At 49.5% G+C, this 71230-nt stretch overlaps 1 protein-coding gene across 4 annotated transcripts; it reads right to left on the bottom strand.

Moving 5' to 3' along the window:
• Positions 1-29534: 29534 nt before the first annotated feature.
• On the bottom strand, positions 29535-69002 carry PMEPA1 (prostate transmembrane protein, androgen induced 1). 4 transcript variants are annotated; one of them, XM_048321782.1, is made up of 5 exons: positions 68557-69002; positions 53393-53431; positions 36413-36567; positions 30481-30534; positions 29535-30324 (listed from the first exon to the last, which is right to left on the bottom strand). In XM_048321782.1, the coding sequence occupies exons 1-5, from the start codon at positions 68657-68659 to the stop codon at positions 29770-29772; spliced, it is 906 nt and encodes a 301-aa protein (XP_048177739.1). In that variant the 5' UTR covers positions 68660-69002; the 3' UTR covers positions 29535-29769. The 4 variants fall into 4 exon arrangements, with proteins under 4 accessions (XP_048177739.1, XP_048177740.1, XP_048177742.1 ...); XM_048321783.1 differs by having other exon boundaries at positions 29535-30321; positions 68557-68996; XM_048321785.1 differs by lacking the exons at positions 53393-53431; positions 68557-69002 and adding exons at positions 41611-41613; positions 44568-44574.
• Positions 69003-71230: the final 2228 nt, after the last annotated feature.

Genomic DNA, 71230 nt, shown 5'->3' with positions numbered 1-71230 from the left:
TGACCTAACGGCAGCATGTAAACTGATTAACTTTACAAAGCCAGCAAAATTATCTGCGCAGTGAGATCGGCTCTTGTAATCCATTCGTTAGGCCAGGTTATCCTGTGTCAGGGCCAAGGATGTGCTGCCAGACACAAGAGGAGATCGTGGGGGGGTGGTGGGGGTCCCCTTGGGGTGAGGGTCAGACTCCCTCAGCCCCTTGGCACCGGTGGGAAGGGGGGAGGAACAGGAATATGGGGGAGAGGAGAAACTGTCCTGAGCTCTGGTAGCTCATGCTGCCTCCTGAGCCTGCACCCCAGTGGGCTTGGGGAAAGGAGAAGAGGAAGACAACCACTTTCCAGGTGGGAGGAGGGCTGGGAGCACACGGGGAGCTCGAGGGAGGTGGCAGAGCAGTGACAGGGAGCAGGGCAGGTTTGAGCAGCCCAGCAGGACCCAGCTGCAGTTTGGCTCACAGACCCAGCACTGCTGCCTGCACAGCCCAGCCCCAGAGGCAAATGCAAACTGGCCCTTTGCCTGGCTTGATTTTGGCAGCCCTGTCTGTAACATCACCATGGGTTACGGGGCAAAAAAATGTTTATTTTGTGCAGATAATGCCTATCTTACCTGAAAATCAATCCGAGATAAAAGCTTTCCGAGAGATCCTGCTTAGATTTGCGTGTGAGCATTGCAAGGGGAGCAGCAGTGCCCTACCAGGCTGATAAGCAATCTGGTAACATTGATTCCTTATGTATCTTAGTAAATTATGCATATTGGAAGGAAGTGATTTGTTTAGAGATCCACAGTATCCCCCATCCCTTCTGGCCAATCACTAAGGCAGGTACACAGATAAATGAGAAGAAAACACTCATCACCACTTTGGCTTCAGGGCAGAAGCAGATAAGGCTGATAAGGCAGCAAGTGAAATTCCCCCTCCAGGCTCCCATACAAATAAATACCTACTTGGGTAGGTACATATATTGTCAAAGCCACCAAAGGCTTTGACACCATCTCCCTCCTTTTTAAACAGAGATTCATGAAGTTACATGAGCCATATTATAAAAAAATGATAGAGGCTTTCTGACAAATTGCTGATACTTCAGGTTTTTGGGGTCATTTTCCCCCACCCCGGTTTCTTTTACATCTCATCAGTTCCTTCCCCGTATTTATTTCTATTTGGTTTTCTACCTCTGGGAGCAGAGCAAGCCATCAAACCTGGATTAAACATGACACAAAAGAATTCAAGCCTTGACATGGCCAAAATATTGGTTTCCAATGAAACCAAACAAAAGACCAGGGTGAAGTAACTGTTTCAGCAGCTTGTGCAGCCATGCAAATAGATGTTGCCAAGGGAGACTGAAGAGAGATAAAGATCCACCACCCCTCCCGAGCTCACAGAGGAAATGTTCAGATCCAAACTCCATTTCCCAGCAGCATTCACCAGTCCAGCTTCAGCTGAAATGGTGGATAAGCCACATTTTTTAAAAATTAATGTTTCAAAAAAGGACAGCAAAGTTCAGGCTTCCCAGCTGGGCACCAGGAAGGCATTTCCTCTTGGGGCAGGCTTCATTTCCAAGCCGTGGGACATCTGCAGTCTCCAACCTGTGAGGAAGGGGTTGAGCTGACCCCAGGGCTGACCCAAGCCAGCAGTGTTTGTTTTTTATGGAAGTATGTATTTCTTTGGAAAAATATGTATCTCACTGGCAACCCCTGGACTGACCAGGCTGCCTCAGTCCAGCTGCTTCCAAGGCTGGAAGAGCAGAGCCCCACGTCCTGTGGTGCCAGGGATGTGCCAATGCTGCTCCTGGGGAGGCTCAGGGTGAACATCAGGGAAGTTCTCCTGCAGGGTTGGTGCAATGCAATGAGGCTGCCCGAGAGGCCAAGGAGGCTCTTTTCTTGGAGATGTCCAGGCCAAGACACAGCTGACCCAAAACAGCACTGGCAACAGCTCAGAGACCAGATCAGAGCCCTCCTGAGGTCCCTCTCACCCAACACTTCCATCAACAGGACAGGAAATCAGTGCAAAAAGAGGCAAATACAAGACTGACCACAAAAATACAACCAGCAGGTCCAGAAAAGAGGCAGCTCTAAAATTATTGCCTTTATCCCTGTGGGTTAATTAACGTTGAACCTGATAAAGCCTAACTAGACTTTTGTTTTAATTAAGAGAAGGGGCCCCTTGGCAGCTCCCCCTCCATCCCAGGGACACCCACGCCAAGCAAAAACACCCAGGAATGCAGCTCCAGCTCAGCTGCTGGCGTAACGTGTTTGTTGTCCCACTGTTGGATTCCTGCTGTCCAGGCTGCACTTTGGAACATTTCACCTGTGTGCACGGAGCCAGCACTGCAACCTCCAAGGTAAACACTCCTCTCAGAGGGCAACACACGCATTTGTTAAGCAAACCCATGGACACATCGGCTTTGTTTGTGTTCAGCCTTTCTTGCAAATTACCTGGGCAGACTGTGCCAGTTTTGCAGGAATCAGAGGGGTTGTGCTGGCCTGGGGGGCTCTGCTGTGTGAGGAGGGGGCTGCAGAGCAATTCTGGTGAGGGTGGGGATGCAAAGCATCGCAGCAACACACCAGGTTCATGGGCTCCCACTGCCCCAAGAGCAAAACCAGTTGGTTTTAGTGGTTGCCTGGGTCTGGAGGGGGCCAGGAAGAGGGGAAGAGGCAGGGCTGGCTGAGGCTGGGGTGAGCAGGGACAAGCAGCCCAGAGGAAAGCTTCTTGGGAGAAAGAAATGCAAGCAGAGCTGCAAGCATTTTTTAGTCCACGCACTGAAGACACATTGGGAAATGCTTCCAAATACATCAGATCCTTCCCAGGATTGCTGCCTGTGGGCTGAGGAGTGGCACAGAACTTAGGGAATGCAGCGTCAAAGGAGACCTGACCCAAACACTGCACACACTGCCCCAGGTGTGTTTGGTGGTGCACAGGACCCTGCAGGATTTCAAAAGGCTGCAAGGAGACCTGTGCCTCCAGCAGAGACCCAAACACCCTCCGGTCCAGGCCAGCAACTGAGGCACAAAGCAGCACAAAGTCCCTTCACAGGAGCTGGTGCCCACCCAGCCAGGACAGACACTGCATTAGCACAGGGCAGGCTGCCTTGGGTCACTTGGTCTCAACTCTGCATGAAAGCAAGCAGGATTTGGGGGTCTGTAACTGGCTGCTTTGTTTGTTTTACAGGCACATCTTGTTTCAGAGATTACCACCGAAGGCAAGTTCAACGTGGTGCCAGAAGTTCCCCTGTGAACACACAAGTGTGCACCCCTTTTGGAGGGACCACAGTGCTGGGGCTTCAGTGTCCCAGGCCACAAACCTGCTTTGGCAAACTGCATTAGCCTAAAGCCCCTTCGCAGGAGGATGAACTCCCCTGCACACCAGCAGACCTGTTTCTGTGGCTCAGCTGCCATGGGCACTAAGCTGCAGTGCCTTGCCTGTGCATTGGAGCCCTTCTTGAATTGATGTTTGACCCCAGCAACCTCAAGGGACACAGCAGAGAGGTGCCTCACCTCTGGATTCCTGCCCAAGAGTTTAATGCAAGCCTGTACAAACGTCATCTGAAGTGAAGTTGGCATCATCTGTGCTCATTCCAGACAGGGATCTCCTCCCACCCAGGCACCCTCCCAAGATAAAGCTGTCCCAGCTAGTACCAAGAGATCCAGTTCAGCACATATTGCCTGATTGTTTACACAATATGGGACTTATCTCTTACTGTACAAACAGAGAGAGCAGGGCAAAATAACATCTCTCTACTCCCCTCCTATCTTACAAGAACAAAGCAACCAGAAGTTTCTGTGCACTAAAGGAAAAAAAAAAAGAAATCAAGATACTCTGGGCTGACACAAGTTGTGAAAACAGGTCTGCAGGTCAGGGTGCCCTGGGAGGAGCGCTGGCTGTGTGTGTTGGAGCACTAAGCCCCTCTACAAAGTGGTTCTCATAACCACCCTCATTCATCTCAACAGAGCAGCAAAGTAATTGCTGTGATGCTGCAGGACAAGGGGACTCTGCTGCCCACTCAGCTGCTCCAGGCTTGGCTCTGGAGGTCCCAGAGCAGCCAGAGCCTGCTGAAAGGCAGCCGTGGCACTGCCACCCATCAGCAGCACTGGGGAGGTGTTCCCACAGCTCACATGCAATTTCTGTGTGCTCATATTTAACAATAAGCCCTTTTAGTTCCTGCAGATATCTTTCCCTGTGGAACTGTGAGCAGGAAACTTTTCCAGCAGAAATATCAATGGGGGAGTAGCTTTGCTGCCCCTTTTGCAAACTGGGGCAGGTGGGAACCACTCTGGCTCAGGGATGGCCCAAGCCCTCCTGCCAGGTCAAATCAGGCAGGAAGAGAAGACCCACAGCCCAAAGGCTGCAACCTGTGTGCATGGACAGGGACAGAACACTCAGAGGGCAGGACAGGAGGCAGGAAGGAGTCACAGAAAAGAATCAGATGAGCAAGACTTCAGCCCTGCTGCTCACCATCCCCATCACCCCATTCATCATCCCCACCTCCCTACAATGGGGCTCACTCCGAGCCTCTCCATCCCCAGGCAGAGACAGCCCCAACACCCACCTCCATGCAGCAACACTCTCCATCACGGCCAGGAAAATCCCTTACTCCTGCTCCCCGTGCAACTCCCAGCCAGGGCTCCTGCCCCTGCTCCTTATCACAGGGCCTGCCCACCCCCCAGGTGCCCCTCATGTGCCATTCACCCCTCCTGCCTGGTTCTGCCCCACTCCCCCCAGCTGCTGGGGACGTGGGGGAGCAGTGGGTTATCCTGACAGTACAGGGGATGGAGAGGGGACTAAGAAGCCACCCTCCCCTTGGAATTCAGCATGTCAGAAATTGGGGGTAGTCGGGGGTACAAACAGCCACGGGATGTGTTGCCATGCTCTCCCAAATCCTGCTTGGATAACTTCAAGCATCCTTATTCCAGCCCAGCCTGGCCGTGGATGTCCCCATACATGCTCGCCACCCTCCTCTCATCCCTGGCTGCGGGAAACCGGGCTGAGCCATCCCGTGCCTCCAAGAGCCGAGCCCCTTTCCCCGGGACAGCCCTGCCAAGAGGCTCCTTCGCTCGCCATCTCGTGGTGGCACAGGCAGCCTGCCACGGCCCGCGTCCCACGGCCCGCGTCCCGCATCCCTCCTGTCCGCATCCCGCATCCCTCCTGTCCGCATCCCGCTTCCCTCCTGTCCGCATCCCGCTTCCCTCCTTGTCCGCATCCCTCATCCCTCCTGTCCGCATCCCTCATCCCTCCTGTCCTCATCCCTCATCCCTCCTGTCCTCATCCTGCATCCCTCCTGTCCGCATCCCGCATCCCTCCTGTCCTCATCCCGCATCCCTCCTGTCCGCATCCCGCATCCCTCCTGTCCTCATCCCGCATCCCTCCTGTCCGCATCCCGCTTCCCTCATGTCCTCATCCCGCATCCCTCCTGTCCTCATCCCGCATCCCTCCTGTCCGCATCCCGCTTCCCTCATGTCCTCATCCCGCATCCCTCCTGTCCTCATCCCGCATCCCTCCTGTCCGCATCCCGCATCCCTCCTGTCCTCATCCTGCATCCCTCCTGTCCGCATCCCGCTTCCCTCATGTCCTCATCCCGCATCCCTCCTGTCCTCATCCTGCATCCCTCCTGCCCGCATCCCGCTTCCCTCATGTCCACATCCCGCAGCCGCTGCGGGGGCCCAGCGTGTGCTGGGGGTGGGAGGGGCTGGGCCACCACCGAGCCACTGGAGTGGGCTCGCCGTCGACACCGGGCACTGCCCTGTCCCCCAGACTCGTCCCAAAGCAAGTTCTACCCAGCCCTGGAGAGGTCAGTGAGTTCACACCTGGGTAACCCGGGCATGGATTTGGTCCTGCACCTGCAGGTCCTCTCTGCAGAGTCACTCCCACTCAGGGCTCTGTCCTACCCCAGGAATTTCCCCCGACTCCCATGGGAGATGCACGGGGAGATTATCACATATGGGGCGACGATGTTTTGGACATGCAGATATTTCATGCTCCCAGTCTTGTGAAAGATTTTAAAACTTTGGCTCCTCAAGCCCCCAGCACACCAAGTCTGGGCTGCCCACCCCCAGGCACCCCAAAATTGCAGTAGGTGTCACACTCAGTCACTCCCGTGAGCACCAAGGGTGGGAAGGAAGTGTCAGGAGAGCGTGACAGGGACACCAGGGCAGCTTGGCACTGGCACAGCTTTGCAGGATGCAGCAGCATGGCTGAAGAGCTCCAAAGACAAAGTTCCTGTCTCAAACCCTTTTAAGCACTTTTTTCCATGGAGCCACTGCAGGACCCAGCATTGATCCTTCCCCCTGTGCGGCCCCAGGCCACAGGCTGAGCTCTGCCACGGTGCCACCCTGCACCAGCGCTGTGCACACACTCAAACTGCACCCTCAGCCAAATGGTTTGCTTTAAACCTACACAGGGAGATTTGCCCCAGAAAGAGCAGATGCCTGGAAGCCCTTCCAGACCTGGATACCCAAGCAATGGCTTCTGCAAGGTGCCCCTTATGCAGATTCCTCCAGGACCTGCTGTGCCACTCCAGCCCCCCCTCCAGCACTCCCTACCAGACTTCCATTTTTCTGGTTTTCCCCTCTAATTTGGGTTGAACAGCACAAAAGGAGCAATTTTGCTCCCCACCCCCTTTCCATCCTCCCTCCTCCTCTGTCTGGCAGGTCTGTGTTATTATTAAGACACTTGAGATTATGGTTGTCTGGAAGTCGAAGAATGACAGGAAAGAACCAGATGCCATCCACTGATAAATTACAAGGGCATTATGTAGAGGCAGCTGTACCATATGAAAGCCGGGGTTTTATACCACACCATGATTTTCCATGTGGCATCGTATGGTTCCAGCATCTGGGCGTCACCGTCATATATTTTGCTGAGCACTGTCATTATGATAATGAAGAAATTGCAGCAGACGTTAATTGTGGTTCCTGCTGGCTATTGAGAGAACTTGAAGGTATCAGAGTGGGCTGGCAGGGCCTCTCTCACCTCACAGGGGGTTTCTTCACTGTGTTGGCAGTGAACGAGAGGAATTTGGATGGCTCTGACTGCTGTGAGCAGCGTCCAAGTCCTGCTGTCCCAGTGGCTGGACCGGATTAGGACTGGCTGGTGCTGGTCACTACGCTGAGATGAAGGTGGAGGTCTTTGTACAGTTCCCACTGCAGAGGTTTGTAAATTCACTTTCCCTGCTTGGTTTTCTCATTATTCTTAGCATGGAGTGGACATGGGCTGTGCTGAAGGATGGGTGGCACAGGGACAGGAAGATCTGAGCCTCAGGTTTGTCACCCCATTGCTCAATTCTCAGCTGGCAGAGCTGCTCTACAGGTGGTCCAGCCCTGGGCGTGGGGACAGGGACACTGAGCCAACCCCTCACACCCTGGGGTGATTCACAGTGGTATCTCACAATGCTCTCTCTGGGGGATGGTTTCAGTGCCTCAGGAATACACCACAGGTATGTCCTTGCAGTGGGATGAGGATGGGCAGAATTGCTGCCCTGTGAGTCACTCTGGGAAACCTCTGTCAGACACGAAACTTTCCTGCTCCGGCTTTCCTGCGTTCTTGCTCTGCTGCCCATGGCAATGAAAGCCTCGGACCCACCAAAGAGTTGCAGCAAGGCAGGGGAAGGAAGCAGCTCCTGCACCTCAGAGCCAGGGCGTTGGATCAGAACAGCCTAAAAGCCTTCTCCTAGAACTCCACCAAAGAGTTCCCAAAGCCCGTAAAAGCAGGTATCTCCACTTTCCCCTTCTCGACCCCTGCCAGACACGTGTCCCTTTCCACACAGCTCTGTAAGGACACAGGTGGGACTGATGCTCTGCTAGGGCATCGATGGTCTGACCAGCAGGAGCAAAGCTCAGGAAATCCTCCTGTTTCCCTTCCAGCTCTCTGCTGGGGAGCAGGAGCTGGCAGCGGTGTGTGCCTGTCCCTGTGCCTCTTGCTTGGGCCCCAGAGTGTCCCAGGGCTCCTCTGGCACTCTTGGGGTGTCACTGTCAGCTGGGAGAGCTGGCCTGTCCTAGGCAGCTGCAGAGCTGACTTGGGAAATGAGCTCATTCCTTCCTCACCATTTGCTCTGGCCCCAGGCTTCATAAAGCATCCCTCAGGTAGCCCTGAGGCAGAGGGAGTTCCCCACTGAGCCCTCCACGGGCTTGTGCCAGGGAAGAGCTTTGCCTGAAGGCAACAGCCAAACACAGGAACACAGCAGTGAACCTCTCCCTCTCCGAGCGCAGCACTGGCAGCAGTAACACGGGGTTTTTTTTCCAATGGGCAGTGGAAAACATCAGGAGTAAATGGCTGCAGCTTCAGCGGAAAAACTCCTTTGGGAGCCTGTGCCTGGTCGTCGAGCTGTCCCACGAGATGCAGTGTGCCAGACTTCAACATAAACACGAAATTAAATGTGATCCAAGAGGTGCTGTGAGATTCTCAAGAGAAGGACAGAGGATTGTCCTGTGCTGATGCTGCTGGCACTGCCAGACAACGAGGGGGGGAAGAGTCACAGAGCTCCAGCGAGAGGGCACTTTGTTCACTAGGCTCAAAAGCATTTGATACCACACTGAAACAAAAAAAGCATTTGTTAGTGTTTGTGCCAGTTATTGTCCAGCTTCCAGCTCCTAGGAAAGAAGAAAAGAACTAAGATGACCACCGGGCATTAAACCCATGGAGAGCTGGAGCAGGACCCGGGAGGACCCTCCCGCAGGGGTGGCACTGTCCCGGCGCTGCTGGGGCATTATCTCACTGCTCAGGTATGGCTCAGCCCGGGCCCTTCCCGGCTGCCCTGCCGCAGCCGCAATTAGCAGCGATGCTCCGGCAGCTGCACCGGGAGCGGCCCGGCTCGGGTCGGACGGTGACAAAGGGTCTGACCCTCTAGTCCTGCCCTGCCCCACACGTGGGGCCTTTGGAGGTGCCACAGGGTGGTCTCCAGTGACAGCTTCTGCCTCTGGGCTGGATACAGCCGCGTGTGACCCAGAGAGGGTCCCCACGGAACTTTCTCTGAAGTTTCCTCTTCGCTTCAGGGGGCTCCTGCCAGAAACTCAGCAGTCAGTGGCACTGCAGGGTTAGAAATGGGCAGTTCTATGGACAGGCAGCTTTAAAATCTCCCCAACGGACGTCAAAATAAAAAAGGCAACTCCTCACTTGGGTGTCCCTGCCCCCAGAGAGGAACCCTGGCAAGGAGAGGGTCAATGTGCCACCCTTGGAGTAGCCAAAGCAGCAGCTGTGGGGTTTGAGGTGCACAGGAGCCCCTCGGCACAGGCTCCCACACAAGCCATGGGCACAGAGCATTGCCATGGGCACCCCCTCATGGGCTGGCACTGCTGGGTGTGGGAGCTTGAGCCGTGCCAGGCCAGCATCCCCGCACTGAGGCTCGATTCTGGCAGTGCCAGGAGCTGCCCTCATTGCCCATTGTGTGGGGCAGGCACGTCCAGCAGCCCCCGATGGAGACCCCACCTCGGAAGCGCCTTGGCACGGGCTCCTTCTCCTTCCTGGCAGACATCCACAGCGGAAAGAAAAACCCTGGGCAACCAGGGGAGATTTTCCTATGGAGGGGGGAAAAAATAAAAGATAAAGAAAAAAAGAAAAAGGAGAAAGAGGGAGGCTGCCCATCGCAGCTCGCTGCTGCCTGGCACCTGTGTCCCAGGGCAGGCGTCCAAGCGCCGGAGCAGGCGCGGTGCCACAGCAGCAGATGGGCACGGAGGCAGCAGCCCCGGGCCTCAATCCTGCCGCACCAGGGAGGGGACGGCTGTTTAGGGCAAATTTCCCAGCTGAGAATGTCAAAACAGCTGCCAGTCTGGAGTTTATACACCTATAATTAAGGGGGTATGTGATTTCTAATCCAGCTCAAACGGAGCTGGATTAATTGGCGGACCTAAAAATAGCATCCGTGACCATGTAAGGCAAGCTTTTGTGTGCGGTTTAAATTAGGAAAGCGGGCTCTGGCTGTTTGCAGTGAGCTGGGAGAGACAGAGGCATCCTTCTGCCTCCAGACAGCCTGCGAGGGCCTGATCCTGCTGAGGGACAGGGGGAGGCTGCAGCAGACTCAGCTACCCAAAGTAACAGCCTGGAGCCAGGGGAAGGAGCCAGGGCAGCACCCAAATCCCAGGGATGTGTGTCCTGGGGGAGAGGGAGACTGCTCCGCTCAGAGTGACCCCTTGCCAGCCTCAGCTGGGGCTCCTCTGCTTCTCCTCCCCACATGCCCAAGACCCAACTGCTCCCCACTTTGCCCTGCCCCATCATTCGTGAGAGTCCACAGCAAGTTTGCTCACTCTGTTTGTGATGCCCAGAGGCTTTACCTGGTGGAAAGGGACTTTCTGAATTACTGGAGCCTCCAGGAGACGCCTCCACTTTCCCACACTGCTCCTGGCCAGCTTTGCACCAACACAGCTGGCAGAAGAACCCCTTTGACTTGTGCTCTGAACACTCCTCTACCCACAGCCAGACTGCAGGGTTAAATTGCTGTTAATTTTTGTTTAATTATCTGCAGTGGCACAAATAACTAACAGCATCGATTTGAACTTGGCACACAAAGGAAGGTTCCAAATGGCAAAGCATATTATGAGATCGAATTATTAAACTTAGCTAATGAGAAAAATAATGATGTGATGCCAAGCTATAAAAGGTTAGACTTTAAAGTTGTCACAGTTCATGAGCAAGAAAGATTTAATGACATTCTTAATCAAATATTTATATGATAATGTGTTTTAATCAAAATAATAGCAATTAATTTGGAAAGGAATATATTGTACACTTCCTGTTCATGCTTTACAGAGGTTTTTTTGCGGTGAGGTTACAGAGCATATATTTCCTTACTCAACAATAATTCCATCCCAGTTGGAAAGTATTCCAGCTGTCTGTGATGGGGACAGGCTTGTGGAATGAAGATCAGGAGCAACTCAAGAGCTGTGGGTGCCCTGCTTGGTGCTGGGTCCTGCTCCACCCTGCCCTGGGACTGGGCAAAGTGGGACCATGCCAGTGAGCTAGGGCCCCTCGCTCTGCCTTTGAAGCGTTTACTCTTCACAAATGATTTAACTACTACCTCTTTCCCTCTGAATCCTGCCAAATCTCCTAACTCCCCTTGGCAGCTGATGCTATCGCAATGATTTCCAGCTGTGCAAGAAACAGCTTAAAATGGCTGCTGTGCTGGAGCAAGGATCCTCTCCTTCCTCTCCTTCCCCTCCTTCCCTTCCTTCCCTTCGGGGCAGGACAGCAAAGGGACTTCGTCAAAACCCTCCTACTCCTGTCGCTCCTCCAGAGCCCTGCCGCCCCTCCTGCCCTGCCTGGCAGAGCTCAGGGCTGCAGCTGGATGCTGAGCAGTGAGTTTTGCTCTGGGCTTTTAGTCTGGTGTGTTACAATTATAAAAATGGGCAGTTTAAAGCAGCAACAGCCAGCACCAATGCCAGGGTTTGATTCTGAGTGCTGCAAAGAGGGGAGGTGGCTGTCCTGCCCACCCCTGCTGAGATACCACATGTGAACACCATAGGAAGGGCCACGGGGGCTGAAGAGGTTTGGACAGGATGTGTAAATCTGCCAGCCTGAAGAAAAAGAAATATCTAAAACCTTTCCCAAAAACTCAGAATGAAGCTTGTTTGAAATTGAAAGCAGCCTAGGGGACTATGTCCAGCAGGTACACAGCAGCCAGAACACCATAAGAACACATCACCTCAGAGGGGGCTCACTAAAGTCCTTCCAGTTCAGTGAGGAAGCACACACAAAACGCTGGGATTGCTTTTAATGGACCCTCCAAACCAGCAGCGTTCACTAAAATGTGGGAAAAGCTCTTCAAAACACGGTGCAATGTGGAGACTGAGAGGGAGCATCCCTCACCCCAAATCCCCAGTAAGGATATTCCACTGCTCTGTGCATGGCTCCCACAGAGCTTTGGAGAAGGAGGGATGAGACAAGGGGACAGCAGTGACCCCTCAGCCTCACCTGTCCTGGGGTGCCCGCAGGTAGGGGCACACGGAGCAGCTGGTGCTGCAGGAACCCCACGGCACCGTGCAGGAACCAGGATCCACAGGGACACATCAGCCCTGGAGCCACGCTGGGAACTCCATCCAAAGCCCTGTGCCACTGTCCCAGCGCCGGCCCTGCCTCCGGGCCCTTGGCACTCACCTCCTCCTGTGCACAGCCAGGGCTCTCCCTCCTCCTCCTCCTCGCAGCCCTGGGCCGGGGGGATGTCTCTGCACTTCTCAGTCTTGGACTTTTTAACACTTCATCAGAAACTGGAATTTTATATATTTTTTTTAAGTGCTAAGTTTGCTGTTTCTGTTGGAGTCGAGATGAAAAGCTTTCACTGAACCACCTTTGATTGGAATCACTTCTGTTGCCTTCAGTTTGGCCAGATGTTTCCTAATTACTTATCTGTCAAAACTTTTTTTTGCTTTTTTAAAATGCACAGATATTTCCTCTTAAGTGAGAAAGAGTGTAAGGTTCTTGTTTAGTGTCTTTGCCCAAGTGAAATAAGCCAGGCTAAGCTTCATCATCAAGGCTGGATTTTATGCTTGAACATGCAATTTAACATCAAAAGCTTGATCTTTTTTATTATTCAGTGCTGCCTTTTTAGACCAACTTCAGCAGGAGCCAAATGGCACATCCTAACTTGGGATTTAAAACTTTTATTTTTTAAAGCTGGGTCTGAGTCATGCAGCTTTCTCCTGAGCTTGAGACAGTTCTGTGTAATAACTCAGGGCCAGAATCTGCCATGATTACTCACATCAGAGAAGGCTTCCTCACATGAGCAATCCTATTGAACTGGTACTCCTTGGGGTGAGGAATGATTACAGAATCAGGTCTGATCCTTCTCCCATCAAACAGATATTTTTGCTGCTTTGAGTCAGTTGCTGGGTCCTGCAAGGATGTCCTGTCATTGTGCAGAAATTTGGTGGTAGAAAGACAAAGAAGGAAACCTTGAAGACTTGAATTCCTCATGCTGACCACAGCTGGCCCAGCAGGGATCTGCTCTGATCTGACCTAAGCAGGGATCCTGATCCAACCTAAGGAGGCAGAGTCTTTACATGTCAGTCATTCAAGATATTCAGCATTAATTTGCTATTGGGCTGCTGTCAGAAATCTTTTATTTTGGGTAAAGGTCCCAAGGACCTCAAGTTACTGCAGGAAGGAAGGGGAAAACCAGCAGAGCTGAGCCTGAATGACTCCAGGGGTGCTTTAAAGGCTTTGTTGTGTCCCTCTCCATGAAGAGAAAACAAGTAGCCAATGCCTCTCAAAGTGTCTGTGAATAATACACCAATATACCAGAAGGGGACTGAATTAACCAAAAATAAATCCATATAAAAATATTTCAAAAGCTTTAAATGTCTTCAAAGCCAAGTAGCATTCTTTAATGAAAGCAGGATCAATCCAGAAAAGCTTTAGGAGTTTAAAGTTATTTGATAGCTAGTTATTTTCCTTCAAAAGAGACCAAGTAAACCTCTGCCTGTAGCCTTCATCACTCCACCAGAAATGCTTTGTCAGGGTGTTTGTGACAAATTAATTATAGTGATAGAAAATCTCAGTAGAAATGAATATTCAAAAAGAATTTTTTTTACCCTGTTGACTTCAGGGAACGCTCTCCTGTTTCTAAAGCTGTGTGTTTTCCTCATTAGCTCTACCCCTCCCCCAGTTCTTTTCTGAAACTTTCAGAAGAGATTAGAAATGGTTTTATTTTCAGCTCGCCTGGGGAATGGCATTTGCAGTGGAACAAACCAGTGATGCTGGAGTCTTGCTGGCAACAAGAAATGGCCCATCCGGAAACTTTCCAGAGAAAACATCCTGAAATGACCGTACCAGTCCTGACCACCTGGCACTAATGCACAGCACGATGCTCGTGTGGGGCCATCCCACAAAGCCTCCCTGCTGGGGGAGGTTGTCCTCACAGCTCAGGGAGACACAGCAGCTCCATCCTCAGTGGATGCTGGCCTGACCCTGCAAACAGAAGGAGCAGAGCTGGGGCAGACCACAGGCAGCTCCAGTGTACCAGAGAGAGGTGGCTCTCACTCCCTGCAGAGGCTCTGGCAAAGCAGAGAGTTCCTGCTCACCTCTTGCTCCTATTGCTGCCTGTAAATTGCAGACCTTTCTTGTCTTAGGCTAAAGGCATTTCAAGGAGCAAAATTCCCATTTGTGCATCTCATTAAGACTGAGAAAAGCAGGAGGCCACTGCCATCCATCATCCCCCACAGCTCCAGGTCATCGCCATGCCTCTGTCCCCTGGGCACACTGGTCCTGTCCCCATGCTTACCCTACTTAGTCCAGCACATAGCACTGAAATATTGGGCTGCAAGTCCAGGAGTCTCTTCTTGAAAGGTTGTTTTGGGCTGACAGTAAAAAGGAATAAACATAAACAAAGCTTCTCCCAAGCTGTGACTGCACAGCCCTTCTCAGGAAGCTCCCACGGCCAACGTCCCCACATGGAGCCACATTCCTGGCTCTGCTACGGGAACTGGGCAGAAAAATCCTCCTCTCCATCCTCACTTCCCCCTGACAACTCAATTAACAAGCTGCCTCGTTAGCATCCTATACTTAATTAACAAGTTGAATTAATAAGTAGCCTGGGTTGCTTAATTAATAATTAATTAATCCTTGGTTAATAAGGACAACAGAAACTAGTTCATAAGGGAATCATTTCAATAGCTTACAGTGAAATGAGGATCCAAGGAGCAAGTGGCTGCACGGAGCTGGTGCTGGCCCCCACCCTGACACCAGGTGCCCTTCCCTGAGTCCAGCTGTGGGGTGCCACCTCACCTTCAAAGCTTTTGCCTGCCTCTTCCTGCCCAAATCCAGGCTGGAAGGGTCCAAAACTCTCATTTGGTTCTTGCTTGCTCTGGTGATGCTTCCAGAGATGCTGCTCCGTGGTTCCCCTGTCCAGCTGGGAGGTCCCTGTCCCTGCTGGGAGCTGGGATAGGTGTCTCACCTGCTGGCACTGGCAAAGCAAAAGGGGGGGTATTACTTGAAATCAGCAATAAAAAGGGGAATTTGTACAAAACACAATCTGAAACATCCCTGCCCTGCAATGCTACATTATTTTCCAGGGAGGGGCTCTGAATGTGTTTTAGTATTCAAGTTTAAGCCTGCTCCAGAAAAAACGATCTGACCAAAATTTGCTGGGGCTGGGGGAGACCTCACTGAGCCCCTGGCCAGGAGCACAGGGCAGGTGGGAGCAGTGCTCAGGGCTCTGATCCCAGGAGGAAACGCTGTTCCTTGGGCTCAGGCAGTGCTCAGCTCATACCCAACTCAGTATGTTGCCCACAGTTTGACAACATGTATTTGTCAATTTTCACTAGGAAAGCAAGAACAATTATGTTGATGTTTCCTTCTCATCTTGATGCAGCAGGTGTCTTGTTTCCATATTAGTGATCTCAAGGTGTACATACATATATCCATATATTAAAAACACTCATATTATCATATAACATTTCAAATTCAGCTAAAGAGGAGCAGTTGATTTTTCCTGATGGTATTGATTTGAAATTCTCCATCCACAGACCATTTTGGAATCCCAAACAAAAGAAAAATCAGAGTTATTTCCCACACAACAGATGCAGCGCACCAATCTCTAGGAAAATGAATTTTTAGTTTACTGTTGCTTATGGTGACTTCTGTTCATGACTGGTTTCAAAGAAGATATTGAGCGTAGCAACAAAACACGTTTGCAGACAGATAATTACCATTATTTTCAATTATATTGTCATCTCCAGTTCAAGTATTTTAAGACTGGGAAATACAAACGTTACTGTTACTGCCACGTTGATAAATTATGTTGTTGGTTTATTCCGAGAACGACAATTAATGGTGCTCAGTTTTGTTCCAAAATTTGTTGGACAACCTGAAATGAAGCACAGCATAAATTTGTTACTAATAATCACAGCAAGGAGGGGGCTGGGTGGGAAGGTATTTGTTGGTGAAACACTCCAGACACAGAATCTATAACCAAAATTGAACTGGAAATTCAGTTCCCTAGTAGAAAGATGTGAGATGGTATTGCACTGCTTTGTACACAGAAGTCAGTGCTTCTCACGCCTCTTATTTCGATTTTTTGTGCCTGGTGTTTCTCTGGTGTCTCAGTTATTTCCCCAGTGGGCTTCAGGCAACCAGGACGTGGTGCCTGAATGTCCCTCATCACTTTTAAGATACGTGAGAAAGAGACATGTGAAGCTTCTTGCTCGAGGTTTCCAGCAAGTCAATGGCAAAGCAGATGTGCAGCACATCCAGCAGGACATTTCTCATGGTGGATTCCCTTCTGTTGTCTGTGTCTGCAGAGCTCACACGGTTCCTCCACCTCTCCAGGGCAAAACCCAGCAAGGGTTGAATGGGATTTGTGCCTTGGCCAAGTTCCAGCTCTTTCATACACCAAGCAAGAAAGGATGGGAAGAAAGAAGAGAAGGAAAGACAGAGTTGACTTCATTCCCACTGGGCTCCAAATAACGAATGTAACTAATTGAGGTCAAGGACTCATCAAGTCAGCAGCATGGTTACGGTCTGAGAACAAAAGCCTGCTCCCAAATGCTTCCCACAGTCAGTGCTGCAGGAGCAACTTGGAAAGGTTTTCAAAGTGTTCACCAGTTGCGGTGTCTGCTTCCTGGCATGGGAGTTCCCGCTCTGTCGTCTGCACAGTCCACTTGCATTCCTCCACTTGCTTTACCTGCTTTTTGTTACGTTCCATCTGTGGGCTGCTGGGTTTGCCATGCAAACAGCAATAGCCACGTGGATGGCATTTGGGGAGGTTTTGGCTTATCTCAGATGGTCCAAAATCCAGCAGTGATGCTGTTCAAGGCAATTTAATATTTTCTGTATTTCAGCAGAGATGCCTATTTCCTACCACCCTCACCCTGAATTTTGCCTTTATGTCGTTACGCAGCAATGATTACAGATTTGGGAGAGAGCTGCAGCCAGAGAAGGCATGAACTAGGGAGAACACACCCCTCCCATCCCCCTGAGCAGCTGGGAGCTGCAGACATAACTATAAATTCCTGTCCAGTGAAAACTGTATTTACTCATCCCAAACAAATCCACGTGCGTCACCATTGCCGAGGGCTCTGGGTCCTGGCTTGGAGCACAATGGACCACACTGATTCACACACCTCTGAGATGCCTCTCCAGGAGCCTGGGCTTGCTGGGGGTGCCTGATTCTGGCCCTGCAGACTCAAGCTTAGTTCCAAAGAACAAGCAGGAAACTTTGCACAGGAAGCCCTGAGCCTCCTGACTGGGACTGTCCCATGAGAAAGACCAGAACATCATCCCCTCTGAGGCTGCAGTTTCTGATTCCAACTGCTGCCTTTGGATCAGACATGGTGTGTTTTCCCCAAAATTAACCTCCCACAGGTGCATCAGGGCATGCGACAAATCCTGTGATTGGTTTTTTACCTTCCTGTTCTGTCTTGACACACTTTCCCCTTCCCCCTACCCCTATTTTTCACGAAATCCAGGCCAGCAAGGAGGAAGGGAGAGTTCGGTGCATCTGTTCATCACTAACATTGACAAACAACACGTAAAAGCTTTGCTAACCTGAAAAGTATTGGCATATCTAACCAAAACCCACTTGATTTCCCCTGGAAAGCAAAAACTGTGAGAGGCCATTACTAGCAGGTTGCCCTTGTATGGGAAGTAATTTAATCTGGAAATGGGAAATATGCGGCAGGAGAGCTTGGCTGTCATTTTACAAAAACAATTAAATGCATGAAATGTGTCTTAATGATATAATTAAGGCAAAATTCCAATCCTCCATTAGCAGTGGCATTAATTCTTGCAAGAACATTACATTCAGTATGGCTGGAATGATGAAATCCTTTGTTACACAGCTTTATTAACAAACAAATAAATTAATGAAACCTGATTTTCTGCTCCTCAACAGCAGCTGCGATGCAAAACTACTTTTGAACAAACCTTGATTGGTTTTGCCTGTTCAGGCTGATGGTAGGAAAGGTCAAAGCACCTCAGGGAAACTCCTGTAAAGCACTGCATGATGCTGGGACCCATCGTGGGTGTTACTGGAGGAGTTTGGTGAGGAAGTTGGATGAAGCAAAATTTATCAATACCATCACCCTGGCCCCACAGCTCTCCTAAAACACATCCATTTACACACCAGCTGCGTGCAGGACTTGCTCCTAACCCTCCTAAACGGACTGAAATCTGTTGCCACCTTCAAGACCTGGTTTGCAGCAGGGGAAGGTCTCACCTGCCTTTTACAAGAAGCAGTGAATCACAGCCTTTCAGTTTTACAACTGATTTTACACTTACTTCTCTCCTCTGCTCCCACTCCCTCGGGCTGTAAGTTCTCTGGGAGGGTCCTGGGGGTCTGAGGCAGTTGGTTTGGCACAGTGGAGCCAAGGGCTTCCGAGCCAAGTCCCTTCTGCCTTCACTGCGGAGGAGCCATCGATCAGCTGCTAAAAGGCTCCTGGAAGTTGTTCAAAACTGTTTTATGTACTGGGATTACTGATCTCAGAGGTGTAAAGGTATCAAATACACCTTTCCAATGGAGGAAGCCATCAATAACATTCCTTCATGGGTACACATTTGGAACTATAAGCAAATTTATTAGACATGGAAGCTGGTTTATAGTGACTTTCAATGTTTAATCCAGCACAAAGAACAAAAATTGGAGAAATTAGCCCCCTCCAGCCGGCCACATGACTCCTAGATGATATCTGCCAGAGGACAGGCAAACACATCAGTTGAGTGATTGTGTGGATACCTGCTGAAAGAGGGGGATTTTCAATTATGCATGGTTGATTTTCTACGTGTACAATTCCCGTTATACAGGGGAAAATCAATTAGTGAGAGTCATTTGTTTCTGAACACATTGGTTAGAGAGAAACATTAGTTCAGAAACATTAATTTCTGGACAAATGTTTACAATTAAAATGCAATTTTGATTCCACTCGAGTTCTAGCCTGTCGCCCTGTACCTCAGCCAGATCTGGAGGAAAAGTTATGATATCCAGGAAAGGCAGGTCGGGGATCACAGCAGTGGGAATGCCACCCCTGGGTTTGCCATGAGGATGTTGGGATGCACATGGGACAGGGCTGGGGCACTGGGCTGTTTGTGCAGCTGAACCTTGACCCTCAAGCCACAGTCAAGTCCTGGGCTAACAGGGACCCAGGAGCAGAGAGACAGCACAGAGAGAGCACGAGGGGATGGAGAACAGCAGGATGCAGTGCCTCAGGGTTCAGGGGTTTTTTCTCTGTGTAGGGCTGATAATGCAGCATTTCTTTAAAAGCAACATGTACCTGTGCTGGATGAAGTTTGTCTCATTTGCCTAAAGGCAGTCCAGAAGCTGAGGACCAAGACAGAAAGCAGCAATGAGCAGTGTCCTGGGGTGCCAAACTCCCACACACTGGCAGAAGCAGTGACTCGTGGCTGTGCTTTTACCCACACGGGGAGCCAAAAGCCAGAGCATGAAAGGAAAACCACTGCCTTTTCCCATAAAACAGAGCTTCTAGAGAAGAGACAAAGCCCATTTTTGAAGCTCACATTTGGTTCCAGCAATTACTCACAAGCAGTTACATTTGCTCGTGACTCAGTCCGAGATCTCGGTTCTGAGCTGAAACCCCACAGAGGACTCGGGCATGTTCTGACGAATGGGAAGAGCTGAGTAAACCTGAACACATTTTTGTAAGTTAGTCTGCTTCCTTAAAGCCTTACCTCATAGCAGGATTTTCTACACCATGAGGAACCCCAGCTGCATTCCTTGGTACTGCCCCTTTGTTCTCTGACACAGCTGCTCAAACACCACGCACCCCAAAATGGGTTTCTTTTGAAGCATTGCCAGGCTATAGGTGACTACATCCCTCTGCAGATGTAGGCAGCAAGTGTGCTGGAGGTGCCTCACCTTCCTTGAGATCCACTGCACGTAAAGCACCTGTCTGCTTCACCTTTCCTGCAATCAAAGTTGCTCTTCTGCCACAGGTTACTCATCAGATCTAAATTCTCAGCAGCAGGGTGGAAGTGCATCCAGGCGCTGAGCAAATACACAGAAATTGTTTATATAAATAGCTTATTTGGGCATTTACAGTAAAACCTGGCCTGCAGAAAGTAAATAGAATTCCAGTTCCATGCCACTCTTACTACATTACTGTAAATAGTTGGTATTTTTTCCTTCAAGTGCAGGAATTATGCGCCCAGCTGACCTTGCACTGGCACAAGAGGGAAGGAAGCGTTCCAGACCTCCTGTTTGTAAAGCAATAAAACATAACAGGGCTTAGAGATCAGAGGGAAAATAAACAGATCCTCTCACTCAACCTCCTCCAACTCCCCCTATTTTCCCCTCCACAGCTTATATTTGGCTCAGGCACCTCCATGCCCACGGAAGGGCTGCCCTGGGAACAGGGAGGCAGAGCACCAGGGCCAGGCTCTTGGAGAACCTCAGGCTTTCCTCCTCAGAACAGAAAATCAACAGATCTGCTCAGCAGAGCAGAGAGAAACAGCAGCTCTCAAAAGAAAAATAAAGATGAGATAGGCAGTGGGGCCCATCAGGGTCATTCAACATTTGTTTTTTAACCTGGTTCTGCTCATCTGAACCTTGCAGAGCCTAGGTTTGAGATTCAAGGAAAAAAATCTCGGTGTGCACATTAATAGATTGTCTGGAGCAAGCATGTGCTTGGAGCCCATCATCCTCCCTGGGAAAGCCCTTGATGTGCACTGACCTCAAGTTAAAACCTAACCCAGCTCCCTCCTCATGCTCACACCAGCTCTGCTGATCACCCCAGACCTGCAGACACTTCTCAAAACACCACAAAGCACCCTGAAGGGGTTGGTCTTGCAGGACTGCATGCCTGCTTGTCTGTTTTAGAGCTGGAGTGTTTTGGGTGCTTAATTCTTACCCACCTTAATGGGCCCAAGGACTAGAAATCCGTAAAGACCACTTGCAGAAAGGCAGCTGGCTGCTCCTGGTACTGGAGATGTGGATTCAGTGGTGCTGTCTTGGAGCAGGAGCTGTGGCCAAGCCCATCCCTTGCTGGGAACACAGAGGGGACACAGAGAGAACTGGGAATTCCCACCTGTGACACTGCAGGGGCTGCCTGGGACATACAGGCACGGTCCCATCCCTGCCCAGAGACTCAGGGTCAGGTGTTCCCATCTTAAGGTCTCTGAAGTCACCCAGTAGCTTCTGCAGTATGAGAAAACAAGACAGGACCTCTGTGCCACGCTTCCACTGCAGCAAAAGCCGCCTCTTCTCTCCTTTTATGCCTTGGCAGCAGCAAGGCCACAGAAGGAAGGACAAGGTGGGATCCTGGTGCAGGTACTGCTTGGAGAGCGATGCACAGAGGTGTTTTATACTCCCATCCCCAGTCTCTCTGTTTTTAAAGCCAGGCTGCTTTTTAGCAATGCCCAGCAACACCCAGCAATAACTTTGTACTGCAGTTACTCTCTTAATCAAATGCAGCTTCACAGAGCCACGCTGATCTAATTGTTCAATGTCCAGGTTCTCTGCCTCCATGGAGATAAATACTCCAAGGAGCTGCATCTTGACTGGCATCCAAAACTCACCACTGGCTGCTGTGATTGTGATTTATTGCTGCTGATAACAATCAATCCCAAGGCAACCCTGTGCATTTGAACTGAGTCAGGACTGAGCAAGGGGGGAACAAACACCCACCGGGAGCTCACAACTGATGAATCCTGCAGTCAATGCTCTCCCCCATTTCCCCTTTGCAAACCCCAAGCTCACTGCATGGAGGGCTTCATGTCACCTCTCCTCTGCCTGGTGCAGAGCCATCAGTCTGGTCAGCCAGAGCTCTGAATTTCATTTATGCACCTTTCAATCTTACCTGACAACAGGCTCTCCGTGGGCAGAGATGGGCAGGAAACTTGGAAGTGGTACAACCACCAGCCTGACCTGCTGGGCAGCACACGAGGATAATCTCCAGCAGACAGCAAGCCCTGCTCACTCAGGGAACAGGACAAGTTCCCCGGGGGAGAAGGCAGACAGGAAGGAGGCCCTGGAGCTGCCATGATCCATGTGCTTTCAGCCACAGAGGAAGAAAAAGTACACCCACAGCTCCTGCAGAGTGCGGCTCCAGGACAGCCTTTTGGGTACCCTTAAAAATCCCATAAATTGCAATCTCATCTCAAGAACAGGTGGCTGCTGTTTCAGAGGGTTTATCTTTTCTTCACATCATCCAGGCATCTCCAGAAACTCGGTCAGGAAAGACTGCAAAACCTCCTATAGCTCCGACGCAGCAGAAGAGCAGAGAAACCCCCAGAGCAAACCCCACCCTCATAAATTTGCCTCCTGGGCCATGGGAAGATCGTGCCCACCTGGGACACAGCCCCCACCTGGACCAGCTGCCCATTCCTTCCTGCCTGTCCCTGCCTGCTCCCTGAGCAAAGCCTCTGAGTGCTCCTGCACAGCATTCCAGGGAGAGGGGAGAGCTGTCTGCAGGGCTCCTGAGCAGGGAAAAGAGGGAGGGGGAATCAGTTTTGACCCCGTCAGACCTTAAAGAAGGGAACCTCGGGCAGTACTTTTCCAGCCTGAGCGCGTCTAGAAGCCCAAGGCAGGAATTATTTCCTCTTCTCTCCTGTCTGGTCTTCTGCTTTAGCTACTAACACTGTTACACAGTCCTGTTTTATGCCAAAGCAGTGGGAATTTCTACACTTTTTTTTTTCAAAAAAGGGATAGCAGCAAGTGTTTGGAGTAAATTCCCATTACAGTTGGGAGAGTCAACAGCAGGATCCCTGTGAGAGCACGTTGCTTTCTTAACAAATCTCAGTGAAACCCATCACTGCGGCTCTCGCTGTAAAGGAGAATCTGTTTCCAGCCACTTTACTCAGGGTTTCTATCCCTGGTCGAGGCTTCCCCTCCCTCAGTGGTGAGACAGAGCTCTGTCTGCCCAGCATGGAGAAAAAAAACCTCCAATAAATCAATCTGAGGGAAATGCAGCTTGAGCAGGTTAAAAAGCAAGAGGCTGACTCCAGGTTTCACACCTTCCCCACCTCAAAGCACCCTAAGCCATCCCTGTCTTTCCTGGGAAGGAATCAGTGGTGGCACCATTCCAGAGCACCAGGACTGGAGCTGAACAAGCCCCAGAGGGGTTTTGCTTCGTGCCCTCCGGGCAAAAGCCAGATTAAACACAGGCATGAGTGTGAGGAATGAATCATCTGCCAGGAGAGCAGGAGCAGGATGGACTGGACTGAGAGTGGCAGAGAGGCAGCAGCAGAGGGGAGCAGCTGGAACAGGACAAGCAGATAAAATACGGAGAAAAAAAGAAAAAAAAGTGCTTCTATGAAGTTTAAATTCTCTGCAGTTGGAATTTGCACCTTCCAGCGAGCCTACCATGGAGGCCCACAAGAGCTGCAAAAAGGGCTTTGGTGCTGGAAGCACAGGGAAAATCTGAACCTGATCTCTTAACTCCCATTCCATTTGCAGCACAGAAATCTGTTTAAAAACAAAGGTTTTGCCACCTATGGTTCCCAAAAGTCATAAATTTGTTTCTTCCTTTGAGCTGAAAAAAAAAAGAACCCGACCAAAACCCAGAAATTTAAAAATAATCTTTTGGCAATCAGTGGTGCTACAGTGTCCCCAGATCTCCTCAACAGACATGGAAAGGTAGCTTAGTAACAGCTACCTCTGCCCATTCCCACGCACTGCACTGGTTGAACTTGATTTCTTTTTTTTTTTTGTCATTTAAAAAAATTCCCTTTTGGAAAATGTGGTTTCAGCTGAGCTCTCTTTTTCTGTGGGAAGATGTTGGTTTCAGCTGTGATTCCAAAAATGTAATTTCGAAACAGTGATTCAAACCAAACCCCGCCCTTTCCCTGCCTCGCCATGCCTGGGGCAAGGTGGATGGATGTATTCCACTTGGATATTTGTGATCCTGAGGTTGGGGCAGGGGCACTGCCTGCTCTCAGAAGTTTTGTGTTTTGGCATTTCTTTGGGCATGAGATGGGAAAGAAGGTTTGGAGCTGCTCAAGCCAACACTGGGGTCACAGCATTGGCACAGCCTTAAAAGCATCTGACTTCCTACCACAGGGAAAAGTGCTCCAGCCAAGGCCAGCTCTTTCCAGCACTGTATCACACCGGGTTGTCTTTCCAGCAGCAATGCACAAAGAACACCAGGAGTCCCACAAAACAAACCACAACTGGGAGGCGAGTGGCACAGCTCCAGAATCGAAGCCGGAGGGGTGGATTTGGGGTTCTCCTCCCTGGGCTGCAATTAAGCTGCTTTCATTCCTTACCAGAGATATTCTCCCAAGTGACCATCAGCCTGGGGCTGCGTTGCAAATAATTGGCCAGGCAGAGCATCCCGGCATCCTGCTGAAGCCCACAGGAGCTCCTCGTGCCCAAATCAAAGCCAAGTGTCCGCCACTTACCCATCCAAAGGAGCTGGAGGAGCTGTTTGTCAGAGCCAGGGGCCTGTGACCAGCCAGGGAGAAGGGCTGGGGCAGAGCCGGCAGCAAAACCCAGGGGTTAATGACTACACATCCCTTAGCCCCAAGAGGGAACCCACGGTCTGGGTGAATCTACGGGACATCCATCCTTCAGACACACAAAAGAAAACCCCCTGCAAACAGTCAAGTTTTCAATGACTTTAATGTGATCACTGCAATTTGACCACAGTCTCAGAGAGGAAAAAAGTCACACAAATTCTCTGTGCTTAGGATTTGAGTCAATCTACGCAGTTCTTGTTGATTGACGTTATTCAAGTTAAGACCTTCTGACCAACAGTGACGTTCTTGGCTGAAAGGCAGGACCGCTGAAAGGTTGGACACACTGGTGCAAACCAGGAATGCTTCTTCTGGGATTAGAGCTGTGCCACCTGATCTACTCGAAAGGAAACAGCTGTACACGCACACACACACACACACAGAGCATGCAAATACACCAGGAACCAGCTACAGCTCCACGGGGAGCACACGGGGGGCAATACAGAGGTGGGGCCATGGTTCAGAACAAGGAAGGGGGAAACCCACACAAATATCCAAAACTGAGCAGATTCATTTTCCAACATTCGAGAAGAAATTAGGAAAATTGAAATTACATTGTGTTGACAAACCCTGATTTTTTTTTTTTTTTTTTGTTTTTTTTTTGGGTAACAAAGCAAAAGGTGAAGGCAAATTTTCCAAAGTATTGTAAAATTTATTTGTATAAGTATTGCAGCTTTTAGAATGACATATAATTGCCACTATCGGTTACTGGTACACAAGAAGCGTTTACAACAGATTTTTGTAAATTGGCATCAGAGTACATATTCATACTAAAACAGCAAAATATAGATAAGTACTGCATTGCATGTGCTGTCAATAGTTTACATAAGTTTAAACTGAACAGAACTCAGGATACAGGACTGCCTATAACAAACTCCAAAGCCAACACAATGCAACTGGAAGTTTAAGAAAATATTAATACAATGAAATGTGTCTATAAGGCAGGCAAATTAGGACTTTAATGTTGTCCTTCATGAGCTTCTATAGTACAGCAAAAATTTGAAGCGCAGTTTCTGGAAAACTTCTTTTTGTTTTTTTTTTTTTTTTTGTAGCTTTGTGTTGTACACAGAAAATCTCTGAGCGGTACAGAGACAGAAGAGATTAAAATTCATTCTTTTCTGGCCTAGCACTGTTAATGCTACACCTCTGATTCAGTCTTTTCCCAATCCTTAGGAAAAACATTGGGCTTTTATTTCTTTATTCTTTAATATAGCAGTTAGTGCAATTTTATAATTCAATACACATACAAAAGGGTGATTCTCCAGAAAGCAATTGGATTTCCTTAGACCCCCACTTAAGACAGAATGAATTTTGTAACACTTATGGAAACAACACACTGGATTAGTAAAGCTGAATCCTCAAACCGGTGGAACCAAGGGTTGTGAAGGGAACACGTGTTTTACCAGTGTCAGCCCCAAATGAAACCCATCCTTCCTCCCCACCAGGATCGACAAAGCCACGTTCCCATTCCAGGCCAGGAAGGTTTGGGGGCACTTTAGGGATGCTGTTTGCCGTACTGTAAGCTAAGAAACTCTGTAAGATGAACAACCCCTTTTAAAGCTAACGCGACTTAAAACTCCGAGCAAAAAGGCAGGCTAGGACATGAGGTTGCTAAGCATTAGCAATGCCTTGATTCTTCTGTACTTCTTTAAAAATAAATCACTTTTAAGGGGCCTGAATCTCTCTGCTGGCAGCTGCGGGACACTCTAGCACCGCTCTCCGCTGAGCTGCACCAAGGCCAGAGGGAACGGGGCATCAGCAAAGGTGTGCAAAGCAAATTCCCTGCCTTGGTGGCAATTTGGGATGTGGGAATTGGGAAGAAATGGACCCCGAGGCGAAAAGTAACATTAAATAGTAGTAATAATAATAATAACAATAACAACAATAATAATAATAGTAATAAAAAAAAAGAACAGACCATTATCTCTAAACACCCATTCAGAACTTGGAGTTGATCTGGTATCTGCACTTGAAATACACAGTTCTCAGGACTGCAAAGAGAGGGATGGACAGAAGAAAGACAAAAGATAACGACTGAGCTCTGCTGAGGAGCTGCACCCACTGCCTGGGACCTGGGGCTCTCCCCACTGGGGCTGCAGCAGCCCAGGGAAAGGTGGCAGCTTGGGGTTTGTGCATGGATGGGCTGAAAGGCATCATTTGCAACAGAAATTTGGTGTTGATGAGCCACCCCGTTTCACACTCATCAAGTTCCTCAAACTAGAGAAAGAGGTAAATGAAACTGGACCCAGGAACTCAACAAACTGATCACTCAACTGCAGAGCTTGGGGTGACACTAGACAAATAAAAGCTCACACTGGGAGAGGATTGGGGAGGGAGGGAAAAAAAATAGGGGGAAAAGAAAGAGAATTGGTTGAAATTTCGAGGACTTTCAAGCATGAGAGCTGGGTTCAATTGCACTGCATCTTCAGACCCTCTCCCACTACCCCTCTGTGCCTATCCAGCCCCTGCCCACTTCCCTGACTTTTCCACGGGGGTTGGTGGCCAGGTAACACCCTGTGACAAGACAATCTCGTTCCTTAACAACCTCTGGTCCCCACACCACCTCTTTACTCACTGCTCAGTTTTAAACATGTGATGCATATTCCACCCAAAATCTGCTGAGGTAACCGTATTTTTTTTACAGCAAACAAAACTAGTTCAGATCACTGAACAACCCCCCCTCCCTCCCCAAAAAACAAAACAAAAAAACACCCAACCCCAACAACACTATTCACGCATTTTGGCTCAAGAGGGCAGTAGATATTATATTTCGCTTTCTCTTTTGGTTGGTATCTCATTTACAATATCCACCACAAATTCCTACCTCCCCGGGTAGGATAATGTGCATAAAACATGTTCAAGTTCCCTAAGAACAGTCGGAGCAGAGCAGCGGCCAAGGGAGCAGCCGGCGTGGCCAGGCACAGGGAGCTGCTCCGGGAAAAAGGGACTGGAAAAGTGAATGCAAGGTCCAAAGGAGCAAGAGACCAGACGCTGGTTACTTGTAATGCTAATGATGATTTTGTGTCCCTCTCTCTAATAAGGGAGGGTTACTGTTTCTTTAATAAGGCACTAAATAGACATGTTACATAAAGGAAAGATACATTTTAAAAACCTCGTACAAATTCGTCAGTTTTGTACCTTTCATGACAAACTAGATTTATTCCTTTGCATTACTTTTTTTTGTGGTTTTTTTTTTTTCTTTTTTTTTTTTTCTTTTTTTTTTAGGTCATCAAAATTTAGGTTACATGACTGCAAAACTATGAAGATTTCAAGAGCTGTGGAAAAGCAGATTGAAGTACTGAGAAGGTACAGGACTATTTCTAGGCAGAAATAACAAAAAAAGCAAAAAAATAATGATCAAACTTCAAGTTCAGCTATTCATCATCTTCTTTAAAATATATATAAATATTGTTCAAATGGTCAGAACTTCAAAACCGTTCTCATGGTTAGGTTTGTTTTCTTTTTCAAGTAATAAAAAAGTTGCTTAAAAACAATAGTTATTGCCTTTATATCTTTCATTTATGTCACTCTACTAGATAGCATCCTGCAGGAAATCAAATCACACCCCCTTGTAAAATCCTCGCTCTCTGTGGTTCCCTACCGACCCTTCCTCGCGCTCGGAGAGACGGGACCCACGACGGGATTTTTCCCTTTTGCCTTCTCCCCCTCACTCTCTCAGGTTTCCCACTCACTCACTCGCTCACGTACGAATTCACCACGAGGGTGAGGCCCCTACCAGACACCGAGGTGACAGAAAATGTAAACAAGAGCAGAGCAAGACAAAACGCTTCCGAAACCAAGATAAATGAACCACGCACAACACCCCGCGGCGGGAGGGCAGCGGGACCTGGGGGGGGAGAGGATGTTCCAGAAGAGGTAAGGGGGGGTTGCATCTAAAGCCTTAAGCATTATTTTTGTAGCCTTTAGTTAATACAACACAGGAGCAGATTCATTTCCACCTACTGTACCTGCTGCCTCTTTAGCTGGATAACAAACGCAAAAAATAGCGACAACCAGGGACGGCAGAGCCGCGGGACACGGCTGCGCCCGTTTATCCCAAATTGAGGTTTGGGAGGTTGAAACAAAATGAAAATGATGTTCACCACCACCACACTTTCCACCTCATCCTTTCAATGAGACATTTAAACCCAGCTGAAGGGCAGCCAGTGGGTGCGTTACCAGTTCCTCACATTGACCTCCACAACCACCGCTTTGGCTCCAACAGGGCCCTTCAGTTGAACATGGAAAGAAATAAACCAAAAAACACTTTTGTTCCTTCAGACACAGAAGTTTATTCTCAACCCCCACCACCCTCCCCTCCAAAAAGTTAGAGGTTGTCCAAAAAAAGAAAAAAAAAAAAAAAAAAAAAAAAAAAAAAAAGAAAAAGAAAAAAAAAAAATCAAGTAATTTTTGCCTGCTTCATTCATTCCTGACTGTGGGAAGCAGGGAGTTTTCATTTTACCTTGTTACTCCAAAAATCCTACCGGATGACAAACAAGACACACACCAACTCCTCTTGCTTTGTAGGGAATGTATAAAGCCGTGGCTGTCGGCGGCCACGCACAGGGACTCTGGAAATTAAGGATTTGCATAAGCTGCAGTCTCGCTCACCGCTCCTCCCAGGGCTGGCATCTCCACTTCAGGGATCCTCCTCCCCTTCCAGCTACTTTGTTCTTCACTTCCACATAGATCCCTTAACAGGTTCATGGTAGACATGATAAAGGCTTTGACCAACACAAGCACTGACATATTTATATTAAAAAATAGTGCAAAATTTCAACATTTATATAAATAACTCTAAACCCCTGCTTTTGATTTTTTTTTGTTTTTTGTTTTTTTACAATGTAATACACGCTTTTTGAGTTGGCACTCAAAAAATTGCCATTTTTCTTCTAGTTCAGAAAACAACTTTTTTTTTTTTTGAATAGGCCTCTTCTAATACAAAAATACTCCTGCTCCTTACACATACACTTTCTCTTATTTTTAATATATATTTATATATTTATATTGCAGATCTTTAAACAAAATGGTTTTTGTGCAAATATTTTGTTTTTAAAGATAAGTGAAATAATCAAACAAAAAAAAAAAGCATTCACACACAGCCCAACTAGAAACAAACAAAAAAAAAGACTACAGATGATTTTTTTTTTTTTCCTTTTTAAATGTCTAGACACAGCTCAATAAAGAAATGTTTTTGCAAGCTTGGTAGGCTTGTGCATTCAGACCAGACATAACAAGTAAATATTTATACACTGAGAGATGGGGAAGGGCTTTTTTTTTCTCTTTGCTCATCTTCCTCAACTCTCTCTCTCTCCTTTTTCTTTTAATGAGAAGTGCAGAGTGTTTCATTTACTTTCTTGCTATTTTTTTTTCTTTTTTCTTTTTTTTTTTTTTTTTTAAAAGGGGTGCCCTTTTTGTTTCTCTTTCTCTTTGTTCCACGCCGTCGTCGTTGTGCTCTCAAGGCCATTGATCTGTGAGGGATGGAGTCTGCTGCCCTCCAAGATGGGGGGCATCCCGTTGTTGTTCTGCTGGTGCTGGTAAAAGGTGGAGCCGGGGTAGTGGCCGATCACCTCGCTGTAGGTCGGTGGCGGCCCCTCCATCCTGCCACTGCTGCCGTAGCAGGTGGCACTGATGCCAGAGTTACTGCTGGGGGGGCACGGCCCCCCGAACACGGAGTTATCTATCAAGTCACTGTCGAAGATGGTTCTGTTTGGGGGGGCCCGCACGGACTCCCTGTTGAGCTCCATCTGCTGCTCGGGGTCGCGCAGCTGCAGCGTGCAGGGTCCCTGGTAGGGCGGGGGTTCCTCGCCGTCCGACAGCGAGATGGTGGGCGGCAGGTCGATCTCGTGCTGCAGGTACGGGTACGTGGGCTGGAACCGGTTGAAGCGGTCCCTCTGCAGGAAGGAGGGCACTGCCAGGCGCTCGCTGGGCCGCGGGGTGTAGATCTGCTGCTGGAGGGAGAGAGCGAAGAGGCTGAGAGACATGAGGTGCTGTGGGGCGGGGGACAGCGGGATGGGGGACAGCGGGGCGGGGGACAGTGGGATGGGGGGACAGCGGGGCAGGGGGACAGCGGGGCAGGGGGACAGCGGGACCCACAGCACCCTCACCTCGGTTATGCCGGTCCCCGACACGGTGCTTTCCGAAGGCCACAGGCTTCCCTCCTGCATGGGAAAGGAGAAGAGAGGGCAGGGTGAGTCTGATGCCAGGGCAGTCAAGCTCCTTCTGCAGACAGCTCGTGCCAGGTGTCACCTAGAGAAGACACTGCCACCAACGTGTTCCTGACCCGCCTGCACCAACTCCAACCAGCATCTCCAACCATGATCAAGTGTGCTGGGCATCGTGTGGATACATGCTCAAGTGTTACCACATCACCACTGAAAACATCCCTTCCGATCGAAACTTCCCTCCCCTTGCACCTCCGTCTCCATTTAATGGATCGTTTGCAGAATGAATGATGAGAATGGCACCAGCAAAGAACCCTCTCCCATTTGCAGACTTCCCCCACCCCCACACCCCCAGCATGGTTCTTTCCCTGGTTCAAACATGCCAGAGGAGTATTTTTCAATTTGTGATCCATGAGCCGTGGGTAATTCACAAGACATCAAAAAATGCTCCATGAAATAATCACAAGATTAAAAAAAAAACCCGACAAAAACAACAAAAACCAAACAAAAAAAAACCCCTCACACCCACATTCTGATGCTCACAACCACGGACATCATGGGAAAATAAAGATAATAAGTGAATAACCAAATGTTAAGCCTAATTTTGATTTGGCTAAAAAAAAACAAAAGAAAAAACTCTGTAGCAACAGGATGGTTTCAGAGTATTTTTTCCCCAAAGAGTAAGTAGTCCTTGGCTTAAATAGACTGAGGGACTGAAGTGTAGAAGCTTCCTTACACTGCAAGCATCACCCTGATCCTGAGATCCGAACCTCTGTGCCAACAACCCCAGGCAAGGTGAAGCCACGATTTCCCCCAAACCCTGACACTAGTTTACAATTCATGATCAAAACAAACAAACAAAGGTTCTTCCCATCTGCTGGTGATACTCTGAGCATGCACTGTTCACCCCAGACATTTTTGCCTTAGGAACTGCAATATTTAAATATTGCTAATATTCACATATAGCAACATCCCTCTGGCAGGCAGAGCTGGAGGAAAACAGCCAGAAGGCTTGTAATTATAACTTGGAACTTCCCAGCTCCTTGCAGGTGAATCTCCAGTTCTGGCACTAGTAAGCCAGGCGCAGGCAGGAGTATTTAGCACCAGTGAAAAAAAATGCCAAGGGAAAAAGAAAGCCCCTTTTTCCCTTTAAGTGTTGCACTCAGAAGCTGGTCTGAGCAAACCACACGCCTTCCTGCTACGAGAACACCTATTTCTCTACCTGCCCCAAACACAGCACTAGCACCACGTTAAAATCTCCAGAGAAACCACCTATTATATCGTATTTTTTCATTTTCCCCAAAGTTGGAACATATTTTCTCCTGCGGCATTGCACGTGGTATCAGGTATGGAGAGAACCCATCAGGTTCTGGGTTTTAAAGCTCAGCTCTGCACACAAACCTGAAGGCAATGCTGGTGCCAGTGCAAGGAAAACAGCGATTTAAATGGAAATGAGACCGCCCAGAGCCTTCCCCCTTCTCCATGTTTTTTTCAGGAGCATCTCCTTGGAGCAGAGGTGAAGTGCCACAATGCCAGCACCTTCCCCGGCCGCAGCTGAGGAATGTGCTGGCTGAGCTGCAGCCCCATGGCCCTTCCCGAGCAAGACAACCCTGTTTCATTCCAGACCTCGAGACTCCAACATGCAACTGTTTACACAGGCATCGACTGTTTAGTCTGGTCCATTTTACATGGATTTCTTGCCTGCAGGGAGAGTCTGCAATCAAATTCCCCCAGCAGCCAAAAGATCCAAGAGGAACTGCATCTGCCACAGGACAAATCCTCCCTCTGACTCTGTGCTCAGGCACTGACACCAAAGGGCCCAGGGAGGATTTCCAGTGCCACCACAGGCGCTGCCAGCCCATCCCCTCATCCCAAAGGACGCCAAAGCAGTGGGCAGGAGCGGGAAGCACTCCGAAAATTGTGTTTACTTTGCCGTGCCCCCGTGGCAGACTTCCTGAGCAGCGAGTACCCCGCTGCCTTCTGCTAGATGTTTTATATTTAACTTGGCAGTGGGCAGTGCCATGGCAATATCCCATCTGCTCCCCCCTTTCCCGGGAGTGATGTCAGCCAGCTCCCACGAGGGTGGCTGCAGCCTGGTGCTTCCCAGCCCTGCCAGGCTCAGCTGGGACATCCTGTGGTGGCAGGGGATGGGGAGGGCTGCTCCACCCAAAACATCCCTACCCCTAGGTGCCCACTCACCCAGAGCCTGCACCAAGATCCTGCCCATGTGTTTGGAATCAAAGCTCTGGCTCACACACCATTCATCTGTTTGTACAGATGAGCTCCAGGAATGATGCCCTGGGCAACATGTGGATGCAAGAGTAGCAAACCTACAGAAACAGCACTAAAATGGGATGTGCAGAGAGAGGAGCAGCAGAGAGGAGACCCATTTTCTGCAGGAGCTGGATCTCTGCAGCCACTATTAACCACCTCTCCCAGGACTCCAGGGCCTGGCCATGCTCCTGTGCCCACAGCTGACCGACCACAGGCACCCAGTGCTCCCCAACGCCAACCCCCACCTCACACACTACCACAAAGCCCATCTGGAGAACAGCTCAGCTCTCCTGAAAACTCCACAGCAAGATTAAAACTGCTGGAAATCAGTAGTCAGAGGAGGGCAAAGCCTCTGGGACAGAATACATCGCTGCTTCTAGCCTTCACTTTGGCCCTGGGATGGCTCCACAGCCCCACTGAGCCAAGCAAAACTGCAGGAGCAACATCACTGCAAACCCTCGGCCTCTCCTCACTCACCTCTGATTTTCAGCATATTTAGGACTTGAATTCATCTAAACAATGAACAGTCTAGAAAGCCACGGGTCTCTGAAAGGAAAGCTGAGATCTGTTGTCTGGGGAGCAACACAGCTGTAAAAGCCTCCGCAAGTATTGCAGGACTTGCTGCAGAACCTAAAATTACTTTTAAATTTCTTTTTAGAGATGAATCTTCAACTTTTTGAGAACTACTTGTTTTAGTGATGTCAGAGAATTTTCTCTGTAAAGCTGCATGGTACAGATTAAGTCTCTGAGCCTTCAGGAACTCATATTTTCTATTTTGGGGGACAAAGGTGCGTTTGGAAATTGCACTTACACTACTTTTTCTTGGAGGAGTGGGATACCACTGTTCCAAAGGTGCAGGGACAGTGCCATTCTTATGGCAAAGAGAGTTGTCAGTAGCATTTCTTAAATATTCTTAGTTCTGGAAAATCAAAAGTACTTGTCATGAGGAGACAAGAGTTTAAGTACAGCGAGAACGGTGGTGGAGAAACGCATGAAGTAATACAAAAACTGCTTGCCAGCAAGAGCCGCATTAAAAAACCCTTTAGGGAAATTAATTTCTCCTTCAGCTGTAATTTTTGAGCTGCAGCAACAAAAAAGGACAACTCCAGCAGACCCAGCAGCATCCTGACCACGGGATGAACTGCTTTAATATTTCAGCAGATGAAAAGCGTGAATGCAGCTCCAGTGCCCATCTGCGGTCACGACACCAAAATGAAGTTTGGGATTTAAAAAGCCCAACACCAGTTCAGTGCAAGTTTAACGGATTGCATAAACCAGTATCCAGCCCAGTGTGGCCTCTGCCTGCCAGGCTCCAGCTCTCCTTCAGTCTGGAGCTGTTTTCCACCGACAGACACGCTGTGCTGAGCCTGAAAGGTGCTGCCTTTAAGATCTTTATTATGCTGGATCCCACTGTAATGAGCTTCCCGCTCATTAGCACATGAGGGCCTTCTCTGTCCCATCAGGAAGGTGCTGGGACCACAGGGAATCTCTGCTGCCACTCCATCAGTGCTGCACACACCACATGGACAGGGCAGGGAGATGGGGAACAACCATAAAGATGGGAAATAATAAAAAACCAACCAAAATTATATATTCCTATTTCTCTCCTTAGCTCCAAAAAAGGTTTTGAAGACTCCACATCCTCACTGGGGTCGAGCAGAGGCACAGAGGTCAAACTCTGCTGAAAAGCCATTTAATCACTGATGTGTCTCAAGGCTGAATAAGTAACAGAGCTGAATCAAAAAATGGGTAGAAATTCTGGCCTGGTAAAATTTAAAATAGAAAAAAATAATAAAGGGGAAAAAGGAATTGTTTTTTAAAGAGTAAATTTTTCATTCAACCTGAAATTTTTGGTCAATCTCCATGTGATTTTCTCTTCTCTTTCCATGTTAGCCTTCTTAACTCTCTTTAAAGAAAATAAATAGCAGGCCACTTAAGAAAACAGAAATTACTGTATTAAAATTAAGAGGGCTTGATCTGAACTCTGCTTTGAAAATGTAAAATGACACGATTTGGCATTGTGCAAGTAAAACATTCTGGACATGATAATACAGTAAAAGAATCTGAAAATGGGAAAACAATGTTTCTGCTATTTTTAATAACTCATGTGCTCGGATGCCCACACTCTGCTGCTGCTGGAAGTGGGCGCACGGGATCGTAAGAGGAATGTAATATTTCCGGGTGGAGCTGGGATATGTGTGGGGAGCTGGGCTCTGATCCCCAAAGCAGGGAGGTGCCTGAGCTATCTCCACCCTCACACCAGCTGGTTTAACGTGGGATCAGGCACCCCGTGGGATCAGGCATTCCCAGCACTCTGATGCCACTGCAGCGTTGACAGACGACCCCGAGCCGGGATCATGCCGTGCCCTCTGGGGAGGTGCCCCACAGCCCACGGAACGAGGAGGGGGTTAATTGGGTTGGGTTTGCACAGCTCTCCTTCCCACGGGGCATCCCCCCCACAAAGCGGCCAAGGAGGGAGCTCTGTCTGCTGCGTGTGGCGTGTGACAACAACAGCAGCTACGAGGGACAGCCCTGGGCAGCCTTCAGCTGCACTGAAGCCTGGCTTAGTGAAAGATCTTAAATATCTCTCTCAAAAAAAAATAAAAATAGAGGAAAGAAAATGGAAAAATAGAAGAAAAAACCCCCAAGCAATCCCCATATTTGATCTTTTTCCTGCAGCGAGTACGGATCTGATTCAGGGAGCTTGGCCCCACACAGAGCACCCCACAGCACCAGCGGTGTGTCCAGCCTGCCCTGGCAGCCTGCAGAGGAGGGGGCATGGAGCAGTGACCTTGAGGGAGCCCTACTTAAAGGGCTCTAAGACCCTTCAGGGTGAATGCTAACAAAGAGAAGTATCAGTACAAGACATCCCTGCACTGAAGACGGAGCCACAGAGGTAGCAGCGAACAGCACATGCTCACCTTCCAAGAAAATGTGATGCCTTTTCTCTATACATCCTTCTGAGTTTCTCTGAGCCACTACACTTAAGGAAACTGCATGAACCAACATCTGCCTCGAGGCTGGAGAGGCTTCCCCTCAAATCCCTGTCAGAGGGACAATTCACACGTTTCTTCTCGGGCTTTTATGAAGCCAGGAGCCTGGGTTACAGACAGCCTCTCACACATCCCCTTGGAGAGCTCTCTGCTTGTCTGGCTGACAAGTGTTTTCTGCCCCTTGCACCACAGTAATGGCAGCAGCACTGGTGAAAACTGGAGCGAGTCAGTCAAAATTTCCTGCTCCCTGCAAGGCAGGCAGGAAGTTTTCATACAGTCACTTGAGACTCTCTAACTGGAGCCAAAGGACTTGATAGTTTGGGTCTGCTAAACCAAGGCATATGAACCCCAACCAGATGAGGGTGATGGTTTCAGGAGCAGGACATGCCAAGAACAGCCTCGTGCAGTCACTTTACTGATGTAAAATCAGATTTGGAAAGCTCAGGGCAAAGGCAGAGGCTATGGCTGCCCATAGATTAGCACACACAGCACCCTAAAGAGTCAGAGGCACCCCTAAAACGCCCTCCCACCCCCAGTAACAGAGACAGACGATGCCAAGGCCAAAGATAACCTGGCATGTGTGGCTGGAAGAGCAGGGTGTGACTTACTGAGGAGAGGTTCTCGTCTCGCCGCCTGCCCTGGCTGTGCCGGCTGATGAAGGATCGTGCAGAGAGTTTGTAGTGGTTCAGCAGACATGTGATCACCACCACCATAACCATCATCACCACCACGATTATGATTATCTGTACAAACTCCAGCTCCGCTGCAAGAGAGACAGACAGACAGACTTTGAGCCATCAGGAACAGCAGCAGATAACTCAGCACAAGAACAATAAAGTGGCTGAGACACCACTGACAACACTGCACCCTTCCCATTACAGCTCTCACACGTGGGCTCTGTGTGCCCTGAGCCCGCAAAAGCCTCACTCATTCAGTTTTTCAGTGTCACAGAAGAGTGTCCAGGAGGGATCTTTAAAAAGACAATCTATACTGCAGAGTGTTTCCAGGCTACAGCACAGACTGGACTTCCCAAAGCCCTCCTCAGTGCTGGGCACAAAACCAGGAGCATCCCAGTACCTCTCTCGGGGCTGTGGAGCCACAAACCAACACAAGCCATCCTAATGAAACAGTTCAGCTAAATGCAAGCTAAATTTCTGCAATTCTCTTCCCGTCACCACCACTGCTTCCTCCATGGAGGACAGGAGTGATTCCTCCCCGGCACGTCCCTGCACAAGGACACGTCCCCTCTGTGCCAGGGGTCAGGCAGTGGGGGCCCAGGGGACAGCACAGCACTGGAGACAGTGGCAGCCCCCCCGTCTCCGAGCTGCCCACCCGCCACAGAAGCGGGCGGAGAGACCTCCTGCTTTTGGGTGAGACGCCAGATGGGTGCGATGCGTCTGCCACGGGGCCACATCCCAGAGCTCCAGACAGCCCTCAGCTTGCGGCTCGGCCAGCTGACAGCGGCAGCTTGAGTGGCTTGAACTGGCAGAAAGGAAAACTGCCAAAACCCCTCCAAACAAACAAGAACAAGCAAACAACAGACTATCCCGTTAACTCTGCAGACACTTGGCACGAGGCAGCGAGAAGCCACTCCTAAAATTTCCTAAGGAAATAATTCCTCACACCTCTCTGAGGCTTAGGAAAATTGAGTACTGGAGGCAAACATAGTGCTGGGTTATTATTTCCATGAATTTGGTGCCCAGGGAGTACATGCCATTCCCAAACTGCTCAGTCACTCCCCGCAGCCCCCCTTCATGCCAGCAGTGCCCAGGACTGGGCAGCAGCAACTCCAGTGCCCAGTATAAAGGAGGGAAGGAGGGGCCAGACAGGAAAATTCAATCATTCTGGGGATTTACACTTTGTTTGCTTCTCAGCAGCGACAGCTATAAAATCCAGTTTGGGAAAGCCATGCCTGAAGCTATCATGGATGCTGCCATCTGTATTTAATCTATACAGACACACACATGTATATCTGCAGATACACAGCAAGGCCCACCAGAACTCAAAGGGCACCACTCATACCAGCTGGGGTGGCTTCTGCTGAGTCAGGAAATTTTTTTTTTTTTATGGAAAGTTTTATCCTGACAGGTGGCATTTGAGTGCCAGTAAAAGCAAATAAATGTCAAGAAAACAGTCCAGGTGGTGAGTGCTGCCAGTTACCTTGGAGCTCTTTCTGCTAAACAGCAGCTATTTCTGCCACTGCCCAAAATGCTCCATCAGCTCTGCCCACTGCCTGCAGAAAGCAGAATTATGCCTTGAAAGCAGGAGCCTTATCTGGCTCTTGGAGTTGGATGGATGAGGGACTAGGAGCCCGTATCCTTCCACCTAAAACACAGCTGCCCCTACTCTGGACAGTTGCACATGGGGTGGGGAGAGAGGGATTAAAAGCCAAACATTGTACAGGAGTTTTGCCTTAAAAATGCTTTTCAGCTAGAATAAAAGACAAGCTCTGGGTCTTTCACAGCAACCCCAACAAGTTGCCCAGTGCCACTGTGAGGGGAAGAGCATGGAAGAAAACCACATTCCCAACAATTTGATCCAGCCCCAAAGCAGTACAGCTCATCTGTGGGACCCAAAAGCTGCCCCCGGTGCCCTGTGCTGGAGGAACTGGCTGGAACAGGAGCTCGCTGCTTCTGAGCAGAACCCAGACTGACCACAGGCACAAACACACCAAAACCTAAAGGGTTGCAAAAGGGGACGACGCAAAACCATTTAAAAAAAGACACAGCGACTGTTCCCATGTCACCCCTGCTATGTAGGGGTGTCCCTACACACCCCAGAGACATTCCTGGAGCCAGCTGTAACTGAGCACTGACAGCATCCCCCTGACATCCTGCACCCAACCACCAGCAGGGCTCCCCACAGTTCCCCTGGATGCTCCCCTGGTCACCCATGAAGAGCCAGATCCTAGAGCCCCTGTGCCTGCCCTCCCCGTGGGCAGCAGAGCAGCCACCCAGCCTGGGTGCAGAGCCCATCTTCTGCACAAACCATTACGGAAAAGAAAAATCCAAACAAAAAACCCCCAAATGTTTTTAAGAGGATGAGTCACTTCAGCCTCAAAATGCAGCATGTGCTTTGGCCATGGCAAGAAAACACAAGAAAAAATATAAATTAAGCCAGTGATGGAAAACTTCCTTTTCTGTTAAAAGGGGCTGTATTTCTGAAGAAAAACAAGGCCAAAGTAGTAGTAAAGAAAAGTTCCTTTCCTAGGACAAGAGATCCCTTAAATGAACTAAACCTTGCTAAATTGGTCCTGGTACTTCAGTGACACAGGTGAGGTTTTGGCCATGGGGAAGTACTGCCATAACTCCTTCCCAGGAAGGAACACACAAGATGTGTCACTTACAAATTATCTAAACCAGGCTTCCTGCACACACAGGCACAGAACCAGCAGAGCCTGAAGCAGAAGAAAGGGTGGGAATTCCATCAGCATCTGGGACAACACACCAGTGTCTCATCCATCCCTCAGTGCTCTGGGACTGCTGTAATTGGGGATTACACAACACTCGCCAAGAGGTGCAACAGGAAGGCACAGGATGATTACCAGAACAAAGGGGATGCTGCTTTCCAGCAGGGATGCTCCTCCTGCCCCATCTCTACCCCAAGCCCAGGCTCTGAGGAGCAGCCCAGCCTTACCATGCCCAGAAGCAAACCCATCCTGTATGCAGAGATGAGCAAGAACACTCAGGTTGCCCAATCTGGCCTTTGGAAAAAATAAAATAAAAGTCAAACCAAACATAAAAAAAACCCCCACACACTGAATTTGTGCTTTTCATGTTTCAAGAGACTCATACCCACTCGAGGCACTAAAGTTTCTGCCAGCTCTCTCTCTGTTTTAACTTGTCTTCACGGGCTTTTCTGCAGAAGTGAAAACAAACCCAACACACTGGAAAGCTGGATATACTCAGTAAGATTTTTATCCAAGCAGCTCAGTCAAACTAATGAAGAAAGATCATTAAAAACCCAAAGTTTGAGTTAATATGTTATTATACAAGTGCAATTCAGCTGCTATGCTAATAAAAAGCCTTTGGGGAATGAAAAACAAGCCAAACTGCAAAGCACATAATTTATAATTCTACTGGTATTCTTAAAAACACACACACAACAAAACAAGAAAAAAAATACTCAACACATTTTGTATTTGGCTTCCTAATCATCGTCACTTTTCAATTAGAAGAGACCTCATTCCATTTCTCTCTGTAATTTTCCCCAAGGGAAGTGTTATAAATGCACTAGGCTTTACAAGATGGGCATATTCCGCCTCCAAATGCAAAGCAAGGTCACACTAATTTAATTTTGCATAATTTTTATTCCAGAATACGTTTCAAACTAACAGGTTCAGACATCACATTTAAGTGACACAACCTGCTTTTCCGTATTTTCTGTCTAGACGCGGCAGCTCCGGGAGCCGGGCACTGTGCGTGCAACTGTTTTGCAACTAAGCATTTTTTCCCCAGATTCTCACCACCCTAAAACGGGGTATTCGTGACCAAGGAGAATGACTTGTCACGTCCCATTCTTCACGTTCGCTGCTCGCTCGCCACTTCACACCACGCGTGGCCTTGAACAAGGGCTTCGCAATGGATTATCTGAATGTATTAATGAGTGATGGGGACTTCCCTGCTTCCAAAGGCCGTGGTCTCCACTCTCCTGGATTTAGAAGAAGCTCATGCCCTTGGTGCCCATCCTGCTGTCCAGTCATCAACACCGTAAAGCTCTAAAGTGTCTGAAATGTATGGATTTATGTGTGCTGGCTGCACTCCTCCCACTGCAGACCACGCTCATGGCTCCACAGAAGTTGCTGCAGGAAGGTGCATCTAGGAGCTTCCTCGAGTCCTTATAAACAAAATACTGGCACCCACAGGTTTAAATTAATTAATATATTTACAAGGAGGGAGAGTGACTTGAGTCAATGGTGATGCTGGGAGCACCCTCACGGCCGTAGGGGAGGTGAGGCTTGGTTACACTTTAAATGCATTGCCTTGCCTTTTACAGCTACACTTCAGTTCATAAAATGCTTCCTATAAACTTTATTAATGCTCTTCCTTCCACACAGAGTATCTCTGCAGAAGACAAATTCTCCAAACCACCACAAGTATAAAGGAGAAAAAAAAAACCCCAAAACCTGTATTTTGCTGCAATCATTTCAGACACTCCAGCTATCATTTACAGGTGGACAGAACAGCTTTCAGGCAGGGTCTTGGCCAAGATAATCCTTGCTTTCAGCCAGGTATAACGCACATCTGCAGGTCAAACTAGTCATCCCCAAGCTTCAATTACAATTTCTATGCGTACTGGAATTGTGTATTGTGTGAGAAGTGATGAGAAGAAGTGAAATTGCTCAGGAGATAACAGCTAAACTGAAGAAATGTAGCTGCACTAGCCACAATTCCTAAGAAAAAAAGTTAAAAAAACCTCACAGTCGTACACACTCACACAGTTATACATTCTTAACACACTCACACACTCTCTTACACACTCTTACTCTCTTTTAAGAGTGTTCTCCCTCTCAGAGGCTGTGGACAGCAAAGAAGAGATGAAAGAACAAAGAACTTCAGACAGCAGATTACTCATCCTCTGCTGCTCGTCTGCTAGGTCATCTTAGAAACAATCAGAGAAGGCGAAGTCATTACTGCACTATTTTTGTATTAGCATCTGCTACATTTATCTTCTAATGCGTCCATAAAACCAGATCCAAAGGGCCCATCAGATTGCCCACAACTGTATTTGTTTACAAGACAGCACAGTAAGTACTGCAGATAGATACAGAATACTATCTCAATATTGATAGTGCCACTGCTGGCACTGACTGGCAGCACCTTGAAGCTGCAGCAGCACCGAGGCATTGCAGGGACCAGGATCAGGCCTGTGACAACAGGCAGGACAGCTGGGAAGAGCTCATACTGGGCTACTTCATGTATCATCAGTGCAGCTAACAGCTAAACTGCATTTCTGGATTCAGCACAGACAATTCTGATGCAGCGAGCACAAAAGACGCTGTGTGAGCCAGTGACGGCAGGCTGAGATGGGGCAGGAGGGCAAGGAGCAAGTGAGACTTAGAAAAGGAGCCAGCTGAGAAAAAACATTGCTGGAAAACAGGGAATAGGGCCCCAAGAAGTCCTGTCCATAGCGCCAAGCCTTGGGCCATAAATGCGTTTAATATAGTTCTTTTTCTTCATCTGTCACCCCAGGTAATCAAGCATCACATCCTCTGAGTCACTGGCAAATGATGGCCTCACCTCCCCACCCCCATTTTTGTTCGTTTTAAAGGAAACAGCCCCATTTCATGCTTAATAGTCACAGAAATATCAAACTGGTTGTGCCTCAGAAAATTTTTTAGCGCTCAAAAAACACAGCAACTGTCCTGGCCACACCACTGGGCCTGTTTTCAGAAGGTGACCTTCCCGAGCTCGCACGGCTCGGTGGCAGCTGTGGGGAGTGGGACATGCATCCAAGGGCCAGAAAGGCAGGATCAGCATGGCAGAACTCAGCTTTTACAGGGAAATGGCAAATGTGAGAGCTGGGGTCAGCAGCTCTGTCAGCCAGGACACTTCCCGGCTCCGAGCAGAGACCTGTCAACCGGAGACTTGTTTAGAGAAACTCCCGAAGACATGAAACAGCTCCCTCAGAGCAATGAGAACTAACAAGGTTCTTTGGGACATGCAGACTCTCTGAAATCTTGCATATGCCAACTCCTTCTCTCTTTTCTGTGCCTATTTCTATCACCCTCCCCTTTTCCAGGATTTTTAGACAAGGTATTTCACACACAGTAAGGCTGATCCCAGCCTACCGAGATGACTGGAAGGAGTACACGGCTTTTGAAGTTACTCCCAAGGGTGAGAACAGCTAAACTGGATTAAAAGAATAAAGTCATTTTGATTTTGCACTTAAAAGACAGGTAAATGTGCTTGCTCACTAGAAAATGTTGAGCAGGGCTCATGGCCCCCACCAAGCTGAGAACATCCAGAGCATCTCCTGCTTCCCGAGAGGAAGCACAACGGCATCAGGCCTGGATGATGTCTGGGCAGGGGTGAGTGAGGCCAGAACATCACCCACCCCTTTGAACATGAGCATCCAGAGAGAGGGACACAGGAAAAAGAGTTTACCATCTGCAATCATAAATAGCCTGAACCAGAAAAAAAAAACAAACTGCCAAATAATGAGTGAAAAAACACAGCACACAACATCCGGATCAAACCCCACCAGCTGACCCTGAAAGACCAAACAGGTTTTGTTTGTCAGGGGTATTTCTAACAGCCAGTAAAAATAAACACATTAATAAATAAGTATTTTCGTATACCCTGGAAACACTCCTCATCAATATGTGGCTTGCTACTGTAGAGGTTTTTTTTTCCTTCCACCCAGCAGAAACTCATGACAAAGGAAAGCACATCTCATTTATGAACTTAGCTATAAATACTTTTGCTAACTGCCATTTAGGAATTTCATTTCCTGCTTGAGCAAGTCCTGTTGAAAGAGGCAATTACCAAATTTGTTTCTAGTTATAGAAATAGATGTTTGTCGCTGCCCACATCTGTTTCCACAGACAAATTGCCAGACACGGATGCTCCAAGGAGAGCAAGTGCTCCATGCAGGGAGGGCTTTGCCCCCTCTCCAAACAGCAATGCCCCCTCTCCAAACAAACTGGGTTTCTGATTCCAGCTTCCTCTGAGCCCTGTCTCCCACTGCAATGGAGCTGCCTCACACTGACGGGGCACCTGCAGCCTCCATCAGCTGCATCCACCTGCATCGCGTCACCCAGCAGTGCCGGAGCTGCTCCCTCCTCCTGCTGCCACGGAGACACCAAGGAATATGGGGAATATGGGATTCATTTGTCACCCAGCCCAGCACAACAAGGCGCCTTGAATTGTGAAGGTCACGAGGAGCCAGCAGGCTGCGCTTGCTGTGCACACAGAAAGGCAGGCGGCAGCGGAGCAGGGAGATGGCACAGGCTGTCCTGCTCTGTGTGGGACACCCCAGCGCACAACAGCCGGCGGGGACAGCACGTGGGTGTGGAGATGGGGGTTTGTGGATGTCATCGGCATCAACCACAGCCTCTTCCAGCTAAACAAACGCTGTATACGCTGGGTTTCACCAGGTGTCTCTCCACCCTGGCTGTCCTCCTAGGAAGTTTCCATTTCCACTTATTCTTGGGGAAACCATCCGTGGGTCAATCCCCAGTGCACTCAGCTATGGCCCTGTCAGAGTCCAAGGCAGCTCCAGGTGCCCCAGTGCCAGCACCCAACCCCTGTCACGGTGCCCAGCGAGTCCTGTGGGACCAGTGCTCAAGAAGGGGCACCTTGAGTGAGACACAGACAGCAGCAGTGCCTGTGCCTCCCTGACACAAGCATGACACCCATCAACTCACACCCAGCACCCGGCTAGGGACAAAACTGAGGTGCAGAAAAGCCACAAAACACCCTGAACTGTGGCTGGGGAACCTGTGCTCCTTCAGCATTTCTCCTCTGTACCAGCATGGCTCCCTCACACCACCTCACTTATCAACCAGCACAGCCCCATGGAGCCCCGTGACATTTGGGAGCGGTGCTGGAGACCCTGCCGTGCCCCTGTCCTGATGCTGCAGCTCCCCTGGGGGCTCCAGGACATGCAGCCCTGGGCAGCAGCGCCACAGGGGCTGCCCTGGCTCGCAGACGGGTGTCGAAACCCAGATTGAGCAAGTTGGCCAAAGCCACACAGGTCATGACAGGGCTGGAACTGCGACCGGATTTCCTCAGCACCGTCCAGGGCCAAAAAACGGGAAACTCTCCCTGCTCTGCCTCTTCCCAAGCGCCGTTACCATCAGTGCCACTCTGTAGCTCCCGCGCACCAGAGGAGCAACCTTTCACAAGGCAAGTTACTCCCAGAGAACAAGGACACTCTTAAGTTACAGGCAAAATTATGCATTGCAGGGAGAAAATATGCAAAATGCATGCAAATGCCCAGACAGGCACACTGTGTCTGGTCACTGCAGGATTTGAGTTCTTGAACTGGTCTGAACTGGTCGCTACCACCAGATGGAAGCGAATGCATGTGCACACTCTCACAGAGATGTGGAAAAAAATTATATTTATATATATATACACACACACCAGAGTGAATGGGGGAGGTGAGTACAACCGCCCCAAATCTGACAAAATTAAAGGTAATAAATTTACTTCCACCTCAGCTGCAGCAACAGCCTGAGAAAGGTTTTAACTCCCACAGCAGATCTGCTGGGAAGTCTGTTTTGTTGGGGGGTTCTGTATGTGCAGGTTTTAGGGCACACACAAAGAGAAGGCCAGCCACAGATGGGGTTTGGGGCCAAGAACCAGGCTGGGGTCACCTGCCCTTCCTGAACATCCTAGTCCTGGGCTTCCCTGAGCATCCCCATCCTGGGCCTCCCCGCCCTCCCTGAGCAACCCAGTCCCCATCCCGGGGTGCTCTGCCCCCCTCCCCCGAGCATCCCCATCCCGGCCCAGCTGCGTCCCTCCTGCCGCCCCATTGTCCCGCTCCTCCGTCCCATCCCCAGACACACGGGGCGGGGGGGGCTGCACGGAGCCGACCCCCGGGTCAGCCCCCACAATGGGCCCGGGGGCAGGCGGCAGAGCCCCGGCCGGCCCATCCCGGCCGCTGTCGGGCCGGCACTGCCCCGCCACCTGCCCGCCGGGATGCGGGATGCGGGCGGCAGCTGCCCCGCACCGGGCGGGAGGGGGCACAGGACCGACGGGAGGATTATCCATGGACACAGCCTGTCCCCTTTTCACTGCATTTAACAATAAAGCAGTAGCTATAGCAACGGGGTTAATTAATGCATCGATTTGCATAACTAAAACTCCGCACCCATTCAAAGCGCGCCGATGTGCTCGCTCGTACGGGCACCCGCACCCACCGCGGGGACAGCGCTGCGGGGACACCCCCGGTGCAGCGACCCCCGAGAGCCATCCCCTCCTCACACCTCCATCCCCACTAAGCGTTTGCACGCCAGCACGTGGAAAAGAGCAGGAAAACGGCGGCTGAAGTGTCCTTCAAAAAATAAAACTACGGGGAAAAGTGATTTTCGGGGATGGAGGGAGTAAAGCGCATTCCAAGGCAGAAGGGGTAAGGAGATAGGGAATGTAAAGGTTTCAGACTATCGTATAACCAGAGGGGGAAATGTCTTCTCACCACAAACATGCATCTGCATGATGTCTAGACAGTCATAAAAAGGGCAATTAAAGTACTGCAGGCTGCAGTAAGCCAATGTCTCCTCTCCCAGTCTAAACAGTCGAAACATACTGCACGAACTTCGAAAAAAAAAAAAAAAATAGGATAGAGAGAGAAAAAGACAAGTTTGTAAGGAAAAATGTTTTGAAATTCAGTTTTAAATAAGCCAGTAAATTAATTCAACCTTGTCACATCTCTGCCTTATAACATATCAAATATTCCGCCTGCGTCCTGTCTAGACTGTGATAACAAAGGGCATTTAAAGCCCTGCAAGATGCGCTGACAGAGTAGCCATTTAAAGATGCAGTATTGCTTTCTCCATCTAAAACGATTTGTCAGATGGAGTTAAAATGAAAATGATAAGTAATCACTCTGGTTCACAACCATTTCAAAAGAAAAAAAAACCACAAAACCCCCACAGCTCGTAGATATAAATCCCACTAAAATCATTCCAATATATCATTCCACTGGGATTTGTCTGGCCTCTTTTTTTTTATGGCATTTGCTTCTTTTTAAATTTATTTTTATTATTCCGAGAGTCAGTCACTTTCTGCAGCACATGCATTTCTAAATAGGAGTGTATTAAGTTTGAAAAAGCCAGCTCCAAGTTTTAACTGATTTATTGGCAAAAAATGATGACTTGCAGAGAGACACTATTATAAACCCAAGGGTTAACACTGAAAAGGAATTTTTTGTTTTTATTTACTTAGAAACAAAAGAATAAACTGTATCACATGAGAAAAACTGGCCAGTCCCCATCACTGACACAGCTGAGCCTGGTCAGTCCCAGTCCTCAGGAATGTAAAAGAGAAAAGAAAGTTAAAGCAAACTATGTGGGTGAGCAGAGTGTTGGTTTTTTTACTGAGAAAGGATGGTTTTCTGGGGAAAGCAAAACAAGATATAATCCTGCCTAACACAAGAAACATTCTCCTCCCTCTCTGAGCTTCATCAGCTGTTGAAGAAAACCTCAAAATAAAATACACAGCCAAAATCATTGATCTGCTGAACAGGAGGGCAAACGCTGCCCGTGACAGGGCCAGGCCACAGCCTGGGCCACCACTCCCACTCCAGTGCAAGACGGGCTTGAGAAACTGTTTTGTTGTGACATGGAATGACCACATGTCCCTGGCATGACCTGTGCCCAGCCCCGGGTCCAGCCTCACTGCCCAGTCCCTTCTACAGGGCAGGGTCATGGCGGGAGTCACCCCTGGAAGTTCAGAACCAGGTCGAAGTCAGCTCTCCTCTGCTCCTCACCCTATAGCATCCCATCACCACCTCATCTGCACCTCCCCCTGTCTCCCAACCCTTGTTTCTTAATTATTATTTTAATAAGACTGTTTCCAACTTCATTGTTCATTCCGCAATAGCCCAAGGGCTACAACTGTTCATTAGACAGAATTTCTGCTTTAATTGCACTGACACAGATGTGTAGGTTATCTGGAAGAAATTACTAAAATGAGCAGTAAAGAATGAGGCTGGATGCTTTTCTTCCCTTACGGTGAGTTTAATTTAACATTATTTCCCCCCATGCCCTGTACAAGCAGCATCATTCGCTGCACTGCGGGTTTGCAGAGGAATTAACCCCAAACTGTTCCCACTGCACACAGGTGCATTAGGATTCTCACAGGGGCGAGAGGCAGGTTTGGGGGCTCTGTGATTTCCACCACTGCCAGTGGGATGGTCTGTGTCCCCCTCATGTCCCCCATCAGTGGCACAAATCAGTGACATTCCCCTGAGAGTGGAAGCATCTGGGACCACGGATAAAGCTTTGGGGAAGAAGTTGGGCCACCACTGCCCAATGTGCCCATCCCTGCATGTGCCAGGACAGGGGTGGGAAATAGGCTCCCTTGGTCCCCCTTCACCCTCTGAAAAGAAGAAACACCAAAAAATGTCATCACTTCTGCTCAACTGTGCCTGGGCTTCAAACCCACCATGGCCGTGCAGCTGTCAGATCAGCCATGGAGTTCACATGAACTTCCTCTGCAATTCATGTTGGCAAGAGCCAGACACATAATAGCCTTGGATTCAGGGAGAAAGAGCTGCCAGCATTATTTCTATTTAAAACCTCTATTTGAGCTTCATAGACTCATTCTTCACACATGATACACATGCACACACACACGTGAAATGCAGAAGTGAGCCAGATCCAGAAGCATTTCACTTCACCAAGAGCAGTGCCTAACAGCAATTTCAGCTTTTGGCTCTCTGTTACTATTTAATAGATTTTAATTCAATAATAAAAAGCATGAACCTGCCAATTTTTTGTTATGTCTTCTTGCCAGGAAGAAGAAAAAAGTTGTTCCCAACTTCTTTATCGAACCATTCCCATCTCTGCACCTCCTTCCTCCGGACAAAGGGCTGCAGCCCAGAAGCACCTCCTGGCCAGGGCAAGGCTGACAAAGGGTGGGCTGGGGCAGGAGCAACATCACAGGTTCAAGTCCCATCTCTAAATATATCTAAAAGCCACTAAAAATGTCTCCTTCAGCTAAACTTGTCTTCAAGGGGGAAGGAAAATTTCACAAATGCTTCATGTTAAAAAAGCCTGCATTAAGGGAAAAAACATCCCTTTGTTGCTAGGGGACTTACTTGCTTTGTATCTGCTGAAAACCTTTAAAATGCCACCATGTATTTAAAAAAAAAACCCTGAGACTGAAGCACCTCATGTGCTAAAAATCAAGAGACAGAACACATCAGTTCCATCCTTCATCTGCAAGTACTTTGCTCAGGCCTGACTTCGTTTTGTATCTTGGTCCTCGATGCTTTTTTGGCAGTTTGCTCCAGACTTACTGGCAAGGGCTAAAAGGTTTCTATTTAGCTGGTGTCAGCTGAGCATCTGTGCCGGCAAGAACTGGAGTGGGGGTGATCCCGACTGCCTTTCAAAGGCGCATTTCTTTCTGGGAGCTGCCACAATAATTTTAAGTCTAAGCGTGTTTGGGTAGCGGGGTGACTCCCTCCGGAGGGGTGCCCCGGTGCAGCACTGGATGCGGGGAGGGATTCCTGATCAGCGGAGGGAAAAGGAGCTGGGAACGCTCCCTAACCTGTGACCCTGATAACAAAAGGCAGGGAGAGCGTCTAGACCTCCAGTCTGACGGGGAGTGAAGGGAGCATTGTGCTCCAGCACACTGGGGCTGCTCAGACAAGGCGGGCACAGAGGCGCTGCGGGGCAGGAGCAGCGAGGCAGCCCCAGCTGCAGCCCCAGCATCGCCCCGAAACGCTGCCGGGGGAGGGGGCTCGCACAGCCCACCCTTCCTCCCCAGCACAGCCTTTGCAGGGTAGCTTCCACTTCCCAGCGCAGCTGGAACCCGGGGAGGTGAAGGAGCCCGTCAGATTTCCAGCCCCGGGTTTCCCTTTGCCTCCGTGTATTTTACACATACCATCCTCACACTCCTGAACACCGTGATCCTGCAATTCCAGCTCCGTACAGACTGCCAACAGGAAAGAGTGAAAAAAAAATATGCTTCCTTCCACAGAACCTTTATTCTCTGCTTTCCCTGTCTGGCTCAGTTAAAAGGAGACAAACCGAGATGTTCACTCTCTGCCAAGCCTAGAGGTCAGCTCAACATTCAGAAAAAGCTGAAGTCCCAGCTTTAACACGTATTTGTTGTGTGATCCTGATCAAACCCCTTGGCTTCTCAGTGTTGAGGTCCCCACATATAAAAATACAAATACCCTAAATAAATGCTGGAGCTAATGGCCGGTTACTGCCAGGGAACCGCACGAAGAGAAAACAAAAGACCTATTAAAAGCCCTCGTTGGTCTCTGCCAGAAAGAAAACACTATTACCCAGTACTTAAAAAGATGCATTAAAGGAGAGAGAGCATCCGGGGGGGTTAAGGACACCCCTGGCAGAGCAGTGAGGGGAAGCACTCCCGGCCAGCCGCCCCTAAGTGCCCTCAGGATACGGTTTTGGGGTGACCGCAGGCCCTGGCCATGCCCTGACCATGTCAGCCCAGGCAGCAGGAGCAGCAGCTCCCCAAGCACACCCAGCACACAGTGGGTCCGCACGCAAACCTGGGAACCCACAGATCAGAACTTTGGGCAAAACAAAACCCTTTAGTTTCACTATTCCTGAAGGAAAGGTAAATAAATACCTGGAAGATGTGCTCCAGCCCAGCTATACAGCTAAGAAACCACCATGACCCATGGTGGCACTGGTGTGGTGCCACCCTGGGCATCAGAGACACTCACTGGCCCAGTGGCACCGCACCACATGGGACCTGCAACCCTGGGCACAGCCAGCAGCCACCTCAGGGAATGCCCCCATCCTTCTGCCAGCTCCAGGCTGGACCTCTCAAGTTACAGCCTGAGACCAAGCAAAACCAGACCCAGCAGCTGAGATAGTTCAAACACCTATTAAATCCCCACCTCCTTGTGATGAGAGGTGAAATTTCAACAGCTGATGGCAAATGCAGTGAATTCAGAGCAAGTGAGGAGTTTTACTGTCCTGGTGGCCACGTGATGCCAATCCTTCACCAGCACACCTTACCACATCCATACCTTACACAACAAAAAGGTGAAGGACGAGGACTTTCTTCTTCCCCTTGCCTCTGTTGCTTCCTACCCCCTCTCCAAAACATCACCAGTCCTGTGGCAATGCCTTCCTCAGGTGCTCCAGGTCCCTGGGACCACTGAGGCACCAACAGAACCGGGAGCTGTGGCAGGGCCCTGCGTGGTGGCACCGGGGTGAGATGCTACACACCTGCAGCCTCAGCAGGGTCCAGCCAGGACTTCCTCACAGCTTGGCACCTGCCATGGCAGCAGCTCATCTCCTGACAACTGCCTGGGATTTATTTTTGGTGCACATGCACGGGGAGACTGAGAGATCCCACACTGGGATTTTATCAGCAGTGTGCAGCTATGGAAACAAACGCATTTAAGACTAATATAACAAAATGCCCAAACCCACAACAATAAAATAAAGAATGGTGCACACTGGCTTTTTCACAGAGCATCTCAGTGAATGCAGAGCATGACCCAGCTTCTCTCAGAATTCACCCAAACCTCTAAGAAATCATGTGTTTTCACGTACTTACATGTTTAGCTATGTAAATTTTGCTTGGTGAAAACCCTCCACCCTGCCCTCTGATTTTAGAGTTCAAGGAATGCATCTCCTCCTAAACAAGATGAATAGCCATTTGTTGAGGGCATTCCCTCCTCCCCCTCTGTACCCATGTCCAAGCCAGCCTCCGTGAGAAGCAGGAGAGCTGACACAAAACCCAGCAGAAACTGCAGCACCTCTTTTTTTACTCCCCATGGAGGGGACACAGTGTTGCCTGACCATGCTCCAGTGCACAGATCTGGGCAGAGGCTGCAGCTCGGCCGAACTGTTCCCTCTCAGCAGGCAAGAGAGGGATCCACAAGTCATGTACAGGAATCCAACAGCCTGACATCCACACCGCAGACACCCAGGAGTTACCAGGGAGATGGTGGAATACCTTAAAAACCCAGGAAAAAAAGCCCAGTGAAAGCCAAACCTCCCTTGAGGGAGGTAGTGCCGCTCCCTGCCCAGGTTTGGTGTTTTGACCCACCATGTGCAGGGCTTTAGACCAGGTGGCACAGGGATGGGCACGGCCATCTCCCCCTGGGGTTCTGGCTCTGCAAGCAGCACCAGGACGCTCCGGGAGGATGCGGGTGGTGGAGGTGGCGATGTCTGGGAATGCCGGCCCAGGCTGGAGCTGCAGACAAGGACCCAGACAACAAAGGCGAGGCAAAAAGCCGTCTGATAGAGGCAGCCCCGTCTGGCAGGCCGGGCTTTCAGAAGCCCGGGCATGCACTGATGTCTGCAAGCGCAGCTCTTCGCTGGGCACACAATGAACCCCGCAGCAAGATCACCGAAGTGTCCTGCAGCACACTCCAAATAGTATCCATCTGGTAAGATGAAAAAAACCCGAAGAGCACAGGAGTGCAGCAAAGGAGCAAACAACTGGAGACTGCAGGGAATGACTCTACAACAAACAAAAATTATACTTAATTTTCTGTTATTTATATTCTAAGAAAACCGCATGTTTTCACTTGCATCTCTGCCTCCCTCCCCGAGGCACAAACACACACAAAATGGGAAGACCAGGGAAAGCAGGAAGAGCAGCACAGCTCGAACACATCCCTGCTCACACGCTTTCCCAAATCACAGCACAAGAAAACGGGTGCGAGTTTTACAGCCGTGGAGAGACAGCCAAACACCTCTTGCTGGAGTGAAAACGCCCCGAGCAGCTGCCCTGAGCACGGGGACACCAGGGCTCCCTCTGCCCGCCTTATCCGCTGGGATCTTAAGGCATTAATATCAAATAAATGTAAACAAACCATTGCCTGCTGCAGGACAGTTTCTCTATGGGCTGGTGTGAGTGTCCCAGCTCCAGGGCTGATCCCAGCCTCGGGCTCCCGCGGTTCCCTGCCTGATGTCTGCACCACGATAACGCTGCCGGGGGACCAGTGGTGTCTTACAGCTTTTTTGCATAGGCAAGGACTATCCTGCTGTGCAACCAAATTGTGCCACCAGGCTCGAAATAAAAGAACTTAAATAATTCCTTTTTTTCCCTCTTATTTTAGATCATGACTTTTACTAATTGATGCTTGATAAAAGCCTAATGAATGATTTGTAGGCATTATAAGCACGTTAAGGATCTGAGTGTGGTTATAAGCCAAGGTCATAAGCTCTATTGACTTCACAGGCTCTATAGCAATTGATTTGCCATTTATTAAAATCATTTATTTACCCCTTGTTAACATTTTATTTAGCTGGTTCTTCCCCAGCAGGCTTGCAACACCACAGTTGAGCAAAGACACCTTACTTTTGAGGTACTGTCATGAACTCAATTCTAAACTGAGAGACAGACCCACGAACATTATAACAGTGTCTTTTTAAAGGCTCTTTCATGAACAGGTTCAGCTCAAATCCAGGAGCCTGGTTTAGCAAGGCTTCCAACACCTGGTTTTGTCTGTGAGCATCTCTGGCCACACTCAGCAGAAGTCCCACATCCCATGACTTAAAAAGGTTCAGAATGTCAACTACTTTCATAAAATAGAGTGAAAGTCTCTTTCCTCAATGTAATGCTGCTCATCAGTTTGCCAGAGTAGCAGCACATGGAAGAGAGCTGGTGCTTAAAAGGACACTCAGCTTTTGAACATGTTTCTACATTGAACAGCAGAAGAAAAAAAATCCCATCCAGGATTACCAAAGTGCAGCCAGATATGGATAGACAAAAAATAGAAAGTTTGCACAGTCAGCCTCTGAAGACACCACTGCATCCCCTCTGCACCAGAAGAGCAGGTACCTGCTGCTCTCGGGGCCAGGCAATGTCCCACCCGTTCCGTGGAGCAGTAACCGGGGTGTTTACGGTACAGCAGCTGCAATCATGCAATCAGCCTTCGTAATTAGATCTTGGCAACTCTTGAAATACTTCACTTACCCAGGTTACCTGGAAAGGTGCGACCTAAACATTCAGTGCCTGGAGACATTTGAAAGAAAAACAGAAAGGATCCGTCAGTGATGGGAGCCACCTCCGAGCGGCTGCACACACACCCCAGCTCCCCTCCTGGGAACTCGTCCTGGCACAGCTCCCCTGTGGCCAGCAGACACCTGCTCCCACGCCTACCACCTCCGCAGGGCCAGCAGTACCAGGGGTGCCACCGCTCCTGGTTAGTGACCCCACGTGCTTTTCCCACACCAGACACTGTCTGTCGAGGTCCTGTTCCTCTCTCCCCTGCTTCCCCAGGACTGCTCTCCTGATCATGCCTGATGGCAATGCCAAAGCTCTACAGAGGTTTGTGAAGCTTCTGGGATCACTCAGCCCACCCCAGAGACCTCCCTGCCACATCCAGCAGTGCCAGACTGCCTATCCATGGCCCTGGGCAGCACTCTGCTCTTCAAGGCACTGGTGGACTATTTATCACATTCTGTCTCCTCTGCAATCACACAGAGCTGAGCCCCACATGCTGCTGAGTGTGGTGAAAGCTCAGGGTCTCCTGACACCCCGTGCCCAGAGCGAGGGCAGTGGCTGTGGAGTACCGAAGAGGAAGAGCCACAGCAAAATCTTGCACAACACCCCAGGAGCAATGCCCAGCAGATGTATTTTCAAGTGAGGAGAACAAAGCAGCAAAAAGTTTGCAATAAAAGACAACTCCTGACTTCTCCCTCACCCATCAGTGTGTGACTACCTGCAACACTGAAGGGATTATGGGACATGGATCCTCCCCAGGGCCTGGCAAGCTGAGACACTGTGGGCTGGGTGGGAGCTCTGCATCCCGCAGGAGGTTCGCCAGAGAAACGCGTGTACGCAGGACTCTTTTATGAAGCCTATAAGAACTGTCTGTCACTGATAATGGTTAATTGGTACTAATTAGTACAGTCTGATCGGAAGGAGTCCTACTGGCCTATAAAAGTGGCCTTTAACCTGAGAGCAAGGGAGGCTGTTGCTGCCAGACATGCCACGCTGGGGCCACGGACACACCGCCCGCTCCTCACACAGCTCCTGCCTCTCCAGCAAGAGAGCAGGCTGGGAGGCTCAAGGGAATGTATCAGCACATCACTGCTCTCAAATAAAGCTTTAAAAAGTTACTTCCCATGTACCTGGGAGGACAGAGATAAGCAACTTTTTCATCCCAGGAAAAGATTTAGGATCAGAGAGTTGCTGTAAATTACTGCAGCAGGGGTCGCAGGCTGGGCTCACCGATGTGAAGGTCAGGCTGATTTAGATGCTTCACATGCAGCTGTTCAAAAGTGGCCCTGCAAACACGAGGTGTCACCTGAATGCACATGGGCAGCCAAGAGCCTCCAGGCCCATGTGCACCACCATCACCACCCCGCTGGAATGGGCACCGCCGACACTGAGCGTGACAGGAAAGGAAAGAAAGGAATTCTGCCGAGCCAAACACCGACGTGTGGCAACAAGCTTGGACCTCCTCCTCCTGCTCAGCCAGCTCACTGCACAGAGCCTGGAAAGGGGTGGGAGGCTGGAAAGGAGTAAAAGGCCAAAAGAAGACTGGAGGCCAAAAAGGGTGGGAGTCCCAAAAGTAAAATGTAGAGTCTGAGAAAAAGTGGATTCCAAAATGGTTTGGGAGACCCAGAAGGGTGGGAGTCCAAAGGAAATTTAAGGGTTGAGAAGAAGAGACCCTATGTATGCAGCTGGCTGGATCAGGATCAGCTTTTCTCTGGCTAAATTTCCAAAAGGGTAGAAAGCAATGTCTCTCCCCTCCCTGCTCCACAGCCCAGGTGATGCAGCGTGACACCCTGTGCACATGTGAGCACATTATCCCCATCATGTCTCATCCAAGATGTTTGACCATGGTCTGGGATATGTGGGAGAAGCCAGCCTGAACCCTCTGAAATCAGGCAAGATTTTGGGACGTTTCTTCTCCCCTCCCTCTTAGCACGCCTGTCTCTCCCATCCTCACATCTGCCCTTTAGGTTCAGCCATGCATTTGCCAACTTTTTAAATGCAAATGGGCATTGGCACATAAAGTCGGTGCTTTAAACCTGACCAGAGCCACCCTCAGCTCTCCTCCCTCCCTCCTTATATGCATAAACTTTTTTTATGCAATCAGCAGCAGGGAAGAGATCCAGGGAGCGGCTGAGCCGTGCCTGGAGCCCTTCTGCAGCCGCAGTGCTGCCAGACAGCTCCATGGGAAGGGTGGCTCAGGCTCCTCTGCCTACCAGCAGCAGCATGGAACCAGTAATTACCCTGGCTGGACCAACACCTGCTCGTGGTTTTGCCTTACACTGTTTGTGCAACCCAACAGGCTGCCAACAAAGCAGGGATGTACTTCGCCTAAACAGGTGAAAACATGAAACAGGGAACGGAGCTGCCGTGTTGGTCCCACAACGCCTCTGAGCAACACATGCTGGAAAATCACTGCTGCTTCAGCCTGCAAGGCTGCAAAGCAGAGACAAGCATGGCATGCACCAAAAAGGCAAGTCTTTGCTGGGAAAGGAGGGAAAAGGCTGCCTGTCTGCAGAGCCCAGCTCCTGGATCCAGCCCCCCTCTGGTGCAGGGCACATGGATGTTCTTTGCTGGGCTGCAACACCAGCACCAAAAAAAGCCTGGCTTGATGGGAGAGTCCCTCTAAACAAAGCATCCCACGCAGGACAGCAGGGAGGACGTAACAGCCCTCACCCACCCAGGGCTGCCTGAAGGGCAGAGCTGCTCCCAAAAATGCCCTGTGCCAGTTTAGAGCAGAAGTGCCCATTCCCATGCCAGGGATCCAACCCCCACACTCACGGAGCCGGAGTGGCGTGGGAAGGGCAGCGTGAAGATCGTGGGTGACCAAGGACAAAGACCCCAAAGGAGCACCTGGGCCAGCCTCAGTCTCTGTTGCCTTTCTGCAGGGCAGGAAAGGCAGGATCAGCTCCAAGCCCACCAGGTCACACCCAAGATATGCTCTCCCCCCGCAGGCAGATGGGATTTGTTGTAGATGATTTGTCCTGGAATAAAAACACCAGCCCCACCTCTTGCAGCATATTTACTGAAGCCACTAAACATTAAACAGAGGCAAAAAGTGTATCCCAGCAACATCTGGAATTTATCCCTTCTTCCTTCTGCAAAAAAAAAAAAAAAAAATCACACTCTATTCTTTTAGAGAAAGAAAAGTGATTATATAGAATTATAATGCTGGAAGAAGATAGAGAAGAGCAGAGATTTTCTTTGAAACGCTGTTTAGACAACTAAAAAGGGATAGTTTCAAAGAAGCAGCAAATACTATCTCAGCTTTTTCCACCCTGTCTCACACTGCCAGGCCTTCCTGCCATGCCTTGGCTAAGAGACTCCAAGGAAAGCAACAGATTTTTTTCATCCTTGCAGGACCTTTAGTAGGCTAGAAAGGAAACCATCTCTCAGGCCTAACTGGTTGAAGATAGACCAAATAAAAAAATTATTCCTTCAATTCCTGCCAACAGGATTCGAAGGCGCCTTGATTTCTATTAAGAAAACCTGCTTTGGGATGAGCTTTCCAAAAGAGGATGTGTCAGTCTTTACCCAGGAGAGCCAATACTCTGTCTCTCCAGAGAGGAACGGAAAGGCTTTAAATATTAAAACAGGAAAAACCATCGGGATTAATATGAGGATGCAAGGTCAAAATGTGATATCCTCCACTTCCTCAGGCTCCTGATCCCAGAACGGCTGGACAACGACCCCACAGCATCACCTGTGCCCGGATGCAGCTGAGGAAGCCTGGGTTCAGAGGGAAACCCTTCCCAGCCTTCCCAAGGGGGGAGTGAAGCAGTCGCTCTCACGCCAAGCCCACAGAAGTGCCTCCAGCTACTAAATTACCCAACGACTTAAACGAACTGCATTGATCTGGCTGCAAAACAAAGCTGCAGCTCTTGGCACGTGCCCAGTTAGGAGGGTACAGCTGCATTTTTCACCTGCAAGCAGTTACAACCACGGTCAGAGATGCCCCTTCCCCTGACACGGGGCGGTTGAGGGGAGAGACCGAAGGGCAAACACCGGTGAGAGCGAATCACTGCTCCAGACACCTCTCAGACACAGCAGAGCCTCAGCAAATGACAGGTATGGCCAGTTTTGCAATCGAGGGCAAGGCTGTTCCTAGAACACGTCCCATTACTTGGGCTCCTCAACCCCCATCTCCTCGGCTGCACGTGGACTGGACGCAGGATTTCGCCAGGACATTAAACTCAGAATCTGTAAAATCACTGTGCAAAAACCCAATTATACCTATTTTCGTAACAGCCAATTTAAGCTTGTATTTAGGTCCCCTCACATACCCCTACGTTACATAAAGCATTTCTTCCACTTGAAATGTTGCTTTCTAAAGGCCATTTTGCTTAATTTAATGGATGCTTTATGTGGTCTGCAAATCTCTAGAAACGCAACCAAGGAAGACACATGGCTGCAAGATACGGCGTGATCCCTTCCCGAGCACACAGCAAGAACAGGAGAGGATGAAAGGCATCTCCAAACCCATGAACCTGCTGTGACTGGAGTGCACTTGTGCTCTGAAGAGCAGCAAAACCCCACGGTCAAGTCAAAAGAGGAATTCCTGAACATCTGCACACACTGTTAACCCACTCCAGACCGGCCAGCATTCCGCAGGCTGCACAGCAGGAGGGATCCTTCCCTCATTCCACAACCACCAGCTGAACTGAGCCCACTCGGGCATGCTTCCCTCAGATTTTAAAGAGCTGCTTTCTGCACTTCAAGTAAATAAATGCAGTCATCTCTTTTTCCTTCTCTTTAAAAGAGCTGCACTAATAAAAAGCTCATAGTGAAATCTATTAAATTGAGTCTGTCCATTACGTTTATTGTTCCTTACAATTCAGGCCTGGATGGCAACTCAGTGGAGGTTGAGAAGTGTATTTATCAAGAAAACCCATGAGAACGATGAGGATTAAAAGCTATCACCAGGAGAGAATGTGTTTGTAACTCTGCAGTTTGTTCTGCACCTCGCACAGGACCCCCATTACAGACCTCTGCCCCCTCTCCTGGTTTTTGAGCCCATCTCTGGCACATCAGCTGACAGGACAGCCAGCACCTGCATTCCCAGAAAAAGCTGAGGAAGGTGCAGTGTCTATATACTGCTATGACTAAGTCACACTAGAGAAACATAAACCCTGATTGCATTACACACCAGTGATCAGTATCATTAAGTGTTACACACCTTGTGTGTGTCTGAGCAGTTGGAGAGGGAAATGCTGAATTCGTAAACACATCTTCCTGTTGAAGGAAAGTCCCATTACAGTAATGTAAGTGTAACAACAAAAATTACATTCCTGCTTATTACACGGGAAATAATTGCAATTTAAGATAATTTTCCCAGAATTGTGTGAAGCAAGTGCCCATCAATCATGTTGTTTCTTCAGTGTCCTAAAGAGAGCACCTAGCAGGACAAGGTACTTTCAGAGCTCAGTGCTTAACAGCCTAATCTGTGTATGCTGTTCTGAGGTATTGAAGCCAAGAGACCACCCTTGGTAAGTGGAATAATGGTGGAAATAATGAAAACAACACAGAAAGAGCAAGACTTGCTCCTCCAAGAAAGCAGCTGAGACATCTGTCCTCAGTGAAGCCAAGCCCTGGCAGCCAAGCCAGCGCAGGGGACACCGACAACCACTGACTCTCATTGCACAAATACCTGTGAAGAGCACAAGGAAACCCAGCCTGGTTTCAGGCTTGGAACAGGCACCAAGGACAAGCCCAACCCTGGGTCATTCCAGCTGCTGAGCTGTGGGTTTCACCCTGTGAAGGGCTCCAAGAGTCAGCCCCACGTACCCTCAGCACCGTGGGAAACAGCACAGGAGGGTGTGGGAGGCGCGGGGCTCTGCTCTGCTTTGGGGGGATCTTTTGTTTTCGTAAGAAATAACGACATTAATCATAACATTAAACAGAAACCACTAAGGGGGAGAATTTCCAAGCTTGCTCAGCAGAGCCCAGCCCGCAGGGGAGCTGCCAGCCAGCAGCCAAAGCCGGCAAATTCCCTGGGACTCGTCCTCGGCAGCCAAAGCCGCGGAGGGAAGAGGCGACGAGGAGATTCAGGACTGTTGTAGGACTCAGGCTTGGAAATGTGTGTCTGAACGCTCAGCGGTTAGATGTCTCTTGGGAATTCATCCAAATGGCACTGCTTCTCTCCCACTTGCCCTGCAGGTAAATCTCGCATGTGGCTTACACAATCTGTTGACTTAAGTAAAGCAAGGGCAGGAGAAGAAAGCTGCTCAGACATCAGGAGAGACTCATCAGTCCTTTGGGCAAAAGTCTGGGTCACTTCCCTGTCCGCAGAGAACTCAGGGTGTCAGCCAGGCCTCGTCTCCCTCCATGGGAGCACGTGCAGCGAGGGCGCAGCCGAACACAGTGCTCAAAACATCAGTGGAAGGACAACAACGATGTGTTGCCAAATTCTTACATATTTTTGGCCAGTGCTGATGCTTAAATTCAGTTTACAGAAATTGGAGTCCGTGAGCTCTGTGTTCTACTCAAGTCCTCTGAAGTCAAACTGAGCAGTGACTGTACAAGGTCTCCCAGGGCTCGGGGAGACGAGGCCATGGCCACTTCCAAACCTCATCATGAGTAACACTCATCCATCCTGCAGACATGGGAGGTTTCTAACCCACTGTGAGACCACTCCATGCTCTGCAAGGCCAAGATCTTGTTGGACACACATATCTCAGGTGCAAAAGCAGCTGCAGTGTGCAAGGCTGACAAGCAGGCAGGCTCTGGCAGTCAGGGGTCCAGAGGGAGCCCACCAGAGACCCTCAACCATAGGCCTCTGGAGTGCTTCTTGCCCTGCTGTTTCCTACTGCTGGTCTCAAACTCTCTCCTTCTCACAACCAACTCCAGCCCTGGGCCCGGCTCCTCCACTCCTGAGCAGGGCAGGAGCAAATGGCTTCCCCCAAAGCAAAAGCCTAAAACCTGAACGGAGCAATTGTGACACAGCTGCAGCCAGGGCTGTTTTGTTACCAGAGTTACAAAGGGAAAATTAGTTCTCACAATTACTGAAAAGGGACAGGAGCAGAGAAATGCCACCTTGTAAAATGCTGGTCATCTGCCCTCAAGATTTTAAACCGCTGAAGATGCATTTGGATGGAAAACTGACCACCTGACCACCACTGTGAGATGTCACACAGCCGTTCTGCCTGGTGTGCCAATGACAAATCCTACCCTCATCATCAACACAAGCGAAGTGTAAGGCCAAATTCTGTGTGTAAAGCTTACAGCAACAGCAGAGATGGACTTTGCCACTACAAATATCCCCAGTGCAAGTTCCTGATCCCTGTCTGAATCTCAAGGAAGGCAGAAGAGCTGTGAGGATGGCGAGCTCCTCAGGAAGCAGGCTAGACACTCAATCCATCTCTCGTATCAGACCTGCGTTAACATTTAAACAGGACCTGCTGTTGTGATCTTTAGCAAGGAGCAGATGTGGTTTTGAGTAATGGTGAGCGTTACTTAACCGGTTATAGTCACTAATGTAATTGACACCTATTCCATCATCCTTAATACACCCACTTCTTTCTCCGATACCATAAATAGATTAGAAAAGTTTCTGCAGATGGCCATGACCCCATTTGTTTGTGCACTTAGCCATGTATGAATCACTCTTGGCTTGTAGCAGCACTCTGGAATTACTGAAAGATAACTAGTCGGCACAGACACCAATAAATGAATCATGCTTTCCACAAGACCAAACCTTTGGGCTTTTACAGACTCCAATTACAAAGTAAGAAGAAAAGAACAAAGAAATTACTCAGTCTATTTGCACAAAGTCATGCAGAGTTGATTCACAGTTTTAAAGAATTATTACTGACAATCATTTGTAGGAGGTTAGAGTAACAAACCAGCTACTTTACATATTGGACAGAATGAAGAGATGGAAAAAAATCCCCAAGCCATGTCTTGCACATATTCTTTGAAAAGTAGCCTTGATTTTTGTGCCAGTGACTTTTTTCATCCTTGGTACGCTCCAGGCCTGGGGGTTAATCAGTTTTCATTCGCCAAGGCTAAATTTTGCTTTGCTGGGTTGTTTGGGCCAAGTTTGCAAATGTGGGAAATCCTGTTGCACCTGCTCAAAAGCACGAACCATCACAGGCACAATCCCTCAGCTCAGCAGGCATCAGCAGGGTCTTGTGAATGGTTCAGAGAACTGCCATGTGCAAAAGCACTTGCCTTTCTAACTGCACATTTTTGAATGTATACTGCAAGTGAAAAATTACCCAGTTTGAGGCATTTTATTAAAGAGATGTGTGAGACTGAATACACCAAGCACAAATGTGTGAACCACTTGAAAGCACCGTGGACATCCACCAACACTGACAACTTGTGAGGCAAGTTTCCAAAGATGTGCAAGGTGTCTTTACGTAACACCACAGTCTGGGACACGCTAACACACACAGCAAAAAACACACCCTCTTCTAAATGGAGCATTAACCTAGTCCTGTGTCAGTGAGAAATGGGAAGTCTGACTACCTGGAGAAAAAGGGGACACTGATGGATGACAACCTTAGCACTGTTACCTCGCTGTATGCAGTGAAAAAGCGGCATTTAGTTAAAAAAAATCTAAAAGTGAAGGTGGACTTGATGCCAACCTGAGCCTGAACACAGACAGTGCCCTGGCTGTACCATCTCTGAGTGGGATGGATGACTGACATGTCTCAGGGCCACATGCTCCAAATCAACACCTTCTACCAGAGAGATCCAAAAACAGGGATAACGCCCCACTGAGCACAGTCACTGACAATTTGGGAGGGATGCAAGTTAAATGTACCCACAGCACTATTTATCTAAAGCCTACCAGTACCCTTTGCATGTACTGAAGACCCAACTTCCTGGGCGAATTTACCTTGCAAATGAAATGTGTGCCCTGTTTTACACACCTGCTGCACAAGCAGAGAGCTGCCAGCCTGGTACAGCTCAGAGCCACAGCTCAGGAGAGGCCAAAACCAGCACCAGAAGAGCTGCCACACAGCTCCAAACTGATCTGGGAAAACCTGCTTATTGGTTCTCGTGCTTGAGGCTACTGATTTCCAATGAGAGGTATAAACCCCTCCACCGTTTGGATTCAAGATGCTATGCAAAAGTTAAATTAAAACCTTAATAAACATTCCCAATTCTTACCCCTCTCCTTACCACATAAATTAATGCAACAAGCGCTCTTGTATAAGAACACGCAGGCAACAACAACCTTCTCCATCCAACAACAGTTAGATATACCTGAGAAGGTGCTGGAGGATAGAAAGAAAGGAGAAAGGTTCCCAGTAGGGTTGTCTTTAGAAAACTTGAGTCACTAGAGCCAAGGTTTCAGGTGCAATGCAAGACTAAAAGGATGCATGTGCTAAACAGTAGTGTGTCCTTCAGAAGGAAAAAAGAAAGCTAAATCAGGAACCTGCAGTATTAGGTGGATGCTTGGATAAACACTGTTCAACACACCACAGCAGAAATGCTAATGCAAGTTTAGTTTTCACACCGGAGAGATTTCAAAAGATTTGCAAAGCTTTGATAATATTTAACATCTTTACTAATTTCCTTTTTGGTGCAATCATAAATTTACCATGGTAGCCAAAAGATCTGGGATGAACTACAAGTTCTAGCTGGCTCCAAAGCCAACAAGAATAATGTGTGCTGTTACTATTTTCTCTCAAAACATACCTCTGCAAAACTGACTCAAAATGAGAAAAGAAATTGTGAAACTGTCATTACAAAGAAGCATTTAAAATGAAGATCAAAGTACTGCCTTAGAAGCTGTATTCCTTGCCAAATCATCAAAGCTCTCTTTACTCTCAATAGCTCCCCAAATCCTCTGATTTGAATGATAAATTCTTACAGCTGAAATTTATCTGCTTTAAAAAAAACCAAAAAAACAATCAAAAAAGCCCAAACCCCAAAACTCCTTTCTCTGGTTACCAACTACTTCATTAACCAGTTCATTTGGAGCCACTTTCCTGTATTACTAAATTCAGTTTCACGGATGTGTTTATGGCTGTGTGCACACACAGGGAGAACCCTGAGACCTCCTCAAGTATTAAAACTTGTCAGCCCTTGGTGGTGTGTGTGTGCAGGGTCTCTCCAGCTCTCAGCACTGAGCGTCCAGGTTCCAGGTGCTGGCACTCAGGGACCTGGAACCTGAGCTCCCATGCTCAGCGCCGGGATCATCCTTGCCCCACTCCACTACACCCCACACTCACCCATCACTCCTGGAGGAGCTCCCAGACTACTACTGCATTCCCTGCAGCAAGGAAGCAGCAACACAACAGCCACTGATCAGTTCTGAAAGATGGAGATGAGACCCTGCTGCCACAGAATTCCTCCCTGATCCTCCCTGTGCCGGACTCAGCCGTGACGTTCGCAGACGGAGCAGGTCTGTGATGCATTTCTTCACCTGGGACCTGCCTGAGTGACCTACCTTCTGCCAAAATAGTTATAAAATAATCACCCAGCAATTCAGCCACACAGACAGGAAGAACACTGCATAAAAACATCCTCGTCGACATCAATGATTCCTGTGCTTTATGGACGTCTGGGAGCGCGCTCATGGCGTGAACCAAGTTTCCACTTAATTGCAGCGAAGTGGCCCTTGTACCTCTCCTCATGAGCTCTCCAGCCAGGCTTCATCACTTTGATGAAACCCGCCAGAAGTAGATGCATAGTGTATCAGAGAACGGGAGGGATCTGATAAGACAAACCACACACCAGTACGGGATCTCCCTCCAGGAAGCAAACTGGTTGGCAGTTTTCACATGAGACACCACTGCAAATAAATGACCTTTTTTTTCACTAATTAGGCTTAGCAAATTCTGATGGCTGCTGCTACCTGAATGAAACAACACAGACAGACATGACTGTAGAATGAGTTACTCAGGAAAGGAGCTGGGTTGTAATTACCCTCTATTAGTGACACCACGTAGTTTGGTACTTCCCTTGGAAAGGTCTCCTCATGTCTCTCCACTTATAATTTAAGTTTACAAATTCATTCTAAAACTGGATTTATCAAACCACCAACTTCAGCCTGGGAAATCGAAAATTATTAGTATATTTGGTGAGCAACAGCAAATAAAAGTAAGAGCACATGTTTGCAGGTGCTCTTCTCTCCATTCGCAAAGGAAGCAGTGGTAGCAGCTAATGCAATAGCCCAAAAATTTAGAAGTGATCCCAGACCCCACCTTGGCAATTCCTGGCTTTAAGGAAAAGAATATGGTTGCTGTTCCTCACACACCCTTCAGTGTTGGTCCTCTCACAATCAGGATCTGAAAACACACTATTAAACAAATGAAGGCAAACATTCAGGGGGTAGGGGATGCCTCCGTGGCAGAAGGTAACAGGACTTACTACAGCAAACACTCTCCTCTGAAAACACCCTGACAATGACTGAAAAGGAAGAATGAACCATATCTTGCCTCCACTTTGCATTATAAATGATCACCTCCAATTATACAGGATCACCTCTGGTGCCATGTGCCGGTCCCGCTGTGCAGCATGGCACAATCCAGGTGTTCACCCACAGGAAAAAAACAAAGTTTGACTATTTTCCCTGCATTTCTTCCTCTGTGTCTTTTCATTCTCCCATTCAACATCCATTACAAAACACGAAGATTAAAACCACTACCTGAGGGCACAAAATAAACTGTAATTTTAATGAAGACCCCTGTGCTGTCCAGGCTGAGGGAATCAGGCCTTTCCTTGGGTATGAAACACAGGACCTGTGGGGCTGGGACTGCAGAGTGTCTGGGTCTCCTGGGATGGCCAAGGGCACACACAGACACCTCTTGGGCCACCACAAGCAAAAGCCACCCGTGCTCTGCTCCTCCAGGATCATACCTTGGGATGCTGATCTCAGCAAAAAGCAGAGCTTGTCACAGACACACAGCCAGAGGCAGACACAGGGAACTCCCCGTTTTGGCTGAGGTCAAACCGAGATGCCACAAACTGAACATCCTCTGTGCAAGCACTTTCGGGCTTGCTGAAACACTGGGAGCAGCTCTGGCTTTCCTCCACGAGGAAAACTTTGGGGGGGAATAAAGAAGCACATGGTTCTTACCCACTCTGCCCTGGAATAGGCCGTAACTGTCGATGACAGAGTGTCAGAAAAGCAGTGTGAAAGTGGAAAGGAGACGTGATCCCTGGTTGAGCCATATGCACTTGGTTTGTTATTAAACCAAAGAATGTGAAAACTAGAAGTCTTGGCTTGGACAGGAACCCACTCCCACGGTTCGCTCAGCCCAGCCAGACACGGCGCTGCAGTTGGGACTCGACTCCTGGGAGATGCCGACGCCTCCCAAAAATCCCAAACGCCTCAGATAACGTTCCTGCACGACCAAAGTGTCTGCATGAGCGAAGCCTCTGCCGAGAGCCACCCAGCCGGGAGAGAGCTGCCCTCACACCTCCCACAGGGATGCCCAGGTGCCCGCGGGATCCCCGCCTTGGCACCCGCACCCTCCAGGAGCCGTGCCCGCGGGGTGGCCGGAGCGGGCAGGTGCCGGTGCCCGCTGGGGAGGCAGGCACGGCGCCTCGCTCCGCTCCTCGCGCCAAATAATTAGTTATTTACAGCCTCTTCCGCCACACCGGTCACCCCTGACCTCCTTCACCCAGCCGAGGCGATTAGAGCCCACTGCCGCAGACGTCTGGCTGGCTTAGCACCGCCCGGCATATTGGCACTCCAGCCCGGCGGCGGGCGAGACTCGCACCCCCGCCCCCAAAAAGCCCTTTTATAATCCTAATCTGGGAGCGCCACACACAGAAACCAGCTGCTTCCTCCACCGCAGCGCCGCAGCCACCATACGGAATAAAGCCTGCGAGGAAAAGGGTTTTGGGCATCGGTTGGACAGTTAACCTATTTAGATGGTTATAAATCAGAGGAGTTTGCATGTTCCTCCACGTGCCGCTCTCCTGAATCGTTCCTGCCTGGTAACTGAAAATTTTGGCTGAAAAATTAAGGAGCATCTGGTGGTAGCTGCTCTGAGGTTCCCTCAAAGTCTTATCAGAAAGATACACAAAATCGAGTGACTGGAGGAGGAAAAACGCTGTAGAATGAATTTTTCTCAGGGGAGGCTCATCTCTGCCCTTTCCACTGGAGCCAGGTGGAGGAAGCGATCAGGTAACAACCCTGCAGTGCCACCAAAGCTCTCCTGTAGCACAGAGGTGAGCGAACGCTGCCCGCCATCAGCAGGAAATAAATAATAATACTGGTGATAAGAAACCTACACCAACATGAAATAAGGAAGGGCAGCAGTAAGGGAGCTCAGTCCAAGGCTCCAAGGCTCAGTCCAAGGAGCTAATGGGAACTCAGCACCTGAGTATCAGGACCTCAGAGCTGACAGAGGGCAGGGGACAAGTCAGGGAAGGACCACGGGAGCATCAGGCACGAGGCTCCCATAATACCTATCCAAATTCAGGCAAGGTTTCCCCCGGTGTAATTCAGTGTCCCCAGTCTCTCACACCCCCCATCCATAAGCAGCACCTGCCTCTTACCAAGCCTATCATATGCTGAAAAAAATGGGGGAAAAAATTATAAACTATGCTATTTCTAAAAAGTCAAGGAGTGAAATTAAAAGCCTGAGTTGTTCCAACAAAACCTCATGCCAAGAGTTAGACTGGAATAGAAGCTTTTTCTTCAAAAGACATTACACATTTTAATTCACAACTTTTATTATAACCATGAGCCTTGATCAGACACAAAGTAAAGTCTCTCATCCTTGGGATTCTGTGGGACACAGTTTATGTTCAGCAACTGGCTGACACAAAAAAGAACTGTATCTTCATTATTTATACACTGCTATTGGTATGCACATCTAGCCCGGCCTGTTAAAGTCAGGGAAGAATAATGGTCTATTCAGTACCGGTAGTGTTAATAAAATCAGGCAAATCCAGCTTAGTTTTGTCTGAACACGAATGAGATTAAATCAAGATTAAAAGTGCATTCAGTACAAAGCGTATGGTTTATGCTAAAATTCAGAATGAACACATTTTAGTACCTGGTATACAAATGTCTGCAGACCTTCTCCGGGACTCAAGACACCTGAATTAAACAACGATGAAACTGGAGAAGGAGAAGGCAGAGACACTGGACAAAAGCCATCCAAAATACCAAGGGACAGATGCTCTGCAGCCCCGCTGGAGGTAACGGGGTAGATCCTGTGCTAGCAGAAACAGGCACAGCTCAGCTGGCGCTCCCTGCACGCACCGAGCGCCAGCCTGCCCCGTCGCAGTGCCAGGAATATATGCAAAATCCGGACTCTTTCCCAAGTTTTCCTTTTGGGCCATTTTGCATTAGTCTGCGCAGGGTTTGGATTTCACGGCACTGAACAAGGTGCTAAGCAGGGTACAATCCTGACAACCCGCCCGGTCTGGGATGCCTTGAAAACCTTCCCTTTACAGAAAATACCATTTGCTCAAAACTGCCAAAGAGCCCAACTCATTCCTCTCCCCTCAGCAGTAATATTCCTTCTCTCTCACCTCCGTGCACTTCATTTCCAAGAGGGAAAGAGCACATAGAGAAGTGGTGGATATTTAGGTCAGGCACTGCCCTCACTGCTACTCTGCGAGGGTTGAAAAATATTAATGAAAAAACCCAAATCGCCCTTCGGAACAAAAAGCCCCGAGGGGCTGGAGACGGGGGGAACAGGTTCCCAAATACAAACCCTACTCGGGCGTCCGGACCGCGGTGTCCCCCCGGTACCGAGGCGAGGGTGATTGACACGGGGGTAGCGCAGACCCCCGGACAAAGAGCGGGGGCCCCCCAGCATCACCCCCGCAGGAGGGGAAGGTGCGGGGCAGAGGCACCAGGGCATCGCGGGCAAGGGGCGAGACGCGGGTGGTGATGGAGCCGCGATGGGGAAGAGCGGCGATCTCAGCCCCGGTGCCGGCGGGGAGCGGCCGGGGGAGGCTGATCCCCGGGCAGCTCCGCCAGCCCGGCCCGCGCCGTGTCACACCCGCAGCGACATCCCAGCTGCAACAGATGAGAGACCGGGGCTCGCTCGGAGGGGGGAGGAAAACCACTCCTGGAAAGCGCATCGCAGCCAAGGGTCCCGGGCGCCGCCGGGAGCCCCCGCGGGAACTTCCCCGCCCGCGGCGGGGCCGCCGGGCACTCCCGCACCCCGGGCACCTCCCGCACCCTCCCCGGGAGCAGCAGGACGAGTACTTACTGATCTCCATGCTCTGGAACAAAGACCTTTTGCAGTTGCATGTGCAGGACACATTGGGCTGAATAGCTACGGCCGTGCTGTTCAGCCCCATGAAGTTATACATTTAAACACACACAAAAAAAAAAAAAAAAAAGAAAAAAAAAAAAAGAAAAAAAAAAAAAAGGAAGGCGACGGCGACACAAAGAACTTCCCGGCCGCCGAGCGCTCCCCGGGCAGCACCACATAAAGCCGGGGCTCCTCCTCGGCGCGGGGGGGCGGAGGGAGGGAAATGCAGCTGCGACCAGAAATTGGAAATAAAAAACCCGGCGCGGCGCAGCGCCTCCGGCAGCGGCTCCGCTCGGCCCCGCGGCTGCTCCGCGCCCCTCCGGCCCGGGAAGCGGCAGCGCTGGGCCCGGCCGCGGCAGCCCCGCACTTTTGTGGGGCGCGGCGCGGTGGGAGCGCGGTGGGAGCGCGGCCCGCCCGCTCCCGCTCCGCTCCGCTCCCGCCCCCCGCGCTCATTCACGGCCACGGGGACGCGGCCGCGCCGCCGCCGCCGCGGGCGGGACCGTGACGTCAGCGCCAGACGGGGACTGCTCTTCCCTTCCCTTCCCTTCCCTTCCCTTCCCTTCCCTTCCCTTCCCTTCCCTTCCCTTCCCTTCCCTTCCCTTCCCTTCCCTTCCCTTCCCCGCGCCGCCGCCGGGACCGGAGCTGGGGGAGCGCCCGTGCGGCCCCCCCGGGACGCGCCCAGGCGGGGCGGCGGCAGCACCGGCGGACCCCCGGAACCACAGAGCGGGTCAGGCTGGACGGAACCACCGTAGGTCAGCTGGTGATCCACCTCCCTGCTCAAGGAGGGTCATCCCAGAGCACAGGGCACAGGATTGTGTCCAGGCGGCTCTGGAATATCTCCAGTGAGGGAGACTCCACACCCTCCCTGGGCAATCTGTTCTGTGCTCGTTCACCTGCACAGGAACAAAGTTCTTCTTCATGTTCTGGTGGAAATTCCTGGCCATCAGTTTTGTAGCCTCTTGTCCTATTGCTCAGCACCACCGAGCAGAGCCTGGTCCATCTTCTTGGCACCCTCCCTTTAGATACTTACAGACATTGATGAGGTCCCCTCTCAGTCATCCCTTCTGGAGGCTGAACGGGCCCAGCTCTCTCAGCTTTTCCTCATAAGAGATGCTCCAGTCATAGTCATGCACCCACCCACCCACCCACAGTGGATCTTTAAAGTACGACCTGCACTGAGCCCACCCAGGTGGGTCCAGTGGCACCCCCAGCTCCCAGCCTCCACCAGAACCTGGCAGAGATTTTGTAGATCAGCTCCAAAAGCACCTGGATTTGTGTATCCTGCTGGGAAACCACCCGAAAGTCAGGCTCACCCCGCAACACCCACCCAGCTGTGGGGACCCCCTTCAGCCCCGGCCCCACAGCACCAAGCCACAGGGCTTCAGCCTCACTTCACACAGCCAGTCCCCAGTGCAGCATTTCAGACAGAAAAATGGGAAAGATTGGAAAAGAAATGTGGGGGATAAACCTCTAAGGGCCAGTCTGGCCATGGCTGAGCTCAGTGAAAATTCTACCATTAGCTGCCATGGTAGTGCCAGTGATGCTGCTCAGAGCTCAGGAACTATTCCAGACACATTCCCACTTTTGTTTCAAACCACACACTGTAAAATGGAGTGACCCCATTCACTGCAAGACAGGTAAAAGTAAAAAACATCAACTCTTCCCTGAGGGCTCAGTGTGCCAAGCTTTAGTCAAGACAGATTTTTTTTTTTCCTGGGAAATAAACCTGTGGAAACAAAGGTTTATAATGAAAATGCTGAAACAAGCTTAACTACAGTGGTGCGAAGAGCTGCTATAATACTTGGTGAATTCTGTTACTGGGAGATAAAGGCAGCTTCAGTTATCTTCTAAGAAAGCACATTTTCCCATAACTGTTGATAGCTCTGATTTAGGATTTGGGAGTATCTGAGGAGTCCCCATCTGGGCCTGTGCACCCCAGAGATGCTGCTGGGAAGGTGCATCGAGGTGGGCATGGGCGACCGACCTGCAGAAATCCTATTCCAACATAGCTGAAGCAATCACAGGAGATGGAGGGTTTCAAAATTTGGGTCAGAGACAGTGGCACTCACTGGTAAGGTTTAACCTTTATTTCCCTCCCCAGAAAAGGAATTTATTTCTACATGACTACTACAAACTAATGTTAAATACCCACCTGTACTTCTGCAGCCCCCATTCAGTCCTCTGAAAATGCCTGGAGAGAAAGAACAAGGAATTGCCAGGTTGTTTAATCTTTTACTCTTTGTCACTCGACAGATGGTAACTCCCAGCAATTACTAATCCAAAGGAAACACGGAAGAAGGTCGTGTGGCTTGGATAGAAACAAGCTTTGAGAAATTTGCACTTCCCAGCACTGGGCAGACATGAATTATCCAACAAGTGCCATTCCCAAAGGCAGGAGGAGCTACTGGGGTGGCACCAGAGGTGGGGGTTGGTGTGCAGGGAGATTAGGGACAATTACCTGAAAAAAAATCTGTGCTAGAACTGGAGATAAAGCATTTCCAGTCCTATTTTATATTTTGTTCCCTGCCTCAGTTTCCTCATCAGTAACACAGGAGGGGTAATCCTGATTCCTTCAGGTTATTTCTGGGGGCTCAATTTATTTTGTGGCACTCAGATTTTTAGAAATGCC

This window comes from Corvus hawaiiensis, chromosome 17 (genome assembly GCF_020740725.1).
Source record: "Corvus hawaiiensis isolate bCorHaw1 chromosome 17, bCorHaw1.pri.cur, whole genome shotgun sequence".
Classification (NCBI taxonomy): Eukaryota; Metazoa; Chordata; class Aves; order Passeriformes; family Corvidae; genus Corvus; species Corvus hawaiiensis.
Note: the sequence above shows the minus strand (reverse complement) of the source record. Positions and strands in the feature narration are given on the sequence as shown.

What these genes read in the sequence shown, in the direction of transcription:
- PMEPA1 (XM_048321782.1), bottom strand. Translation starts at nt 68,659, where the DNA reads ATGTATAACTTCATGGGGCTGAACAGCACGGCCGTAGCTATTCAGCCC. An exon ending in GTTCCAGAGCATGGAGATCA is followed by an intron (nt 53,432 to 68,556) that starts GTAAGTACTCGT and finishes AAATGTCTCCAG; the next exon opens with GCACTGAATGTTTAGGTCGC. An exon ending in GAGACGAGAACCTCTCCTCA is followed by an intron (nt 30,535 to 36,412) that starts GTAAGTCACACC and finishes TTTCCCATGCAG; the next exon opens with GAGGGAAGCCTGTGGCCTTC.